The sequence below is a fragment of the Fringilla coelebs genome (genome assembly GCF_963513975.1).
Source record: "Fringilla coelebs genome assembly, chromosome: 30".
In the NCBI taxonomy this organism is placed as follows: domain Eukaryota; kingdom Metazoa; phylum Chordata; class Aves; order Passeriformes; family Fringillidae; genus Fringilla; species Fringilla coelebs.
Genome location: NC_140056.1, coordinates 1,651,996 through 1,704,908, shown reverse-complemented (window position 1 = coordinate 1,704,908; position 52,913 = coordinate 1,651,996). Strand labels below are relative to the sequence as shown.

The 52,913-nt window shown below is 65.0% G+C and overlaps 3 protein-coding genes across 3 annotated transcripts; 1 reads left to right on the top strand and 2 right to left on the bottom strand.

The window, feature by feature from the left end:
* The first annotated feature begins 1,259 nt into the window (after positions 1-1,259).
* On the top strand, positions 1,260-8,986 carry NDUFA4L2 (NDUFA4 mitochondrial complex associated like 2). The gene is made up of 4 exons (XM_084223712.1): positions 1,260-1,356; positions 6,220-6,308; positions 8,007-8,067; positions 8,846-8,986. Exons 1-4 carry the CDS (start codon positions 1,300-1,302, stop codon positions 8,900-8,902), a joined length of 264 nt encoding a protein of 87 aa, XP_084079838.1. The 5' UTR covers positions 1,260-1,299; the 3' UTR covers positions 8,903-8,986.
* A 5,465-nt stretch (positions 8,987-14,451) lies between these two features.
* Positions 14,452-33,097, bottom strand: SHMT2 (serine hydroxymethyltransferase 2). The gene is made up of 12 exons (XM_084223707.1): positions 32,969-33,097; positions 29,508-29,705; positions 28,224-28,303; positions 25,776-25,976; positions 23,729-23,810; positions 22,390-22,512; positions 22,185-22,324; positions 20,572-20,737; positions 18,469-18,568; positions 17,053-17,208; positions 15,920-16,027; positions 14,452-14,802 (listed from the first exon to the last, which is right to left on the bottom strand). The coding sequence occupies exons 1-12, from the start codon at positions 32,990-32,992 to the stop codon at positions 14,675-14,677; spliced, it is 1,506 nt and encodes a 501-aa protein (XP_084079833.1). The 5' UTR covers positions 32,993-33,097; the 3' UTR covers positions 14,452-14,674.
* Positions 33,098-35,492: 2,395 nt separating this feature from the next.
* Positions 35,493-51,951, bottom strand: NXPH4 (neurexophilin 4; the record flags this gene model as incomplete). The annotated part of the gene is made up of 2 exons (XM_084223711.1): positions 35,493-36,263; positions 51,901-51,951. The coding sequence occupies 2 exons, from the start codon at positions 51,949-51,951 to the stop codon at positions 35,493-35,495; spliced, it is 822 nt and encodes a 273-aa protein (XP_084079837.1).
* Positions 51,952-52,913: the final 962 nt, after the last annotated feature.

Sequence of the window (52,913 nt, the reverse complement as noted above, 5' to 3'; positions counted from 1 at the left end):
CCGGGGGGGGCTCTGTGGATCCGGGGGGGCTCTGTGGGTTTTCCCTCTGGATTTGTGGATCAGGAAGGACCGGGAGGGCTCTGTGCCCGCGGGGGGAGGCTGAACGCGGCGCAGGAAGCAGCGAGCGCTCAGGTGCAGGCACGTTCATCCCGAGCCGCAGCATCTCCCATTAATGAAGCACTTCATCACCGCTCCGCGCCGGGGGGGCGCGGGGGGCGCCCAATTCCGGGTGATAAATTCCCGGCGACGGCCCCGGCTCGCTCACGGCGGCAGCGGCCGTGATTCTCCTTCATCTTGAATAATATTTTCCGAGCGGTTGTAAAATAACCCAGCGCCGCAGCTGCCAAAGCCCCCCACCCCCGGAGCCCCCCCCGAGCCCCCCCGAGCCCCCCCGGCTGTGCGGCTCACGTGTGGGACCGCACGGATGGCGAGCAGGTGTGGCTGTGGCCGGGCACGGGTGTGGGCAGGTGGGCAAAGGCACCCCCGGACCCCTGAGTGCCCCCCCGGACCCCTGGGTGCCCCCCCGGATCCTCGAGGTGACCTCCCGGACCCCTGAGTGCCCCCCCGGATCCTCAGGGTGCCCCCCCCGGACCCCTGAGTGCCCCCCCGGATCCTCAGGGTGCCCCCCCAGACCCCTGGGTGCCCCCCGGATCCTCGAGGTGAGCCCCCGGACCCTCAGGGTGTCCCCCCCGACCCTCGAGGTGCCCCCCCGGACCCTCGGGGTGCCCCTTCCGGACCCCTGAGTGCCCCCCCGGACCCCCAAGGTGCCTCCCATGCTCCTGGCACCTCCCATCATCTCTGATTTTTTGTGCTCATGGTCCCCCTTGTCCCACCCAGATCTCTTGAGTCCTCTGAATTTTGGGGTGAGGATCCCCCCCAGACCCCTGGGTCCCCCCCCAACCCTGAATTTTGTAGCCAAGATCTACTCAGACCGCCAGACCTTCCCCACAACTCCTGGATTTTGGGGTGAGGGTCCCCCCAGACCCCTTGGGTGCCCCCCTGGATCTCTGAATTTTGTTATGAAGTTCCACCCAGACCCTCCCCATCCCTCCCGGATTTTGGGTGGGGACACCGGGGGTCGCTCCTCGACAGCCGTGTCACCCCGAGGGTGGCAGGAGCGGTGGGTGACGGATTTGGCCTCCAGCCTTCCTCGCCCTCCCTCCCTCCCCGGCCGTGTCCCCGGGGTGTCCCCGGCTGTCCCTCCCCTCCCCTCCCCTCCCCTCCCCTCCCTCCCCTCCCTCCCCTCCCGTCCAGCCTCGCTCGGACCTCGGGAGCCTCCGGAGCGATCCCACCCCGGCCATGAAGGGTCCCCTGCGTGGAGGAATGTTCTCCCGGCATGTCAAACGGCACCCCGGAGTGAGTGACCCCCCATCATCATCCTCCTCCTCCTCCTCCTCCCGGGGAGCCCCCAGCCCTCCGTGCCCACCTCTCCCCACGTGCCTGCAGCCCCTGGCCTTCCTCACATCCTCCTCCCTCCATCCCACCCTCCTGCTCTGTGACCTTCCTCGGCCTCCTCTTCCTCCCACCCCCCCAAACCTTCCTCATCCTCCTCCCTGCCCCGCGTTTTTCCTGTTTCCCCTTCCCGCTGTCCCTCCGCCCTCCCGGCCCATCCAGGGGTCCTGAGGAGCCCCCTCCCCCCTTCCCCAAGGCCAGGTGGGATCCCCCGTGCTCAGGTGAGACCCCCCCCGTGCCCCCCACCCCATTTCCTCCATCCAGGGCCGGGGTCTGGGGGGATTTGGGGGGGATTTGGGGCAATCTCGGGGTTCCTTCCTTCCACCTCAATTCTTACCCATCCCCCAAGAGGTGAGGGGACCTCCCCCGTGTCCCCCCCATCTGGGGACATCTTTGTCAGGGGGGATGGAAACGAAGCCCCCTCCCCACTCACCCCAGATCCAGCCCTGTCACCCCTCAAAACGTCCAAATTCAGGGGTTTGGGGAAAAAACGCCTCAAGCCCCGGGCTGGGCACTGCCAGGGGGGCGCCAGCAGGGTGGGCAGGGGGAGTTGGGACCCTCGGGGGGCTTCCCACGTCCTTGGGCGAGGATCCTGAGTGATCCCCACCGCAGAACGGGGAAATCCGGGATATTTCTGTCCCTGCCAGTCCCCGTGAGGGATTTGGGGGGCACAAAGAAGACCCCAAACTTGAGGTGCAAACAGCGCGGGGGGTCCGGGCTGCTTGCACACAGCACGGCCGTGCCTGGGGCAATTTTTGCGGCGCCATCCGTCCGTGCGTCCGTCCGTCCGTCCATCCCCCGCTGCCGGCCAGGTGTAGCCGCGCTCTCTCCGCCGCAGCCTGGCAGTGATGGATGGCACCGCGGCCGGGAGGCACCGGCGGCGCTGGCACGACCGCAGCCCGCTGGCACGGCTGGCCGGGCACCGCAGCGGGCAGAGCCTGGCACGGCGCCGCGCCTCCCACGCACCCCCCGGGCCTGCGGGGAAATCGGGCTCCACCGCTGGCACCTGCGGCTTGGCAGCCTCTAATTGTCCTGCTCTAATTGCTGCCGGCCATTAATTACCCAGGCGGTGTCGGCAGCAGATGGCGAGACGGCCCCGCTGCCCCGGATCCTCTCCGGCAGCCGCAGCAATTCCCGGTGCGGCGGAGAGCGCCGGGCTCGGCGGCTCCGGGTGGCGCCCGGTGCCGGGAGTGGGGCCGGGAATGGGGCCGGGATGGGGCCGGGATGGGGTCAGGGATGGAGCCGGGATGGGGCCGGGATGGGGCTGGGAATGGGGCCGGGATGGGGCCGGGATGGGGCCGGGATGGGGCCGGGATGGGGCCGGGAATGGGGCCGGGATGGGGCTGGGAATGGGGCCGGGATGGGGCCGGGATGGAGCCGGGATGGGCCAGGAATGGGGACAGGGATGGAGCTGGGATGGGGTCAAGGATGGGGTCAGGGATGGGGACAGGGATGGGGTCAGGGATGGGGTCAGGGATGGGGCTGGGATGGGGTCAGGGATGGGGCCGGGATGGAGCTGGGATGGGGCTGGGATGGAGCTGGGATGGGCCAGGAATGGGGACAGGGATGGAGCTGGGATGGGGTCAAGGATGGGGACAGGGATGGGGTCAGGGATGGGGCTGGGATGGGGTCAGGGATGGAGCTGGGATGGGGTCAGGGGAGGTGACAGGGATGGAGCCGGGATGGAGCCAGGGATGGGGCTGGGATGGGGTCAGGGATGGGGTCAGGGAGGGAGCCAGGAATGGGGCCGGGATGGGGTCAGGGATGGGGCCGGGATGGGGCTGGGGTGGGGACAGGGATGGGGTCAGGGATGGGGCCGGGATGGGGTCAGGGATGGGATCAGGGATGGGGCCAGGGATGGGGACAGGGATGGGGCCAGAGAGAGTGCCAGGGAAGGTGCCAGGCAAGGTGCTGGGATGGGGCCGGGATGGGATCAGGGATGGGGTCAGGGATGGGGTCAGGGATGGGGCTGGGATGGGGTCAGGGATGGGGCCAGGGATGGTGACAGGGATGGGGTCAGGGATGGGGCCGGGATGGGGTCAGGAATGGGGTCAGGAATGGGGCCGAGCACCATCAGCTGCTGAGGGCCCTGACCCCCTGGATGGCCATGGGCATCCAGCATTCCAGCCCGGTTTGGGCACTGCTGGGTGGGAACTGGGCCATACTGGGAGCACTGGGAGGACTGGGAATGGGGTGCTCAGCCCCAAATCCTTTAGGGAAAAACTGGGGTTTGCTCTGACTGGGGCACAGGGAGCACTGGGAGCACTGGGAATGGGGTACTCAGCTCCAAATCCTTCAGGGAGGAGCCATAACGGGGGGCTCAGCCCTGAGCAGAGTCACTGGGAGCACTGGGAGCACTGGGAATGGGGTGTCCAGGACCAAACCCTGCAGGGAGGAGCTGCAAACCGAGGTTTGCTCTGACTGGGAGCACTGGGAGCACTGGAAATGGGGTCCCCAGCCCCAAATCCCTCATGGAGGAGCCACAAACCGAGGCTCAGCCCTGACTGGAGTCACTGGGAGCACTGGGAATGGATAATGGGGTGCCCAGCCCCAAATCCTTTTGGGAGGAGCTGCAAACTGAGGTTTGCTCTGACTGGGAGCACTGGGAGCACTGGGAATGGGGTGTCCAGGACCAAATCCTGTAGGATTTAGGCGGTGCAGCTGAGCAGAGTCACTGGGAGCACTGGGAGCGCTGGGAGCACTGGAAATCGGGTGCTCAGACCCAAATCCTTCAGGGAGGAGCCATAAAGGGGGGCTCAGCCCTGAGCAGAGTTACTGGGAGCACTGGGAGCACTGGGAATGGGGTGTCCAAGACCAAATCCTGTAGGGAGGAGCCACAAACTGAGGTTTGTTCTGACTGGGAGCACTGGGAATGCTGGACATGGGGTGCTCAGCCCCAAATCCTTTTGGGAGAAGCCACAAATTGAGGTTTGCTCTGACTGGGAGCACTGGGAATGCTGGACATGGGGTGTTCAGCCCCAAATCCTTTAGGAAGGAGCCAAAAATTGAGGTTTGCTCTGACTGGGAGCACTGGGAATGCTGGAAATGGGGTCCCCAGCCCCAAATCCTTTAGGAAGGAACCCCACACTGGGAGCCGCCCGTGTCATCCCGGTGGGGAATCCGAAGCCCGGAGCATTTTTAGGGCATTTTCTCGGCAGCGCCGCCGGTAACGGGCAGGACGCGGCTCCGTCCCAGGGGCGCGGGGCCGGCGCCGCTCTCATTTCGCTCCCCCCGCCGCGGCTCGGGGAGGTCAGAGCGCTTCGGTTCCGCCGCGATCGAGGCCGCGGCGCTCCGGGCACCGGGGATCGGAGAGCGGGGGGGATGCGGGGATGGAGCCGGGCGGCGGGGGGGGCACGGAGAGGGGGTGGGGGGGCTGCTGGCGGCGTGGGGGAGGGGGCCCAGGACCCGCTCTGGGCTCCCAGTGTGCCCCAGTCCGTCCCAGTATAAGGAGCAGGAGCTCCCAGTGTGTCCCAGTCCATCCCAGTATAAGGAACGGGAGCTCCCAGTGTGTCCCAGTCCATCCCAGTATAAGGAATGGGAGCTCCCAGTGTGCCCCAGTCCATCCCAGTATGAGGAGCAAGAGCTCCCAGTGTGTCCCAGTCCATCCCAGCATGAGGAGCAGAATCTCCCAGTGTGTCCCAGTATAAGGAACAGGAGCTCCCAGTGTGTGGGAGCAGTGGGAATGGGGTCCCCAGCCCCAAATCCTCTAGGGAGGTGCCACAAACCGAGGCTGAGCCCTGACTGGGAGCACTGGGAGCACTGGGAATGGGGTCCCCAACCCCAAATCCTTCAGGGAGGAGCCACCAATCGAGGCTGAGCTCTGACTGGGAGCACTGGGAATGGATAATGGAGTGCTCAGCCCCAAATCCTTCAGGGAGGTGCCACAAATTAGGGTTTGCTCTGACTGGGAGCACTGGGAGCACTGGGAATGGGGTCTCCAACCCCAAATCCTTCACGGAGGTGCCACAAACCGAGGCTGAGCCCTAACTGGGAGCACTGGGAGCACTGGGAATGGATAATGGGGTCCCCAGCCCCAAATCCTTCAGGGAGGTGCCACAAATTGGGGTTTGCTCTGACTGGGAGCACTGGGAGCACTGGGAACGGGGTCCCCAGCCCCAAATCCTGTAGGGAGGAGCATTAAAGTGACATTCAACCCCGAGCAGAGTCACTGGGAGCACTGGGAATGCTGGAAATGGGGTCCCCAGCCCCAAATCCTTCAGGGAGGTTCCACAAACCGGGGCTGAGCCCTGACTGGGAGCACTGGGAGCACTGGGAGCACTGGGAACAAGGCCCCGGCCCCAAATCCCCTAGGGAGGTGCCACAAACTGAGGCTGAGCCCTGACTGGGAGCACCGGGAATGGATAATGGGGTCCCCAGCCCCAAATCCTTCAGGGAGGTGCCATAAACCGAGGTTTGCTCTGACTGGGAGCACTGGGAGCACTGGGAGCACCGGGAACAGCCTCCCCGCTCCTCAGCAGCGCCAGCCCCGGTCTCACGGGCGCAGGGGAGGCGATTTCTCGTTCCGGCTCCCGTTCCTCTCCGCACCGGGCGGTTTTTCCCTCCCTCCCTCCCTCCCTCCCTCAATCCCGTCGCTCCGGCTGACAGCGGCTCCGCGCAGCTCAGTCCCCGTAAATCTCCCGGGTGGCAGCTCCGCCTGTCGCTGCCCGGCCCGCCTGATAAATATTCATTTCACCGGGGCATTTGGCATTTTTTTTCTCTCTCTTTCTCTTTCTCGCTTTTATTTTTTTTTTTTTGTGTTTTTTGCAGCTCGTTCCTCTCATTGGCTTCATCAGCGTGGGAATGGGCAGTGCCGTGCTGTACCTGCTGCGCCTGGCGCTGTACAGCCCCGATGTCAGGTGGGGCTGGGCACGCCTGGGCACGACTGGGGACACCTGGGGCACGCCTGGGTACACCTGGGCACGCCTGGGGACACCTGGGCACACTTGGGGCACACCTGGGGACTCCTGGGAATGCCTGGGGCACTCCTGGGCACATCTGGGGACTCCTGGGCACACCTGGGCACACCTGGGAACGCCTGGGGCACATCTGGGCACACCTGGGTACACCTGGGGCACGCCTGGGCACACTTAGGGCACATCTGGGGACGCCTGGGGCACATCTGGGCACACCTGGGTACACCTGGGGCACGCCTGGGCACACTTAGGGCACATCTGGGGACTCCTGGGGCAACCCTGGGCACACTTGGGGCACTCCTGGGCACTCCTGGGGCACACCTAGGCACTCCTGGGGCAACCCTGGGCACACCTGGGCACTCCTGGGAACACCTGGGCACGCCTGGGCACGCTTGGAGCATGCCTGGGCACTCCTGGGCACACTTGGGGCACTCCTGGGCACACCTGGGCACACCTGGAGCAGCCCTGGACACACCTGGGGCAACCCTGGGCACACCTGGAGCAACCCTGGGCACACCTGGGCACAATTGGGGCACACCTGGGCACACTTTGGGCACACCTGGGCACTCCTGGGGCAACCCTGGGCACACCTGGGCACTCCTGGGCACACCTGGAGCAACCCTGGGCACACCTGGGCACGCTTGGAGCATGCCTGGGCACACCTGGGCACACTTGGGGCACACCTGGAGCAGCCCTGGGCACACCTGGAGCAGCCCTGGGCACACCTGGAGCAGCCCTGGGCACACCTGGGGCAACCCTGGGCATACCTGGGCACGCCTGGGCACTCCTGGGCACGCCTGGGGCACCCCTGGGCAACCCTGGGCACACTTGGGGCACTCCTGGGCACACCTGGGGCACTCCTGGGCACACCTGGGGCACACCTGGGGACTCCTGGGGCAACTCTGGGCACACCTGGGGCAACTCTGGGCACACCTGGGCATACCTGGACACACTTGGGGCACACCTGGGCACTCCTGGGGCAACCCTGGGCACACCTGGGCACACCTGGGGTAACCCTGGGCACACCTGGGGCACACCTGGGCACACCTGGGGGTCACCCCACACCCCCAGAGCATGATGGGGGTGGGAAAATGTGGGGCCAGAGGTGCCCAGCGTGGCTGGCACTGCACAACCCCAGTGTCAGGTACAGCTTGAGGGCATCCCTGGGCACACCTGGGCACACCTGGGCACACCTGGGGGGTCACCCCACACCCCCAGAGCAGGTGGGGCTCAGCCCAGGGTGCTGCCATGGCCGGACACAGCTCCAGAGGGGGGGATCCACACACAAACATTTCCCAGATGGAAAATTCTGCTCTTGGCAGCGCCGGCCGAACGGGGCGGGGCGGGAAAAGGGGTGGGGGGATGGGAAAAGGGGGGTGGGGGATGGGAAAAGGGGGGTGGGGGGTGGGAAAGTGGGGATGGAAAAGCTGCTGTCCCCAAGGACCCCTCCCACGCCCCGCTGGCCGCCCCCAGCCCCTCGGGGACGGGACAGGACGTGACGGGGCTGGGAAGGCTCCGAGGAGCACTGGGGAGGGGCTGGGGGGGCTGGGGGCGCTTGGGGGGGGGGCAGTGGGGTGGGGAGGGGTCCCCAACTCCCTCCAGGTGCTGATGTCACCCCCCCCCCCCGTCACCCCCTCCCAGCTGGGACAGGAAGAACAATCCCGAGCCCTGGAACAAGCTGAGCCCCACGGACCAGTACAAAGTGAGCGCTGGGGGAACTGGGAGGGCTGGGGGCGGGGGGGGGGAGGGAATTTTGGGGCATTTTTGGGGCACTTTTAGGGCATTTTTGGGGCACTTTCAGGGCGCTTTTGGGGCATTTTTTGGGCATTTTTAGGGCACTTTTGGGGCTCTTTTAAGGCAATTTTAGAGCACTTTTAAGGCACTTTTGGGGCATTTTTGGGGCATTTTTATGGCACTTTTGGGGCACTTTTAAGGCAATTTTAGAGCACTTTTAAGGCACTTTTGGGGCATCTTCAGGGCGCTTTTAAGGCAATTTTAGAGCACTTTGGGGAACTTTTAAGGCACTTTTGGGGCCTTTTTAGGGCACTTTTTTGGGGCACTTTTAAGGCACTTTGGGAGCGTTTTTTGGGCATTTTTAGGGCACTTTTGGGGCACTTTTAAGGCAATTTTAGAGCACTTTTGGGGCACTTTCAGGGCACTTTTGGGGCATTTTTAGGGCACTTTTGGGGCTCTTTTAAGGCAATTTTAGAGCACTTTTGGGGCCTTTTTAGGACACTTTTGGGGCACTTTTAGGGCAATTTTGGGGCGTTTTTAGGGCAAAACAGGAAGGGGGAAAGGGGATCAGCCCTGGAGCAGAACCCCCCCAAAAGTTTGTGCTGAAATTTGGGGAGGGGGCACCGGGTGCCACCAAGGCCAGGCTGCAGTGACACTGGGGGGGTGCAGTGACATTGGGGGGCTGCAGTGACACTGACAGGAATCCACGGCCCCCCCTGACCCCCCTCCCTCCCTCCCTCCTGCAGTTTCTGGCAGTTTCCACCGACTACAAGAACCTCAAGAAGGACCGGCCCAGCTTCTGAGCCGCCTCTGGGAGCCCCCCCACCCCCACCAGAACCCCCCACAGCCCCCCCAAACCGTGGGGTCGTGTCCCCCCCCCCCAATAAAGCCCCCCCTCAGCTCCTGCATTGGGAACAAACTGTGGGGTGGGGAGGGGGCGGCAAAGGGGAAACTTTGGGGTTTCCCAAAAACTGGGAGCAGCAAATTGGATCATTTATGGTTTCCTGGATCTTTTGGGGTTTTCCAGAACTTGGGGGCAGCAAACTGGATCCTTTAGGGTTTCCTAAAACCTGGAAGGGAGCAGCAAACTGGATCATTTAGGGGTTCCCAAAACCTGGGGATGGGGGGGACATCACTGGATCTTTTAGGGTTTCCCAGAGCCTGGAAGGGGACAGCACTGGATCCTTTGGGGTTTCCTAAAACCCAGGGGCAGCAAACTGGATCCTTGATGGTTTCCCAGAGTTTGGGGGCAGCAAACTCAATCCTTTAGGGTTTCCCAAAACCTGGGAGGGCCAGTGGATCCTTTAGGGTTTCCCAGAGCTTGGGGAGGGGGGACAGCACTGGATCCTTTGGGGTTTCCCAAAACCTGTAAGGGAGCAGCAAACTGGATCCTTTATGGAATCCCAGAGCCCAGGGGCAGCAAAAGGGATCCTTTGGGGTTTCCCAAAAATTGGGAGCAGCAAATTGGATCATTTATGGTTTCCCAAAGCCTGGAAGGGGACAGCACTGGATCCTTTAGGGTTTCCTAAAACCCAGGGGCAGCAAACTGGATCCTTGATGGTTTCCCAGAGTTTGGGAGCAGCAAACTGGAACTTTTGGGGTTTTCCAGAACCTGGAAGGGAGCAGTAAATCGGAACCTTTGGGGTTTTCCAGAGCCTGGGGACAGCCCTGGATCCTTTAGGGTTTCCCAAAAATTGGGAGTAGCAAACGGGATCCTTGATGGAATCCCAGAGCCCAGGAGCAGCAAACTTGATCCTTTGGGGTTTCCCAAAAATTGGAGGCAGCAAATTGGATCATTTATGGTTTCCGAAAGCCCAGAGACAGCAGACTGGATCCTTTAGGGTTTTCCAGAGCTTGGGGGCAGCAAACTGAATCCTAAAACCTGGAAGGGAGCAGCAAACTGGATCATTTATGGTTTCCCAAAGCCTGGAAGGGTACAGCACTGGATCCTTTAGGGTTTCCTAAAAGCCAGGGGCAGCAAACTGGATCCTTGATGGTTTCCCAGAGTTTGGGGGCAGCAGACTGGAAACTTTGGGGTTTCCCAGAATCTGGAAGGGGGCAGGAAATTGGATCCTTCAGAGTTTTCCAGAGCCTGGGGACAGCCCTGGATCCTTTGGGGTTTTCCAGAACTTGGGGGCAGCAAACTGGATCCTTTAGGGTTTCCTAAAACCTGGAAGGGAGGGGCAGCAAATTGGATTCTTTGGGGTTTTCCAGAGCCTGGGGACAGCGCTGGATTTTTGGGGGTTTTCCAGGACCTGGAGGGGACAGCACTGGATCCTTTATGGAATCCCAGAGCCTGGGGGGACAAACTGGATCCTTTAGGGGTTCCCAAAACCTGGGGATGGGGGGGGCAGCACTGGATCTTTTAGGGTTTCCCAGAGCCTGGAAGGGGACAGCACTGGATCCTTTGGGGTTTCCTAAAACCCAGAAGCAGCAAACAGGATCCTTGATGGTTTCCCAGAGTTTGGGGGCAGCAAACTCGATCCTTTAGGGTTTCCCAAAACCTGGGAGGGCCAGTGGATCCTTTAGGGTTTCCCAGAGCTTGGGGAGGGGGGACAGCACTGGATCCTTTGGGGTTTCCCAAAACCTGTAAGGGAGCAGCAAACTGGATCCTTTATGGAATCCCAGAGCCCAGGGGCAGCAAAAGGGATCCTTTGGGGTTTCCCAAAAATTGGGAGCAGCAAATTGGATCATTTATGGTTTCCCAAAGCCTGGAAGGGGACAGCACTGGATCCTTTAGGGTTTCCTAAAACCCAGGGGCAGCAAACTGGATCCTTGATGGTTTCCCAGAGTTTGGGAGCAGCAAACTGGAACCTTTGGGGTTTTCCAGAACCTGGAAGGGGGCAGTAAATTGGAACCTTTGGGGTTTTCCAGAGCCTGGGGATAGCCCTGGATCCTTTAGGGTTTCCCAAAAATTGGGAGCAGCAAACGGGATCCTTGATGGAATCCCAGAGCCCAGGGGCAGCAAAAGGGATCCTTTGGGGTTTCCCAAAAATTGGGAGCAGCAAATTGGATCATTTATGGTTTCCTAAAGCCCAGGGACAGCAAACTGGATCCTTTAGGGTTTCCTAAAACCCAGGGGCAGCAAACTGGATCCTTTAGGGTTTCCTAAAACCCAGGGGCAGCAAACTGGATCCTTTAGGGTTTTCCAGAACCTGGAAGGGGGGCAGCAAATTGGATCATTTATGGTTTCCCAAAGCCTGGAAGGGGACAGCACTGGATCCTTTGGGGTTTTCCAGAACTTGGGGGCAGCAAACTGGATCCTTTGGGGTTTCCCACAACCTGGGGGTGCAGCACTGGATCCTTGATGGTTTCCCAGGAGCAGCAAACTGAATCCTTGGTGGTTTCCCGGAGCCTGGGAGGGACATCGCCGGATCCTTGGTGTTTTCCCAGAGTTTGGGGGCAGCAAACGGGATCTTTTATGATTTCCCAGAGCCTGGAGGGGCCAGCTCTGGCTCCTCGATGTTTTCCCTCGATGTTTTCCCAGCGCCACGAACGCTGAGACGCTGTCACCCCCCGGCAGGGCTGGGGCGGGGGGGTCACATCCCGCGGGAAGCGGGACAAGCGCTCGGCGCTGTTTCCGCTCTCTCACGCTCCAGGGTCCCCTCCCGGCCCCTCCGGAGGGGGAGGGAGCTGCGAGGGGCGCGGGGGCCGCGGTCACACGGGAAGGAGCTGCGAGGGGCGCGGGGGTCGCGGTCACACGGGGGAAGGGGCGCGGGGGGCGCAGGGGTCGCGGTCACACGGGGGAAGGGGCGCGGGGGTCGCGGTCACACGGGGGTCGCGGGGGTCGCGGTCACACGGGGGTCGCGGTCACACTGGGGAAGGGGCGCGGGGGTCGCGGTCACACGGGGGTCGCGGTCACACTGGGGAAGGGGCGCGGGGGTCGCGGGGGTCGCGGTCACACTGGGGAAGGGGCGCGGGGGTCGCGGGGGTCGCGGTCACACGGGGGAAGGGGCGCGGGGGGCGCGGGGGTCGCGGTCACACGGGGGAAGGGGCGCAGGGGTCGCGGTCACACCGGGGAAGGGGCGCGGGGGTCGCGGTCACACGGGGGAAGGTGCGCGGGGGTCGCGGGGGTCGCGGTCACACGGGGGAAGGGGCGCGGGGGGCGCGGGGGTCGCGGTCACACGGGGGAAGGGGCGCAGGGGTCGCGGTCACACCGGGGAAGGGGCGCGGGGGTCGCGGTCACACGGGGGAAGGTGCGCGGGGGTCGCGGGGGTCGCGGTCACACGGGGAAGGGTCGCGGGGGGCGCGGGGGTCGCGGTCACACGGGGGAAGGGGCGCGGGGGTCGCGGGGGTCGCGGTCACACGGGGGAAGGGGCGCGGGGGTCGCGGTCACACGGGGAAGGGGCGCGGGGGTCGCGGGGGTCGCGGTCACACTGGTTACGGGGGATGTCCCGGAGCCCCTGGAGGACGTGACCCGGGACAGAGCCCGGCCGGGCACCGGGAGAAGGGGAGGGGGGGGATCCCGGGCTGTCCCCCCCCACTGTACCCCACACGTTCCAGGGCGCGGCATCACCCCCCGCCCTCGGAGCCCCCCAGGATGGGGAAACTGAGGCGCCAGAGCCTCGCTGAGATGCTCCAGGGCCCCCTCCCCAACATCGCCCTGCCCTCAGAGCCCACTGGGGGAAGCACCAGGATGGGGAAACTGAGGCACGAGAGGCCCAGGACTCCTGGTACAGCACTGAGGGGCGCCAGGGACCCCTCCCCAACATCCCCCCACCCTCAGAGCCCACTGGGGGAAGCAGTAGGGGTGGGGAAACTGAGTCACGAGACCCCCAGAGCTCCTGGTACAGCACTGAGGGGCGCCAGAGACCCCTCCCCAACATCCAGCACAGCACCCAGACACCTCCAAAGCTCTGCCCCCACTTTTATTAGCGACCCCTCCCCATAGAAAAGTGCAAGGCGAGGCTGCAGCAAGCCCAGGAAGGTTCTGGAAGGTTCTCTGTACCCCAACACTGAGAGCGGGACGGGCGCGGCACCCAAGGGTGACACCGGGGACGGGAGGAGGGGCAGGGCAGGCCGGGGGGGCTCTGAGGGTCTCGGTGCCCCCTCCCCAGCTCCGTGCCCCCTCAGTGGTCGCTGAAGCCGGGCATGGGGAAGGCACGGGTGAAGGTCTCAATGAGACCCCCGGGGCTCCTGGCACTGAGGGGCTCCAGGGACCCCTCCCCAATATCCCCCAGCCCTCAGAGCCCACTGGGAGAAGCACCACGGGTGGGGAAACTGAGGCACGAGACCCCCAAGGCTCCTGGTACAGCACTGAGGCGTGCCAGAGACCCCTCCCCAAAATCCCCCCACCCTCAGAGCCCACTGGGGGAATCAGCATGGGTGGGGAAACTGAGGCACGAGAGCCCCGGGGCTCCTGGCAGGGCACTGAGGGGCTCCAGGGACCCCTCCCCAATATTCCCCCACCCTCAGAGCCCACTGGGGGAAGCACCAGGAGTGGGGAAACTGAGGCACGAGAGGCCGGGGGCTCCCGGTACAGCACTGAGGGGCTCCAGGGACCCCTCCCCAACATCCAGCACAGCACCCAGACACCTCCAAAGCTCTGCCCCCACTTTTATTAGCGACCCCTCCCCATAGAAAAGTGCAAGGCGGGGCTGCAGCAAGCCCGGGAAGGTTCTGGAAGGTTCTCTGTACCCCAACACTGAGAGCAGGGTGCGCCCCCACCCCAGGGATGCGGCACCCAAGGGTGACACCGGGGACGGGAGGAGGGGCAGGGCAGGCCGGGGGGGCTCTGAGGGTCTCGGTGCCCCCTCCCCAGCACCGTGCCCCCCTCAGTGGTCGCTGAAGCCGGGCATGGGCGAAGGTCTCAATGAGACCCCCGGGGCTCCTGGCACTGGGGGGCTCCAGGGACCCCTCCCCAACATCCCCCAGCCCTCAGAGCCCACTGGGGGAAGCAGCAGGGATGGGGAAACTGAGGCACGAGAGGCACAGGGCTCCTGGCAGGGCACTGAGAGGCTCCACGGACCCCTCCCCAAAATCCCCCCACCCTCAGAGCCCACTGGGAGAAGCACCACGGGTGGGGAAACTGAGGCACGAGAGCTCTGGGGCTCCTGGTACAGCACTGAGGGGCGCCAGGGACCCCTCCCCAATATCCCCCCACCCTCAGAGCCCACTGGGGGAAGCAGCAGGGATGGGGAAACTGAGGCACAAGACCCCCAGAGCTCCTGGCAGGGCACTGAGGGGCTCCAGGGACCCCTCCCCAATATCCCCCCACCCTCAGAGCCCACTGGGGGAAGCACCAGGAGTGGGGAAACTGAGGCACGAGAGGCACAGGGCTCCTGGTACAACATTGAGGGGCTCCAGGGACCCCTCCCCAAAATCCAGCACAGCACCCAGACACCTCCAAAGCTCTGCCCCCACTTTTATTAGCGACCCCTCCCCATAGAAAAGTGCAAGGCGAGGCTGCAGCAAGCCCGGGAAGGTTCTGGAAGGTTCTCTGTACCCCAACACTGAGAGCAGGGTGCGCCCCCACCCCAGGGATGCGGCACCCAAGGGTGACACCGGGGATGGGGGGAGGGGCAGGGCAGGCCGGGGGGGCTCTGAGGGTGCCCCCTCCCCATCCCTGTGCCCCCTCAGTGGTCGCTGAAGCCGGGCATGGGGAAGGCACGGGCGAAGGTCTCCACGCGCTGCCGCAGCTCGGCCAGGCGCCGCTGCGCCTCCGCGTCCTGCAGCAGGAAGGCCTTGAACTCCTGCAGCTTACCTGGGGAGGGCACAGGTGGGCAGGGCACAGGTGAGTGCCAGGGCACAGGTGAGCAGCAGGGCACAGGTGGGCGGCAGGGCACAGGTGAGCAGGGCAGGGCACAGGTGAGCACCAGGACAGGGCACAGGTGAGCAGGGTACAGGTGAGCAGGGCACAGGTTAGCAGCAGGGCACAGGTGGGCCCCAGGGCACAGGTGAGCACCAGGGCACAGGTGAGTGCCAGGGCACAGGTGAGCGCCAGGACACAGGTGGGCACCAGGACACAGGTGGGCAGGACAGGGCACAGGTGAGTGCCAGGGCACAGGTGAGCGCCAGGGCACAGGTGAGCAGGACAGGGCACAGGTGAGCAGAGCACAGGTGGGCACCAGGGGAGGGCACAGGTGGGCAGGGCACAGGTGAGCAGGAGAGAGCACAGGTGAAGAGGACAGGGCACAGGTGGGCAGGGCAGGGCACGGCACAGGTGAGCACCAGGGCAGTGCACAGGTGGCAGGGCACAGGTGGGCAGCAGGGCAGGGCACAGGTGAGCAGGGCAGGGCACAGGTGAGCAGGGCAGGGCACAGGTGAGCAGGGGAGGGAACAGGTGAGCACCAGGGCAGAGCACAGGTGGGCAGGGCAGGGCACAGGTGAACAGGACAGGGCACAGGTGAGCACCAGGGAAGGGCACAGGTAGGCAGGGGAGGGCACAGGTGAGCAGGGGAGGGCACAGGTGAGCAGCAGGACAGGGCACAGGTGAGCAGGGCAGGGCACAGGTGAACGGGGGAGGGCACAGGTGGGCAGGGCACAGGTGGGCAGGGCACAGGTGAACAGGACAGGGCACAGGTGGGCACCAGGGCAGCTCCAGCCCTTCCCCAGGTACCCACTGCAGGGGTTGGCATCGGGCTGGGAGAAGGGCAGCCAGGAAGGGGAAAATGGGGGGAAAATGGGGGAAATGGGGGGAAAATGGGGGAAATGGGGGGAAAAATGGGGGGAAATGGGGAAAATGGGGGGAAATGGGGGGAAAGGGGGGTAAATGGGGGAAAATGGGGAAAATGGGGGGAAATGGGGGGGGAAATGGGAGGAAAATGGGGGAGAAATGGGGGGGAAATGGGGGGGAAAATGGGGGCTCCCCAGTAGCTCACTGGTTTTGCTCTTGACGTCCAAGGCCAGGGCGATGCCCTCGTCGATGAACTCCACCACCTTCCGGAAATCCTCCTCACGGAACTGGCGGGAGGTCAGGGCGGGGGCACCTGGGGACACCAGGGAGCCCATCAGGGACAGCAGGGACACCCCCACCGGGGGGGCACCGGCCCCACAAGGAGCTCCCTCAGCCCCAGACCCCCATGAAGTCCCAGCCCCACAAGGGGCTCCCTGGGTTTGAGCCCCCCAAGGAGCTCCCTCAGTCCCAGACCCCCATGGAGGCCCCTGAGTCCCAGACCCACAAGGGGTTCCCTGGGTCTGAGCCCCCCAAGGGGTTCCCTCAGTCCCAGCCCCACAAGGGGTTCCCTGGGTTTGAGCCCCCCAAGAACCTCCCTGAGTCCCAGCCCCCCAGGGGGCTCACAGGGTCCCAGCCCCACAAGGGGCTCCCTCAGCCCCAGACCCCCATGGAGGTCCCTCAGTCCCAGCCCCACAAGGGGGTTCTCTGGGTCTGAGCCCCCCAAGAATCTCCCTAAGTCCCAGCCCCCCAGGGGGCTCACAGGGTCCCAGCCCCCCAAGGGGCTCCCTCAATCTCAGCCCCCCCAAGAGGCTCAGGGGGTCCCAGCCCCACAAGAAGCTCCCTCATCTCCAGCCCCCCAAAAGGCTCCCTGGGTCCCAGCCCCCCATGGGGGTCCCTCATTCCCAGCCCCCCAAGGATCTCCTCAGTCCCAGCCCCCCAAGAAGCTCCTTCAGTCCCAGCCCCCCATGGATATCCCTCATTCCCATCCCCCCAAGAGGTTCCCTCAGTCCCAGCCCCCCAAAAGGGCTCCTTCAGTCCCAGCCCCCCAAGGATCTCCTCATTCCCAGCCCCACAAGGGGCTCATGGGGTCCCAGCCCCCCAAAAGGGCTCCTTCAGTCCCAGCCCCCCATGGATGCCCCTCATTCCCAGCCCCCCAAGAAGCCCCCACCTCCCAACCCCTCACTGTGCCTCCCCAAGAGCTCCCCAAATCCCCCTCCCCCACAATCCTTCCCCTTTCCCACCCAAACCCCTCCCCAAATTCCCACTCCCAGAGGCTGAAACCAGGGGGGGCCGCTGTGGCCGAGCCCCCCAGCCCCCCGGGGGGGGTGAGCCCCTCACCCAGGCGCAGCCCCCCGGGGGTCAGGGCGCTCCTGTCCCCCGGGCAGGTGTTCTTGTTGGCCGTGATGGAGACGAGCTCCAGCACCCGCTCGGCCCGCGCCCCGTCCACGCCCTTGGGCCGCAGGTCCACCAGCACCAGGTGGTTGTCGGTGCCACCTGGAGAGGGGAGGAGAGGGGTGAGGGTCCCTGAGTGCCTCCAGAGCGCTCTGCTGCCGCTTTCCTGCTCTGCAGAGATGTTTGTTGTGTCTCACCTCCAATCCCCACTGCTGGCCTGAGATTGAGCAGAGCCGCTTGTCCCCAGCATGGCTCACCTGCCCTGTCCCCATCATGGCTCACCTGCCCTGTCCCCAGCATGGCTCACCTGCCCTGTCCCCACCATGGCTCACCTGCCCTGTCCCCACCATGGCTCACCTGCCCTGTCCCCACCATGGCTCACCTGCCCTGTCCCCATCATGGCTCACCTGCCCTGTCCCCAGCATGGCTCACCTGCCCTGTCCCCACCATGGCTCACCTGCCCTGTCCCCACCATGGCTCACCTGCCCTGTCCCCACCATGGCTCACCTGCCCTGTCCCCAGCATGGCTCACCTCTCCTTGTCCCCACCTCACCTCACCCCTCCTTGTCCCCACCTCACCTCACCCCTCCTTGTCCCCACCATGGCCCAGTCCCCCCTGTCCCCACCACACCTGTGCTCACCCCTCCCTGTCCCCTCCATGGCTGACCCCCCTGTCCCCACCACACCTCACCCCTCCCTGTCTCCAGCATGGCTCACCTGCCCTGTCCCCAGCATGGCCCACCCCTCCTTGTCCCCAAAACTGTGGGGTCAGAGCCTCACCTGACACCAGGGTGTACCTGCACCCCAAACTGTGGGGTCAGAGCCTCACCTGACACCAGCGTGTACCTGCACCCCAAATCTGTGGGGTCAGAGCCTCACCTGACACCAGGGTGTACCTGCACCCCAAAACTGTGGGGTCAGAGCCTCACCTGACACCATGGGGGGTCAGAGCCTCACCTGACACCAGCGTGTACCTGCACCCCAAAAGGGACAGACAGAGCCTCACCTGACACCATGGGGGGGTCACAGCCTCACCTGACACCAGCGTGTACCTGCACCCCAAATCTGTGGGGTCACAGCCTCACCTGACACCAGGGTGTACCTGCACCCCAAATCTGTGGGGTCAGAGCCTCACCTGACACCATGGGGGGTCAGAGCCTCACCTGACACCAGCGTGTACCTGCACCCCAAAAGGGACACACAGAGCCTCATCTGACACCAGCGTGTACCTGCACCCCAAATCTGTGGGGTCAGAGCCTCACCTGACACCAGCGTGTACCTGCACCCCCAAACTGTGGGGTCAGAGCCTCACCTGACACCAGCGTGTACCTGCACCCCAAATCTGTGGGGTCAGAGCCTCACCTGACACCAGCGTGTACCCTCTCTGCAGCAGCGCCTGCGCCATGGCCTTGGCGTTCCTCAGCACCTGCTGGCAGTACTCCCTGAAGGCTGGGGAGCTGGCCTGGGGAGGGGACACCCCAACAGCATGGGGGACACGCCATCAGGACAGGGGACACCCCATCAGGACAGGGGGACACCCCATCAGCACAGGGGACACCCCATCAGGACAGGGGACACCCCATAGCACAGGGGACACCCCGTCAGGGCAGGGGGACACCCCATAGCACAGGGGGGACACCCCGTCAGGAAAGGGGGGACACCCCATAGCACAGTGGGGGACACCCCATCAGCACAGTGGGGGACACCCCATAGCACAGTGGGGGACACCCCATAGCACTGGGGACACACCATCAGGGCAGGGGGGACACCCCATAGCACAGGGGGGACACCCCATAGCACAGGGGACACCCCATAACACAGGGGACACCCCATAACACAGGGGGACAGGACGCCCCATCAGGACAGGGGGGACACCCCATAGCACAGGGGACACCCCATAATACAGGGGGGACACCGCGTCAGCATGGGGGACACCCCATCAGCATGGGGGACACACCATCAGGACAGGGGACACCCCATAGCACAGGGGGACAGGACACCCCATAGCACAGGGGGCACATCCCATCAGGACAGGGGGGCACCCCATAGCACAGGGGACACCCCATAATAAAGGGGGGACACCCCATCAGGACAGGGGGGACACCCCATAGCACAGGGGACACCCCATAGCACACAGGGGACACCCCAATCCCCTCACCCCGGGGGCATAGGACGCCCCATAGCACAGAGGGGACACCCCACCCCCCTCACCCCGGGGCACAGGACGCCCCCATAGCACAGGGGACACCCCATAATACAGAGGGGACACCCTATAGCACAGGGGGGACACCCCACATCACAGGGGGGACACCCCATCAGCACAAGGGACACCCCATAGCACAGTAGGGGACACCCCATCAGGAGAGGGGAGACACCCCATAGCACAGGGGACACCCCATAGCACGGGGGGGAAAACCCCATCAGGACAGGGGGCACCCCATAAGGGACACCCCATCAGCATGGGGGACACCCCATAGCACAGGGGACACGCCATCAGGAGAGGGGACACCCCATAGCACAGGGGACACCCCATCAGGACAGTGGGGGACACCCCATCAGGACAGTGGGGGACACCCCATCAGCATGGGGGACACCCCGTCAGCACAAGGGGACACCCCATAGCACAGGGGGACACCCCATCAGGACAGGGGGACACCCCATAGCACAGGGGACACCCCATCAGGGCAGGGGGGACAGGACACCCCATAGCACAGGGGGTACATCCCATCAGCACAGGGGACACCCCATAGCACAGGGAGCATATCCCATAGCACAGGGGGGACCCCATAGCACAGGGGACACCCCATAGCACAGTGGGGGACACCCCATCAGGACAGTGGGGGACACCCCATCAGCATGGGGGACACCCCGTCAGCACAAGGGGACACCCCATAGCACAGGGGGACACCCCATCAGGACAGGGGGACACCCCATCAGGACAGGGGGACACCCCATCAGGACAGGGGACACCCCATCAGGGCAGGGGGGACAGGACACCCCATAGCACAGGGGGTACATCCCATCAGCACAGGGGGGATCCCATAGCACAGGGGACACCCCATCAGGACAGGGGGGACAGGACGCCCCCATAGCACAGGGGACACCCCACACCTCTCACCCCGGGGCACAGGACGCCCCCATAGCCCAGGGGCACAGGATACCCCACAGCACAGGGGACACCCCAATCCCCTCACCCCGGGGCACAGGATGCCCCCTCAGGACAGGGGACACCCCTCACCCCGGGGGCACAGGACACCCCTCACCCCGGGGGCACAGGACGCCCCCATAGCACAGGGGACACCCCATAGCACACAGGGGACACCCCACCCCCCTCACCCGGGGGCACAGGACGCCCCCTCAGGGCAGGGGACACCCCTCACCCGGGGCACAGGACGCCCCCTCAGGGCAGGGGACACCCCTCACCCGGGGCACAGGACGCCCCCTCCCCAGCCCCCCCTGGCAGACCTGTTTGAGCGCCGCGGCCACGGCAGCGATGGCGTGGTTGTGGGGCCCGCCCTGCAGCGAGGGGAACACGGCGAAGTTGATGCGCTCCTCCAGGTCGTAGAGCGTCTCCCGGCCCGTCCTCGGGTCCGCCCCGCGCACGCCCTTGCGGTAGAAGATCAGCCCGGACCTGCGGCAAGGGACACTGTCACCTGTGTGCCCGGGGGGGGGGGGGGGGGACGGACACCTGCAGGGGCTCCTCGGGCCCAGCCCCACTGGGAGCCCCCTGAGCCCCTGAATCCCAGCCCCCCATGGGGCTCCCAGGGTCACAGCCCCACAAGGAGCCCCCTGAACCCCAGAGTCCCCCAAGGGCCCCCAAAGGAGCCCCCTGAACCCCAGAGTCCCAGCCCCCCATGGGGCTCCCAGGGTCACAGCCCCCCAAGGGGCTCCCTCATTCCCAGACCCTCAAGGGGCTCACAGGGTCCTGTCCCCCAAGGGGCTCCCTCAGTCCCAGCCCCACTGGGAGCCCCCTGAACCCCAGAGTCCCAGCCCCCCATGGGGCTCCCAGGGTCACAGCCCCCCAAGGGGCTCCCTCAGTCCCAGCCCCACAAGGAGCTCCCTGAACCCCTAAATCCCAGCCCCCCAAGGGGGGGGGTCTCTCATTCCCAGCCCCCCAAGGGGCCCCCTGAACCCCTAAATCCCAGCCCCCCAAGGGGCTCCCTCAGTCCCAGCCCCACAAGGAGCTCCCTGAACCCCTAAATCCCAGCCCCCCAAGGGGGGGGGTCTCTCATTCCCAGCCCCCCAAGGGGCCCCCTGAACCCCTGAGTCCCAGCCCCCCATGGGGCTCACAGGGTCACAGCCCCCCAAGGGGCTCCCTCAGTCCCAGCCCCACAAGGAGCCCCCTGACCCCCCAAATCCCAGCCCCCCACAGGGCTCCCTCAATCCCAGCCCCACAAGGAGCCCCCTGAACCCCAGAGTCCCCCAAGGGCCCCCCAAGGGGGTCCCTCATTCCCAGACCCTCAAGGGGCTCACAGGGTCCTGTCCCCCAAGGGGCTCCTCAGGCCCAGCCCCCCAAGGAGCTCCCTGAACCCCTAAATCCCAGCCCCACAAGGGGGGGGTCTCTCATTCCCAGCCCCCCAAGGGGCCCCCTGAACCCCTGAATCCCAGCCCCCCACGGGGCTCCCTCAGTCCCAGCCCCACAAGGAGCCCCCTGAACCCCAGAGTCCCCCAAGGGCCCCCCAAGGGGGTCCCTCAGTCCCAGCCCCCCAAAGGAGCTCCCTGAACCCCTGAGTCCCCCAAGAGCCCCCCAAGGGGCTCCCAGAGTCACAGCCCTCCAAGGGAGTCCCCCATTCCCACCCCCCAAGGGGGTCCCTCATTTCCATCCCCTGGGGTGTCCCCCATTCCCATTCCCCCCAAGGTGGTCCCCCATTCCCACCCCCCATTCCCATCCCCCAAGGGGGTCCCCTATTCCCATCCCCCAAGGGGGTCCCCCATTCCCACCCCCCATGAGGGTCCCCCATTCCCACCCCCCAAGGGGGTCCCCCATTCTCACCCCCCATTCCCATCCCCCAAGGGGGTCCCCCATTCCCACCCCCCACGGGGGTCCCCCATTCCCCCCCCGGCTCCGGGGGTCTCACCTGGCCCCCCGCAGGGTCTTGTGCGTGGTGCTGGTGACGACGTCGGCGTGCTCGAAGGGCGACGGGATCACCTTGGCGGCCACCAGCCCGCTGATGTGCGCCATGTCTGCCAGCAGGTAGGCCTTGACCTCGTCACACACCTGGGGACACCGGGGTCACCTGCTGTCCCCGGAGCCCCCCCGAGCCCCCCGGGATCCCCCCGTACCTTCCTCATGCGGCCGTAGTCGATGAGGCGGGCGTAGGCGCTGGTGCCCGCGATGATCAGGCGGGGACGGAAGAGACGCGCGGTCACCTCCAGCTGGGCGTAGTCAATGAGGCCTGTGGCGGGCTGGGACAGACAGACAGACAGACAGATTGGTCAGTCCTGGTCAGACAGAGCAGGGATGGACAGATGGATGGACAGACAGACAGACAGATTGGTCAGTGCAGGGATAGCCACACGGTCACCTCCAGCTGGGCATAGTCAATGAGGCCTGTGGCGGGCTGGGACAGACAGACAGACAGGTCAGACAGATTGGTCAGTGCAGGGATAGCCACGCGGTCACCTCCAGCTGGGCGTAGTCAATGAGGCCTGTGGCGGGCTGGGACAGACAGACAGACAGATTGGTCAGTGCAGGGACAGAGGGATGGACAGACAGACAGACAGACAGACAGATTGGTCAGTCCAGGGATAGCTGTGCGGTCGCCTCCAGCTGGGCGTAGTCAATGAGGCCTGTGGCGGGCTGGGACAGACAGACAGACAGACAGGTCACACAGAGCAGGGAGGGGCAGATGGATGGACAGACAGACCAGGGATGGACAGACAGATTGGTCAGTGCAGGGATAGAGGGATGGACAGACAGACAGACAGATTGGTCAGTACAGGGACAGCCGCGCGGTCACCTCCAGCTGGCGTAGTCAATGAGGCCTGTGGCGGGCTGGGACAGACAGACAGACAGACAGACTGGTCAGACAGACCAGGCAGGGACAGACAAAGCAGGGAGGGACAGATGGATGGACAGACAGACACAGACAGATTGGTCAGTCCAGGGATAGCCGCGCAGTCACCTCCAGCTGGGCGTAGTCAATGAGGCCTGTGGCAGGCTGGGAGGGACAGACGGACGGACAGGCAGGTCAGACAGAGCAGGGAGGGACAGACGGATGGATAGACAGACAGACAGACAGACAGACAGACAGACCAGGGAGGGATGGACAGGTCAGTCAGCCCAGGGACAGACAGACAGATTGGTCGGTCCAGGGACAGGCAGACAGGTCAGTCAGCCCAGGGGTGGACAGACAGACAGATTGGTCAGTCAGCCCAGCAACAGACAGGTCAGTCAGTCCAGGGACAGACAAACAGACAGACAGGTGAGTCAGTTCAAGGACAGACAGATACATTGATCAGTTCAGGGACAGGCAGACAGGTCAGACAGTCCAGGGATGGACAGACAGACAGACAGACAGGTCAGTCAGTGCAGGGACGGACAGACAGACAGACAGACAGACAGACAGGTGACCTTGGGGACACCCTGGTGACCCCCCAGCCCCTCCCTGCCCCCACTCACATCCAGCTTGTAGGGCATGGACTCGAAGAAGATGGAGGTGGCCGAGATCCTCTTGGTGTCCGTCATGTACCCGTGGGTGAGGCTGGGGACGGGATGGGGAAAACGGGGGTGAAATGGGGATAAAAATGGGGAGGGAACGGGGAAAAACAGGGGTGAAATGGGGATAAAACGGGAAAAAACGGGGATGGAACGGGGAAAAAACGGGGATGGAATGGGGAAAAAACAGGGGTGAAACGGGGATGGAACAGGGAAAAAATGGGGATAAAATGGGCCCTACATCCTAATTCCCAACTCCCAATCCCTCAATCCCCAACCCCAAATCTCCAATCCCCAATCCCCCAATCCCCAATCCACCAACCCCAAATCCCCAATCCCCAACCCCCCTCAGTCCGTACGCACTGGCCACCGTTGGGCAGGTCCAATCCCCCAACCCCAATCCCCAACCCCCCAACCCCAAATCCCCAATCTCCCAACCCCAAATCCCCAATCCCCCAACCCCAAATCCCCAATCCCCCAACCCCAATTCCCAATCCCCAAATCCCCAATCCCCAAATCCCCAAATCCCCAATCCCCCAACCCCAAATCCCCAACTCCCAATCCCCAATCCCCCAACCCCAAATCCCCAAATCCCCAATCCCCCAACCCCCAATCCCCCAATCCCAAATCCCAAATCCCCAATCCCCCCAATCCCATTCCCCCGTCCCCACACACTGGCCGCCGTCGGGCAGGTCCAATCCCGAACCCCAAATCCTCAACCCCCAATCCCCAATCCCCCAAATCCCCAACCCCCACGCACTGGCCGCCGTCGGGCAGGTCCAATCCCGAACCCCAAATCCCCAATCCCCAATCCCCCAACCCCAAAACCCCAATCCCCAATCCCCACGCACTGGCCGCCGTTAGGCAGGTCCAATTCCCCTACTCCTAATCCCCAATTCCCCAACTCCCAACCCCAAATCCCAAATCCCCAATCCCCAAATCCCCCAATCCCCCACGTAATGGCCCTACATTCCAATCCCCCAACCCCAAATCCCCAACCCCCATCCCATCCCCACGCACTGGCTGCCGTCGGGCAGGTCCAATCCCCAAATCCCCAATCCCCAAAACCCCAAATCCCCAAATCCCCAATCCCCAATCCCATTCCCCCATTCCCACGCACTGGCCGCCGTCGGGCAGGTCCAATCCCCCAACCTCAAATCCCCAATCCCCCAACCCCAAATCCCAAATCCCCAATCCCCAAATCCCCCAATCCCCCAATCCCCAATACCCCACGTAATGGCCCTACATTCCAATTCCCCAACCCCAATCCCCAATCCCAATCCACGTCCCCACGCACTGGCCGCCATCGGGCAGGTCCAATCCCCAAATCCCCAACCCCAAATCCCCAATCCCCAATCCCCAACCCCAAACCCCAACCCCAATCCCCAATCCGCACGCACTGGCCGCCGTCGGGCAGGTCCAATCCCCAATCCCCAAATCCCCAATCCCCAACCCCAAACCCCAATCCCAATTCCCCGTGCCCACGCACTGGCCGCCGTCGGGCAGGTCCAAACCCCAATCCCAATTCCCCAACCCCAAACCCCAATCCCCATCCCCGTGCCCACGCACTGGCCGCCGTCAGGCAGGTCCAAATCCCCAACCCCAATCCCCAACCCCAAATCCCCAATCCCCAACCCCAAACCCCCAATCCCCATCCCCAGCCCCACGCACTGGCCGCCGTCGGGCAGGTCCAATCCCAAATCCCCAATCCCCAACCCCCAACCCCAATCCCCGTCCCAGCCCCACGCACTGGCCGCCGTCGGGCAGGTCCAATCCCCCAACCCCAAATCCCAATTCCCCAATCCCAAACCCCCAATCCCCCTCAGTCCCACGCACTGGCCGCCGTCGGGCAGGTCCAATCCCAAATCCCCAATCCCCAACCCCAATCCCCAACCCCAAACCCCAATCCCCCTCAGTCCCACGCACTGGCCGCCGTCGGGCAGGTCCAATCCCCCAACCCCAAATCCCAATTCCCCAATCCCAAACCCCAATCCCCCTCAGTCCCACGCACTGGCCGCCGTCGGGCAGGTCCAGCCCCATCAGGCGCTCGTGGGGCTGCAGCAGGGCGGTGTAGGCGGCCAGGTTGGCGGGGGAGCCCGAGTAGGGCTGCACGTTGACGCCCCAGCGCGCCGGGTCCAGGTCGAACGCCTCCAGCGCCCGCCGCTCGCACAGCAGCTCGATCTGGTCCACCACCTCGGCCCCCCCGTAGTACCTGGGGACATGGGGGTCACCAGGGGGCACAGGGGGGGACAGGGGGGCACCAGGGGGTCACCACTGCCAGCCCGACCCCAAGGGAGCGATCTGACCCATCACCTCAGCACCCCCACAGTGCCTGGGGACACCAGAGGGTCCCCACTGCCAGCCTGACCCCGTGGGAATGATCTGGTCCACCACCTCGGCCCCCCCGTAGTACCTGGGGACATGGGGGTCACGGGGGGTCACCAGGGGGGCACAGGCACAGGGGGTCACAGGGGGGCACAGAGGGTCACCAGGGGGGCACCACTGCCAGCCCGACCCCGTGGGAATGATCTGATCCACCACCTCGGCCCCCCCGTAGTACCTGGGGGCACGGGGGGTCACCAGGGGGCACCAGGGGGGCACCAGGGGGTCCCCACTGCCAGCCCAACCCTGTGAGAGTGATGTAATCCATCACCTCGGCACCCCCACAGTGCCTGGGGACACCTGGGGGTCACAGCGGGGCACCAGGGGGGCATCAGGGGGGCACAGGGGGTCACCAGGGGGGCACCACTGCCAGCCCGACCCCAAGAGAGTGATCTGATCCATCACCTCAGCACCCCCACAGTGCCTGGGGGCACAGGGGGTCACCAGGGGGCACAGGGGACACCAGGGGGGCACAGGGGGTCACCACTGCCAGCCCAACCCCAAGGCAGTGATCTGATCCATCACCTCGGCACCCCTACAGTGCCTGGGGGCATGAGGGGCACAGGAGGGCACCAGGGGGTCCCCACTGCCAGCCCAACCCCATGGGAGCGATCTGACCCATCACCTCGGCACCCCCACAGTGCCTGGGGACACCAGGGGGACACCAGGGGGTCCCCACTTGTTGCGTTGTGATTTCAGGGTTTACCTCAGAACCTCAGGACCCTCCCAGGTCTGTCACTCACCTCTCCTTTCCCCTCCCAGCACTGTCTGTCAATCCTGGAATTCCAGAGTGATTGGCAGGTTCAAAGGATGCCCTCCACCCCTGGGTGGCACTGGGCCATCCAGGTGTCCTCTGTCCCTTTGTCCCTCCCCTCCTGTCCCTGGCTGGTGGCTCCCTGCCCCTTCCCTGCCCCTCTCCCGGGGTTAAAGGAGCAGCACCCACGGGGTCAGGAGTTCTGCTGGAGCTGCTGTGGGTTCAGAGGGCTGTAGGGCAGAATAAAGCTCTGGATCCAAACCCTCCATCAGAACCCACTCCTTTCCTTCACCATCACCCCAAAGCTTCTCCACAGAGGGAACCCTGAGGAGCAGCCCCTGTTATGGGGGGAGGCTCCATCCTGCAGCCACCAGAGCTCCTGCACGCCTGGATCTGCCTCCACGTGCCCAGGGCAGCACCCAGCCAGCCAAAAGTGTCTGTGGGGTGAGTCAGAGGGACAGACAGTGAGAGGCAGGGACAGACAGGTCGGACAGACCAGGGAGGGACAGACAGTCGCCGCTATTTGGCTCAGCACCAGACGAGCTCAGGCACATCCCACCCAGCTGTACTGGGAAAATTCCAAAATATTGGTGCCACAAGGTGAGGCTGCCCCAGAGGAGACTCCAGAGCTCCCAAAGCCTCTGTGGAGAAGCTTTGGGGCGATGGGGAAGGAAAGGAGTGGGTTCTGAGGGAGGGTTTGGATCCAGAGCTTTATTCTGCCCCACAGCAGCTCCAGCAGAACTCCTGAGCCTGTGGGTGCTGCTCCTTTAACCCCAGGAGAGGGGCAGGGAAGGGGCAGGGAGCCACCAGCCAGGGACAGAAGGGGAGGGACAAAGGGACAGAGGACACCTGGATGGCCCAGTGCCCCCCCAGGGGGGGAGGGCATCCTTTGAACCTGCCAATCACTCTGGAATTCCAGGATTGACAGACAGTTCTGGGAGGGGAAAGGAGAGGTGAGTGACACACCTGGGAGGGTCCTGAGGTTCTGAGGTAAACCCTGAAATCACAGGGTGACAGGAGGGGGTCACCAGGGGGTCCCCACTGCCAGCCTGACCCCAAGGCAGTGATCTGATCCACCACCTTGGACCCCAGCAGTATCTGGGGACAGGAGGGGGTCACTGTGACATTTTCTGAAAAATCCTCTTTGCCCAAGGTGGATCTGTTGAGGCCTCTTAGTAAATCCCATTTATTCCTTAGCTCTGTTCTACGTCAGCCTTCACAAGGCATCACCCCTGGGGAGCCCCCCAGTCCTTCCCTGGGGCTCCCCTGGATCCTCCTGCAGCTGAACCCCAGTTCCCACCCCCAGCCCCCTCCCCACTTTACCTCTTCCCAGGATACCCCTCCGAGTATTTGTTGTTGAGGCAGGAGCCCAGAGCCTCCAGCGCTGCCCGGCTGCAGAAATTCTGGGGGGAAAAGGTGGGTGGGGATCAGAGCAGCCAAACCCCCCCAAACAGGGGGTACCCCAAACCTGAGCCCACCCCGTGGGCAGGGACCAAGGCTGGTGGCAGCGGCTGTGCCACCCCTGGGGACTCTGGGGTGGACAATGGGGTGGGGGGAGCTGGGGTCAGAGGGGGACAAATGACACCGGGATGGGGGCGAGGAGGAGGATGGAACTGAGACCCCCAGGGATGATGAAGGGTGAGGGAAGGAGCAGAGAGGGGACAATAGGGGCACTGGGACCCCCTCAGTGGGGACAAGGACAGGGATGGGAATCAGAGCACCCAAACCCCCCAGAAATGGATCCCCCAAGCCCAACCCCACCCCGTGGGCAGGGACCAAGGCTGGTGGCAGTGGCTGTGCCAGCCCTGGGGACTCTGGGATGGACACAAAGCCCAGGGGGGGACACACGGGATGGGGGTCCTGGTGATCAGCCAGGGGTGAGGAAGAGCAGTGGGACAGAACTGAGACCCCCAGGGATGATGAAGGGTGAGGGAAGGGGCACACTGGGACCCCCTCAGTGGGGACAGGGACAGGGATGGGAATCAGAGCAGCCAAACCCCCCAAAAAAGGATCCCCCAAGCCTGATCCCCCACCGTGGGCAGGGACCAAGGCTGGTGGCAGCAGCTGTGCCACCCCTGGGGACTCTGGGGTGGACAGGAGGGTGGGGGGAGCTGGGGTCAGATGGGGACAAATGACACCGGGATGGGGGTGAGGAGGAGGAGTGGGATGGGACTGAGACCCCCAGGGATGATGAAGGGTGAGGGAAGGGGCACACAGGGGCACTGGGACCCCCCCAGTGGGGACAGGGATGGGAATCAGAGCAACCAAACCCCCCAAAAAATGGATCCCCCAAGCCTGAGCCCAGCCCATGGGCTGGTGGCAGTGGCTGTGCCACCCCTGGGGACTCTGGGATGGACACAAACCCCAGGGGGGGACACAGGGGATGGGGGTCCTGGTGATCAGCCAGGGGTGAGGAAGAGGAGTGGGATGGAACTGAGACCCCCAGGGATGATGAAGGGTGAGGGAAGGGGCACACTGGGGCACTGAGACCCCCCCAGTCGGGACTGGGATTGGGATGGGAATCAGAGCAGCCAAACCCCCCCAAAAATGGATCCCCCACGCCCACCCCCACCCTGCCCACCCCCCCCACGCCCACCCCCAGCCCACCTCGGAGGCGATGAGCTCCAGCCCGCGGCACTGCCGGTCCTTCTCCTTCTGCACCAGGCTCCAGAGCTCGGGGTCGCTCTCGGCCAGGCTCTCCTGGCCCGTCCAGCCCGGGCAGGCCCCGGGGGCGGCGGCGGCGGCGGCCCCGTGCTGCCCCCGCCGGCCGCCGGTGCCCAGCCGGGCCCCCCAGCGCTGCAGGCTCTGCACGGACAGGGGGACACGAGCGGTGACCCCCGGAGCCCCCCGGAGCCCCCCGGGCCCGGCCAGCACCCAGCGGTGACAGTGGCACGTGTGACACTCCCGGGATCTGCCCCCAGTCACCCTGCGAGGGGTGGGCACCCCCGGGAGCCCACGGGGACCCCACGAGGACCCCCCCAAAGGACACTAAGGGGCACATGGGGACCCCCCAATGACCCCAAGGACCCCACAGGGACCTCAAGGACCCCACGGGGCACATGGGGACCCCCCCAAAGGACACTAAGGGGCACATGGGGACCCCCAAAGGACACTAAGGGGCACATGGGGACCCCAAGGGGCACAAGGGGCACATGGGGACCCCCCAATGACCCCACGGGGCACATGGGGACACCCCCAAAGGACCCTAAGGGGCATATGGGGACACCCCAAAAGGACACTAAGGGGCACATGGGGACCCCAAGGGGCACAAGGGGCACATTGGGACCCCCCCAAAGGACACTAAGGGGCACATGGGGACCCCCCAATGACCCCAAGGAGCCCATAGGGACCTCAAGGACCCCACGGGGCACATGGGGACCCCCCCAAGGTTCATACAGGGCACATGGGGATCCCCCCAAAGGACACTAAGGGGCACATGGGGACCCCAACGAGCCCACGGGGCACATGGGGAGCCCCCAATGACCCCAAGGACCCCACGGGGACCTCAAGGACCCCACTGGGCACATGGGGACCCCCCCAAAGGACCCTAAGGGGCACATGGGGACCCCCAAAGGACCCTAAGGGGCACATGGGGACCCCCCAAACTACACACGGAGCACATGGGGACCCCCCAAAGGACCCTAAGGGGCACATGGGGACACCCCAAAAGGACCCTAAGGGGCACATGGGGACCCCCCAAGGACCCCACGGGGACCTCAAGGACCCCCCAGAGTTCCACACAGGGCGCATGGGGACCCCAAGAGGCACATGGAGACTCCTCCATGGTCCCCCCAAAAGTCCATGGGGACCCCAGAGGCCCCATGGGGACCCTCCCAAGGGTCCATAGGGCACATGGGGACCTCCAAGGACCCCACAGGGCACATGGGGACCTTCAAGGACCCCACAGGGCACATGAAAAACCCCTAAAAGTCCTCAAAAAGCACACGGGGACCCCCAAAGAAACCTGGGGATCACCCCAAGGACCCCAAAACCCACATGGGCACCTCCAAGGACCCCACAGGGTACATGGGGACCCCCTCAAAGTCCTCACAAGGACCCCTAAAAACACTTGGGGATCCTCCCAAGGGCCCCAAAAGGCACATGGGGACCCCCACAAAAACCTCACAAGGCACATGGGGACCCCCCCAAAGACCCCACAAAGCACACAAGGACCCCTAAAAACATTTGGGGATCCTCCCAGGGTCCCCATAAGGCACATGGGGACCTCCAAGGATCCCATAGGGCACATGGGGACCCCCTTAAAATTCCCCCCAAGGCACACAAGGACCCCCAAAACCCCCTGGGGATCCTCCCAAGGGCCCCAAAAGGCACCTGGGGATCCCCCAAAGACCTCACAAAGCACACAAGGACCCCCAAAACCCCCCAAGGCACATGGGGACCCCCAAGAACCTCACAAGGCACATGGGGACCCCCCCAAAGACCCCACAAAGCACACAAGGACCCCCAAAACCCCAAAAGGCTCACGGGGACCCCCAAGGACCTCACAGGGTACACGGAGACCCCCTTGGAAATCCCAAAAAAACCCCCAAGGACCCCCAAAACCCCCTGGGGATCCTCCCAAGGGCCCCAAAAGGCACACGGGGACCCCCCCCCAAAGACCTCACAAAGCACACAAGAACCCCCAAAACCCCCCAAGGACCCCCCAAACCCCCTGGGGATCCTCCCAAGGGCCCCAAAAGGCACCTGGGGACCCCCCAAAGACCTCACAAAGCACACAAAGACCCCCAAAACCCCCCAAGGACCCCCAAAACCCCCCAAGGACCCCCCAAAACCCCCCCAAACTCCGGTGCCCCGATGGATTCTCACCCACGGGACCCCCCCCCCGTTGTGGCTGGGGGGGGATCCCCCCCGTGCCCACCCGGGGGTGCCCCCGGTGCCCCCCGGTGCCCCCGGTGCCGGGTGATGTAACCGCGGCCGCCCCATTGCATCACCCGCGGGGCCGCGGGCACCGGGCAGGGGCCAAGGCCGGCGGTGGCGGGGCCGGGACCGGCCCCGGGGACTTTGGGACGGACACAAAGTCCGCGGGGGTGGGGGGGGAACCGGGCCGGGAGGGGGGGGGGCACACGGTACCGGGATGGGGGTCCCGGTGTGAGGGGGGGGGGGAGCGGGATGGAATTGAGACCCCCGGGAGTGATGGAGGATGGGAAGGGGTTCACCGGGGGGGAGAACGGGAGCACCGGGACCCCCCCACCGGGCACCGGGACACCCCCGGGATCGCTGCGCTGCCGGGGCTGCAGCACCGGGAGCCCTGCGAGCACCGGGAGCCACCGGGAACGGGACCCGCTTGGGATTCGGGCCCTCCCTCCGGTCACCGGGACCCCTGCGAGCACCGGGAGCCCCGGTGGGTGTTCCCTCCCCCGGTGTACCGGGTACCGGGACCGCTGTGAGCACCGGGAGCCACCGGGGCTGCAGCACAGGGTGGGCACCGGGACCCCTGCGAGCACCGGGAGCCACCGGGAACGGGACCCGTTTGGGATTCGGGCCCTCCCTCCGGTCACCGGGACTTCCCGTGCACCGGGAGCCCCGGTGGGTGTTCCCCTCCCTCCGCGTACCGGGACCGTCCTCCCGGGCACCGGGACCCCTGAGAGCACCGGGAACCACCGGGGCCGCAGCATCCAGCGCGCACCGGGGGATGCGGGAACCGGGGATCCTCACCGAGAACCCTTACCGGAGGATCCCCCGATCCACCGGAACGGGGGATCCTCACCGGGGATCCTTACCGGGAACCGGGGATCCTTACCGGGGACCTTTACGGGGACCGGGGATCCTTACCGGGGATCTTTACCGGGAACCGGGGATCCTTACCGGGGATCCTTACCGGGAACCCTTACCGGGGACCGTTACCGGGGACCCTTACCGGGAACCGGGGATCCTTACCGGGGACCCTTACCGGGAACGGGGGATCCTCAACGGAACCTTTACCGGGAACCGGGGATCCTTACCGGGAACCCTCCCGGGAACCCTCACCGGGAACCCTCACCGGGAGCCCTTACCGGGGACCGGGCCCCCCCCGCAGGCACCGGGCCCCCCCCAGCCCCGAGGCTCACCGTGCCCAGGCGGAGCGGCCACATCTCGCTCTGCGCTGCACGTGGGTCCCGGCCGGGTCCCGGTTCCCGGTGCCGGTTCCCGGTCCCGGCCCCCGCTCGGCCCCGCCCCCACGCGCGCGCTGCCGGGAGGGCGGAGCCACCGGAGCCGCGGGGCCGACGGGAAACCGGAGGGCCGGGACCGGCCCCGCCCCCCCGAACCGGGGCCAGCCCGGTCCCTGCCCCCATCCCGAATTTTGGGGTCCCCCATCTTTGAACCCCCCACCCCGAATTTTGGGGTCGTTGCACCCCCATCCTTAATTTTGGGGTCCCCCATCCCTGCACCCCCCACCCCTAATTTTAGGGTCCCCAATCCTTGCACCCCCCACCCCTAATTTTGGGGTCCCCTATGCCTGCACCTCCCATCCCCAATCCTGGGGTCCCGATCCCTGCACCCCCCATCCCTAATTTTGGGGTCCTTGCACCCTACATCCCTAATTTTGAGGTCCCCCATCCCTGCACCCCCATCCCCAATCCTGGGGTCCCCATCCCTGCACCCCCATCCCTAATTTTGGGGTCCTTGCACCCCCCCATCTCTAATTTTGGGGTCCCCCATCCTTGCACCCCAATCCCTAATTTTGGGGTCCTTCCACCCCCATCCCTAATTTTAGGGTTCCCCCGTCCTTCCACCCCCATCTCTAATTTTGGGGTCCCCCATCCCTGCACCCCCATCTCTGATTTTGGGGTCCTTGCACCCCCCTTCTCTAATTTTGGGGTTCCCCATCCCTGCACCCCCATCCCTAATTTTGATCCCCTATCCCTGCACCCCCATCTCTAATTTTGGGGTCCTTCCACCTCCATCCCTAATTTTGGGGTCCCCCCATCCCTGCACCCCCAATCCCTAATTTTGGGGTCCTCCCACCCCATCCCTAATTTTGATCCCCCATCCCCGCACCCCCATCCCTAATTCTGGGGTCCTTGCACCCCCATCTCTAATTTTGGGGTCCCCCATCCCTGCACCCCCCAATCCCTAATTCCGGGGGTCCCCCATCCCTACACCCCCATCCCTAATTTTGGGGTCCCCATCCCTGCACCCCCCAATCCCTAATTCCGGGGGTCCCCCCACCCCCGGTTTGGTCCCAACCAACAAAATCCTTTTTTATTTTCCCAGCCATTTTTTTTTCCTTTATTTTCCACTTTTTTTCCATTTTAATTTTCTTTACAAAAAAAAAAAAAAATTAAAGATGAAGAAGCCCCTCCCCCCCCCCGAGGGGAGGGGGCAGGAGGACCGACCCCCCCCCCCCCCCAAAAGCACCCTGATGTGCCCCCCGTGCCCCCCCAGGGGTGGCATCGCCCCCCGGTGCCCCCCCAGCATGGGGGGGATCCTGCCCGCACCCCCCCAGCTGAATTTTGGGGGGGGGGTCTCGGTGGGTGAGGGGGGGGGCCGGGACCCCCCAGCACCATTGTAGCCGATGGGTGGGGGAGGGGTGGAGTTTTGGGGGGGCTGGGGGGGGTCTCAAGGGGTGGGGGTCCGGGATTGCCAGTGCTGCAATGAGGGGGTGTCAGTGGGGAGGGGGCTGGGACCCCCAAAAACAGGTGTACCCCAGGATGGGGCTCAGGGGGTGGAGGGGACCCCAAAAACAGGTGTACCCCAATGATGGGGCTCAATGGGGAACCCCAAAAACAGGCGTACCCCAGAATGGGGGGCTGCAGTGATGGGGTGTCAGGGGATATAGGGGACCCCAAAAACAAGTGTACTCCAGAATGGGGGGCTGCAGTGATGGGGTCTCAATGGGGGACCCCCAGGAACAGGTGTACCCCAATGATGGGGTCTCAGTGGGTGGGACCCCCAGGATCAGGTGTACCCCAATGATGGGGTCTCAGGGTGGGTGGGACCCCCAGAACCGGCTGCACCCCGTTGTGCTGCAGGGATGGGATCTCAGGGGGTGGAGGGGACCCCAGGATCAGGTGTACCCCAGGGATGGGTCTCAGTAGGTGGGTGGGACCCCCAGAACCGGCTGTACCCCAATCAGTGATGGAGTCTCAGGGTGGGTGGGACCCCCAGAACCGCCTGCACCCCGTTGTGCTGCAGGGATGGGGTCTCAGAGGGTGGGTGGGACCCCAGGATCAGGTGTACCCCAGGGATGGGTCTCAGTAGGTGGGTGGGACCCCCAGAACCGGCTGTACCCCAATCAGTGATGGGGTCTCAGGGTGGGTGGGATCCCCAGAACTGACTGTACCCCAATCAATGATGGAGTCTCAGGGTGGGTGGTCAATGATGGGGTCTCAGGGTGAGTGGGACCCCCAGAACCAGCTGCACCCCGTTGTGCTGCAGGGCTGGGATGTCATTTTGGGGCAGAACCCGCAACCCCCAGAGCCAACCGAACCCCAACGATGGGACGGCTTTGGGTGGGTCCAGCACCCCCAGCACCGGCTGTCCCACCCCCCAGCACGGAGTGACGAAGAGGAGGCTCCGTGGGGGCGACAGGGGACCCCGAGCCACGCCGCCCCCCCCCAATTTCCCCCCCCCACCCCCTCCCCGCCGCCATCAGCCGAAGTAGGGGTTGTCCTGCTGGAAGTTGTAGTCGGGACAAACCTTCTGCACCAGCTTGTAGTCGATGCTGAGGAAGGAGATGAAGATGCAGATGACCTTGAAGGGCTTGGCGCAGAGCCAGGCGGCGTGGCTCTGCGTGTGCTCGGTGAAGCAAACCTTGGACGGGTCGTAGAGGCACGGTTTGTTCTTCCGAGCCCGGTTCGTCTTCTCGTACTCCACGTGGCAATTGAGCGCCTTGGCCGGGCGCCCCTCGGGCAGGGTGCTCTGCTGGGGAGGGGGAGGCGGCAGAGCCGGGGGTCCCGGCACCAGCACCTCGAAGCCCACCGCCTTGGAGGGTGGCACGATGCTGACGGAGACGTTGCCCAGGCTGGAGGAGTTGTGTCGGAAATAAACGCTGAAGGTGCCGTTGATGTGGTCGACGATCTTGCCCGTCACCAGGAGGCTGAATTTGAGCGTTTTGATGTTGAAGTAGAAGTCGCCCCAGCCGAAAATCTTCTTGGTGCGGCTCGATTTGAGGGTGGGCTTGCGGTGGGCGCGGGGGCTGGGCGGCTCCCCGGCCGTCTGGTTCTTCTGCCAGTGCCAGGGGCTGCGGGCGGTGCCCGCCGGTGCCCCCGCGCCCCCCCTGGGGGGCTCTGCCGGGATCAGGCGCCCCGGGTCGAGCACCGGCGGCTTCAGGGCGCCGTAGGGGACGTGCTTGAGGAGGCCGGAGGTGCCCATCTCCAGGTAGCCCAGGGTTTTGGAGATGTGGCCGCCAGCACAAACCGTCTGGGGGAGAGGGGAGAGGGGTGAGCCGTGCCTGTGGCCTTCCTCGGCACTCTGACTGTGCCCTCCTCATCCTCTGCCTGCTCCTCCCTCCTCATCTTCCGGCCTGACCCCTCCTCGTCCCTCTGTCTGGGCCTTCCTCGTCCCTCTGCCTGCATCCTGCTCATCCTCCTGCCTGCACCTTCCTCATCCTCCTGCTTGCACCTTCCTCATCCTCCTGCATGCACACTGCCCATCCTCCTGCCTGCACCCTCCTCATCCTCCTGCCTGCATCATCCTCATCCTCCTGCCTGCACCTTCCTCATCCTCCTGCATGCACACTGCCCATCCTCCTGCCTGCACCCTCCTCATCCTCCTGCCTGCATCATCCTCATCCTCCTGCATGCACCTTCCTCATCCTCCTGCTTGCATCTTCCTCATCCTCCTGCCTGCACCTTCCTCATCCTCCTGCATGCATCCTCCTCATCCTCCTGCTTGCACCCTCCTCATCCTCCTGCATGCATCCTCCTCATCCTCCTGCTTGCACCCTCCTCATCCTCCTTCATGCACCCTGCTCATCCCTCTTTCCCACATCCTCCTCATCCTCCTACCTAGAGCCTCCTCCTCATCCTCCTGCCTGCATCCTCCTCATCCTCCCACCTGAACCCTCCTCATCCCTCTGCCTGCATCCTCATCCTCCTACCTACAGCCTCTTCCTCCTCCCTCTGCCTGCACCCTCCTCATTCCTTTGCCTGCACCTTCCTCATCCTCCTACCTACTCCTTCCTCCTCATCCTCCTTCCTGCACCCTCCTCATCCTCTCCCTACTCCTCCTTCCTCATCCCTCTACCTGAACCCTCCTCATCCTCCTTCCTGAACCCTCCTCATCCTCCATCCTGCACCCTCCTCATCCTCTCCTTACTCCTCCTTCCTCATCCCTCTACCTGAACCCTCCTCATCCTCCATCCTGCACCCTCCTCATCCTCTCCCTACTCCTCCCTCCTCATCCTCCCTCCTGCACCAGCTGGGCTGGGACCACGCCAGCCCCTTCCCGAGTTTCCCCCCCGTCACCAGCGAGCAGAGCCAGATGCCAGCCCTACCCTGGGACCCCACCCCTGTCCCTCACCCCCTGCCCACCGCGCCCCTCGTGCCCCCATCCCTCATCCTCGCGGGGTGCCCGCTGTGCCCTCCTGCCCTGCCAGCTGCTCCGGCGGCCCCGGCCTCGTCAATCACTGTCACCCGGAGCTGGCAGGTGCTCGGCTGCTCGGGATGACCTGGAGCCCCGCGGGGAGCGAGGAGGGGGAGTGGGGAGGGGGTGATGAGCAGAGGCATCAGCTGGAGGGGTTGAGGGGGGGTGGGGGGCTGTGCTGTCGTGGGAAGCCCAGGGAACGGCTCCTGTCATTGCTGGGGGTGATCCTGGCGTCGCTCACCCTGCAGGGTGGCTCTAAACAGAGATTGTTTCCTTTTTTAAAGGAGCTGCTCCTCCTTTCAATTACCCGTAATTCCCTTCATTAGGGTTCGGGGATTTTCCGTGGAGAAGAATTCAGAGTGAACTTGGGTGCCATTTCCTGCTTGGGAATGATCCCATCGGGAATGACATCGGGGATGACATCGGGAATGACATCGGGGATGACAGGGGTCCCATGAGCCCCAGGGGGGGAGGGGGGGTGAGCCCCCCGTGCCCCCACTCCATGGCTGGGGGGTCTCAGTGCAGAGATGGAGCAGCAGCACCACGGGGGGAGCCCAGCCAGGGACCCCCAGACCCTCTGCCGGGCCAGAGGCTCCTTCTGATCCATCCCTGGGACCCCCGAGCTGTGCCGGGCTGAGCCCCTAAATCTGCTCTGGCTGTGCAGGGCTGAGCCCCTAAGTCTGCTCTGGCTGTGCCGGGCTGAGCTCCTAAATCTGCTCTGGCTGTGCCAGACTGAGCTCCTAAATCTGCTCTGGCTGTGCCGGGCTGAGCTCCTAAATCTGCTCTGGCTGTGCAGGGCTGAGCTCCTAAATCTGCTCTGGCTGTGCCGGGCTGAGCTCCTAAATCTGCTCTGGCTGTGCCGGGCTGAGCCCCTAAATCTCCTCTGGCTGTGCAGGGCTGAGCTCCTAAATCTGCTCTGGCTGTGCCGGGCTGAGCCCCTAAATCTGCTCTGATTGTGCAGGGCTGAGCTCCTGAATCTGCTCTGGCTGTGCCCCTAAATCTGCTCTGCCTGTGCCAGGCTGAACTCCTAAATCTGCTCTGGCTGTGCCCCTAAATCTGCTCTGGCTGTGCCGGGCTGAGCCCCTAAATCTGCTCTGGCTGTGCCCCTAAATCTGCTGTGGCTGTTCCGGGCTGAGCCCCTAAATCTGCTCTGGCTGAGCCGGGCTGAGCCCCTAAATCTGCTCTGGCTGTGTTGGGCTGAGCCCCTAAATCTGCTCTGGCTGAGCCCCTAAATCTGCTCTGGCTGTGCCAGGCTGAACTCCTAAATCTGCTCTGGCTGTGCCCCTAAATCTGCTCTGGCTGTGCAGGGCTGAGCCCCTAAATCTGCTCTGGCTGAGCCCCTAAATCTGCTCTGGCTGTGCCGGGCTGAGCCCCTAAATCTGCTCTGGCTGTGCCAGACTGAGCTCCTAAATCTCCTCTGGCTGTGCAGGGCTGAGCCCCTAAATCTGCTCTGGCTGTGCCGGGCTGAGCCCCTAAATCTGCTCTGGCTGTGCCAGACTGAGCTCCTAAATCTGCTCTGGCTGTGCAGGGCTGAGCTCCTAAGAGAGAGGAGCCCTGGGCAGGGCGTGCAGCCCCACCACGTCTGTGGGAAGGGGATTTGGGGTCTTTCAGCCCATTTGGGGTCTTTCAGCCCATTAAGGGGGGCCGGGGGTGGTGCAGAGCATTCCTGGGACCCCCCCGAGCTGTGCAGGGCTGAGCCCCCAAATCTGCTCTGAGAGGAGCCCTGGGCAGGGCGTGCGGCCCCACCACGCCCGTGGGAAGGGGATTTGGGGTCTTTCAGCCCATTTTGGGGTCTTTCAGCCCATTTTGGGGTGTTTCAGCCCATCGGGGGGACCAGGGTGGGGTGTAGAGCTGCAGCTCAGCCTCCGTCCCTGCACCCCCAGCCCGGCCAGCCCCCCGCTCCCCCCGGCTCTCTCCCAGCTCGGCTGCTGCCTTCGCCCTTATCTATATTTCAACGCAGCTTCAAAGCCGGGCGCCTTCGCCAGCCGGAGAGGGAGGGGCAGGGCCGGGATGGGGAGATAACGAGGGGAGTGGGAGAGGGGCACCCCCAGCTGAGGGAGCCGCGGTTTTGGCAGAGGGGTGGTGTCTGCACCCCGACTCTGCACCCATCAGGCTTGGGACCCCTCGCACCCCACCGGGACCCCTCGGCTGGGAGCCCCCCAAATCCTCCCGCATCCTCAGCGAGGGGCCGGGGGCTGCAGCCCGCGGGGAACGGGCACAGCAGCTCATCCTGCCGAGCCCCCACCACCGGCAAGGATTTCTGGAGGTTTCTGAGCTCTGGCGCTGGATTTCCATCTCAGCCAGGGCTGGGAGCCAAGGCCGGTCCCCGGCAGTGCCGCAGGTGCCCGTGCCCTCCTCCCCTGCCTCAGTTTCCCTTTCCAATCCCTCCTGTCCATGACTCCGTGCGGGGTGAGGGGATGTGGGGGGATTGGATTGGAAGAGGCTGAGATGGGGATGGCTGGAGGTGGCAGGGAAGGGACAGGAAGGGACAGGAAGGGACAGGGACGGGCCGGCAGCGGCAGCAGAGCGGGACAGACGCTGGCAGCGCTCGCCGTGCGACAGAGCCAGGGGCTGGGTGGGCACAGGCCGGGCAGACACCGAGCAAAAATCCCCCATCCCTGCCGGAACGGAGGCGCCCCATCCCCTGCGGGCGAGGGGCCAGGTTGGCATCCCCCCAACCCCTCCAGTCCCCCGGCAGGAGCTGCTGGGGGGAGCGGGGGATGAAAGGGAATTGCAGAGCAGGGCAGCGCCTGCGATGCAGCCGGGCCGATCGATTGCGGCACCGGCAGCGCGGGGGGATCCCCGCAGCCCCCGCCGAGCCCGGGCGGGCCGGGGGGCTCGGAGCCTGCGGGGAGGGGATGAGCAGGGCCAGGGACGCTTCAGTGGGGAGCCAAGGTCACCCCCCTGCGCCCTGGCAGCGCTGTCGGCATTCAGGGCAGGTCCCGCACACCTCGCGTTAAATATTAATGCTCCCGCCGTGCCGTCGGGGTGCAGCCGCACGGACGTGCCCCTGAACCTCCCGGACATGCCTTGGGGGGGGGTCTCAGGGCTAGCCCCCTCCCGCTCTATTCTCAGCAGGGCCAGGGAGGGGCTCTGCTGCCGCCCGGGTTACCTGAGATGTTGTTTTTCACTGTCACACGCACCGCTGCATCTACACATCCCCGCTGCTCCCCTCCTCATCCCCCTGCCCGTGCTCCTCCTCATCCTCATCCCGGCCCCCCACAGCATCCTCCCGCGGTTCAGCTGCTCTCGAGCCCCCCGTGCGCCCGTCCGGAGCCTTGTGGGGCTGCCGTGTGTCCGCAGGCACCGTGTGCCACCCCCGGTGAGCGCACGGAGCCGGGAGGGGATGCGGGAAGGGCTGGAGGCAGCTGCAGAGAGAGCGGGGAGGCTCTCGGTGCCTTCGGCATCAATTTGGTTTGTCAGGCCCGGCAGTGATGGCCACTCACATCCCATTTGCTGCCGGGGCCAAGCGGCGTCAGCTGCTCCCCCGAGACCCTCGGTCACCTTGGTGGAGGGGAGGGGAGCAGCAGGGGGGGGACAGGGGGGGCTTGGCTGCCCTGGTGTGGGCTGGGATGAGCTCCAGCACCCCGAGAGAGGGGCTGGGAACGATGGCAGGACAGCCCCAGCAGCACTGGGGGGGAGCAGGGCGCCACAGCACCCCCAACAAAGGGCTCATGGCCACCACCAGCACCTGTCCCTGTCCCAGCCGTGTCCCCAGCCCTACTGCCAACCTGTTTCCATTCCTACAGCCAGCCTGTGCCTGTCCCCAGGGCCAGTCTGTGTCCATGCCCACCATCAGCCTGCTCCTGTCCCTACCACCACCCTGTCCTCATTCTTACGATCAGCCTGTCCCTGTCCCCACCCTGTCCCCATTAATACCACCAGCCTGTCCCCATAATTGCCACCATCCTGTCCCCATCCCTACCTTCAGCCTGTCCCCATCCCTGTCCCCATCCCCTTTCCCACCCTGTCCCCATTCATACCACCAGCCTATCCCCATTGCTGCCACCATCCTGTCCCCATCCCTACCTTCAGCCTGTCCTCATCCTCTTTCCCACCCTGTCCCCATTAACGCCACCACCCCCTTTCCCATCCTGTCCCTATTGCTACCACCATCCCTGTCCCCATCCCTGTCCCCATTCCCTTTTCCATCCTGTCCCCATCCTGTCCCCATCTTGTCCCCATCCCTGTCCCCATTCCCTTTTCCATCCTGTCCCTATCCCTACCACCATCCTGTCCTCATCCCCTCTCCCATCCCCTTTCCCATCCTGTCCCCATCCTGTCCCCATCCCCTTTCCCATCCCCTTTCCCATCCTGTCCCAATCCCCTTTCCCATTCTGTCCCCATTCCCTTTCCCATCCTGTCCCCATCCCCTTTTCCATCCTGTCCCTATCCCTACCACCATCCTGTCCCCATCCCCTTTCCCATCCCCTTTTCCATCCTGTCCCCATCCTGTCCCCATTCCCTTTCCCATCCTGTCCCCATACTCTTTCCCCCATTCCCTTTCCCATCCCCTTTTCCATCCTGTCCCCATCCCTGTCCCCATTCCCTTTCCCATCCTGTCCCTATCCCTACAACAATCCTGTCCTCATCCCCTTTCCCATCCCCTTTTCCATCCTGTCCCCATCCCTGTCCCCATCCCTGTCCCCATCCCCTTTTCCATCCTGTCCCCATCCTGTCCCCATCCTGTCCCCATCCCCTTTCCCATCCTGTCCCCATCATCCTGTCCCCATCCTGTCCCCATCCCTTTTCCATCCCCTTTCCCATCCTGTCCCCATCCCCTTTCCCATCCTGTCCCCATCCCCTTCCCCATCCTGTCCCCATCCTGTCCCCATCCCCTTCCCCATCCTGTCCCCATCCTGTCCCCATCCTGTCCCCACACCTCCGCAGGCTGCACCGCTCCCCTGCTCGGGGTTCTCCCGCTCTCCCCACGGGCGCGGGGTCAGCGCAGCCTCTCCCCTGTCACCCTCCGCCTTCGTTAGCGCCAGGAGATTAATTGGAGGCGCTGAGCGACAATCCCCGCGGGCCCGCTCCCCCCGGCAGGCGCGGCCCGGGGCGCCGTGGCATTTCCAAAGGTTAGCAGCAAACAAGGTGCCTCTGACAGCTCCCATTCATCTCCCGGCGCCGCGCGGGTGCTAATGCGGCTCCGCGGGGCTGCGGGAGCCACCGGCGAGCCCGGGCGCGGCCGAGGGGCTGCGGGAGCACCGAGAGCTGCGGGGTGGCTGTTCCCGAGGGTCCGGGTGGGTGTGTGCCCGAGGGTGGCACCGGGGTGTGCCCCAGGGTGGCACAGAGGGTGCCCGAGGCATGCAGCAGATGGCTCTGGATGCATGCAGTGCTGCACGTGCAGCTGGGGGTGCATGGGCACCTCTGCATGTCCTGCAGGGCCCTGAGAGCAGCTGTGAGGGCACAAGCGTGGTGACAGGCACGGTGACACACACATAGTGACATGTACATGGTGGCACACACGGTGACAGGCACATGGTGACATGCACATGGTGACAGGCACGGTGACACACACATGGTGACATGTACATGGTGACACACACGGTGACAGGCACATGGTGACATGCCCATGGTGACAGGCACGGTGACACACACATGGTGACAGGCACACACACAGTGACACACACATGGTGACATGTACATGGTGGCACACACGGTGACACACACATGGTGACATGCACATGGTGACATGCACATGGTGACATGCCCATGGTGACAGGCACGGTGACACACACATGGTGACACACATGCAGTGACACGCGGTGATACACACATGGTGACACACACGGTGACACACACATGGTGACACACACACGCACGGTGACACACAGGGTGACACATGTGTGGTGACACGCACATGGTGACAGGCACATGTACAGTGACACGCACATGGTGATATGCACATGGTGACACACATGGTGACATGCGTGGTGACACACACACGGTGACGCACACACGGTGACATGCACACGGTGACACGTTCCCCCGCTCCCTGTGTGCCCACCCCTGTCCCCATCCCTACACCCAACTTGTCCCTATCAATGCCACCGGCCTGTCCCCATCCCTACCCACAATTTGTCCCCACCCCGCTGCCAGGCTGACCCTGTCCCCACGGTCTGTCTGTCCCCATTCCTACCACCAGCCTGTCCCGATCTCTGTCCCCTACCTGTCCCCGCCCCCACTGCCAGCTTGTTCCTGTCCCCATTGTCACAGCCACGCTGTCCCCATGCCTCGAGACAGGCAGGGCCTGGCCGCTGTCACCCTGAGCTGCAGGTGACCATCCCTGCTGGGCCCCCCTGGGCTGGGGACACCGGGGAGGTGACACCTGGTCCCTCCCCAGGGTGGCTGCAGTCGAGGGATCGAGGGCAAAGGGAGAGGTGACACACAGGGACACGCCAGGACACGGCCACCCTGCCACGTGGGCAGCCCCAGGGATGCTGCGGGGGTCCGGCCCGGGGAGGGGCCAGCGAGACCCCGCAGGGACCCCCCCCGTTCATCCTCTGCCCCCCCTGCAGCCACAACCCCGACAGGGGCTGGGCAGGGGGGCACGACACCCCCTGTGCCAGGATGGGCACCCCTGAACTGGGATGGGCGCCCCGAACCGGGATGGGCGCCCCAACACTGGGATGGACACCCCAACACCGGGATGGGCACCCCTGAACCGGGATGGACACCCCAAACACCGGGATGGGCACCCCCTGTACCAGGATGGGCGCCCCAACACCGGGATGGGCACCCGTGAACCGGGATGGGCGCCCCAACACCGGGATGGGCACCCCAGCACCGGGATGGGCACCCCAACACCGGGATGGGCACCCCTGAACTGGGATGGGCACCCCAACATCGGGATGGGCACCCCAACACCGGGATGGGCACCCCTGAACTGGGATGGGCACCCCAAACACAGGGATGGGCACCCCAAACATCTGCATGGGCACCCGTGAACCGGGATGGGCGCCCCAACACCGGGATGGGCACCCCAGCACCGGGATGGGCACCCCAACACTGGGATGGGCACCCTAAACACTGGGATGGGCACCCCTGAACTGGGATGGGCACCCCAAACATCTGCATGGGCACCCCAACACCGGGATGGGCACCCCAACACCGGGATGGGCACCCCAGCGCCGGGATGGGCACCCCTGAACCGGGATGGGCGCCCCTGCCCCGGGATGGGCACCCCAACACCGGGATGGGCACCCTGAACCGGGATGGGCACCCCAACACCGGGATGGGCACACCAACACCGGGATGGGCACCCCTGAACCGGGATGGGCACCCAAACACCAGGATGGGCACCCCAACAGCGGGATGGGCACCCCCTGTGCCAGGAAGGTCACCCCAACACCAGGATGGGCACCCAAACACCAGGATGGGCACCCCAAACATCAGGATGGGCACCCCCTGTACCAGGATGGGCACCCCAACACCGGGATGGGCACCCCAGCACCAGAACAGGCAGCCCCAGCACAGAGAAGGGCACCCCAACATTGGGATGGGCACCCCAGCACAGAGAAGGGCACCCCAACATTGGGATGGGCACCCCAGCACCAGAACAGGTGAATCTGACACCAGCACCTCCTGAGCCAGAGGAGAGCCTGGATGAGCTCCCCAAAGCCAAATCCACCAAATCCACCCAAATCACCAAATTCACCAAATTTACCAAATCCACCCAAATCCACCAAACCCACCCAAATCACCAAATTCACCCAAATCACCAAATCACCAAATCCACCCAAATCACCAAATCCACCAAATCCACCCAAATCATCAAATTCACCAAAATCCACCAAACCCACCCAAATCACCAAACCCACCCTGGGGTCCTTCCTGCCCCGTGCTGGCTCCCACTCCCGGTGACACCAGCGTGCCCAAGACCCGGGGTCACCTCCAGCAGAACTGGGAGCCCCTGGGGGCTGTGGGGGGATCCTCTCTGGCTCAGCTGTGCCCTCACCCCCCAAACAGACACCTCGCTCCTCGCCGACAGAAAAAAATATGCAAATGTTGCAGCTTTATTAACGGGCTCGGCACGCGCTGGCTAATAAATATTTCATAGCCCGAGTAGGACTTTTTTTCTCCCTCCTCCTTCTTTCTTTCGTTTTGGTTCCTTTTCCCTGTCACTCGTTTCCTGCCTTTTCTTTCCTCAGCCGTTGTTTTATTTATTTATTACTTTTAAGGGCTTCACGGTGAGGTAGGAGCTGGGAGGTGGATGAGGGGGGGGAGCAGGGAAAAAAAAAAAATGTACATCCCGAGTTTCTCCCCCCACGGGTGAAAAAGGAAAGTGCTGTTAAGAGCAAAGGAAAAAAATATAATAGAAGGGAGGAGACGGCAGCAGGCAAAGGATTCGGGGCTTGTGTGACTCATTGGGCTGGAGGAGAAAAGGGAATGAATGGGAAAACAGGAGATAAACGGAGAGGGAGGGGGAGAGGGGGTGTGGGGAGGGGGGACACGGGGGTGGCAGGGGACAGGGACGTGTGGCCGTTGGGTGTCTGTCACCCAGCAGCTCCCTAAGCTGGCCAACAGGCCTGGAACAGCCTTGGTTGATTTTGGGGGGACTCAGCTCCTTTTGGGGGTCACTGGGGTGGGGGGGGGAGGTTCTCCTGAGCAAGACATGGGGACACAGGGGATGGTGTGTAGGGACAAGGGAGCACAGCCAGCAGGGACGGGTCCCACGTCACTCCAGCACCAGGGGTGTCACCCAGGATGCTCCTGCCTCAGTTTCCCCCCAGCAGAACAAGATTGCTCTGCCCCTCCTGCAGCTCTTCAGCAGAGAGGCAGCAGCTTCCCCAGAATCCCCCCAAAATCGGGGGGACACAGGCAGCTCACGGGGATGGTGTGTGGGGACAGGGGAGCACAGCCAGCAGGGACGGGCCCCACATCACTCCCACCTCTCCAGCACCAGGGATGCCCCCCAGGATGCTCCTGCCTCAGTTTCCCCCCAGCAGAACAGGTTCCCTCTACCCCTCTTGCAGCTCTTCAGCAGCTTCCCCAGAATCCCCCCAAAATCGGGGCACCCCAAGCCCTCAGCCAGGCAGCCCCCAGCTCCTGCTCCCCCCCCAGGCACCCCCAGCCCTCGCCTCACCATTTCACTTTATTATTGCAATAAATGTAGCCATAAAAGTGGCAGGTATTGGCGCTCGCCGAGATCGCTGCTCCTGAGCTATGGAAATGTAATTTCGAGTGTGCCCGGGAAATTTTATAAGATCGTATCAGGAGGGATCATAAATCCCATTCCCAGCACCCCCCCCCCCCAATCCCTGGAGGAGACAGGGCCAGGGAGAAGGTCACCAGGGAGGGGACAGGTGTCCCCTGGGTGACACCCCACCCCTGCAGACCCTCCTGACGTCCCCAGTGCCAGCTGGGATCCGTTTCCCCCAGGAACTGGGGGGCAGCAGCAAAGCCCCCCGCATTAAACTTTGATTAAAACCCTCCAAGAGACCCCCCCCAGGAGCTCTGGGGTCACAAGGAGCGTGACCCACCTCAGCCAGGTGCTGGCTGCCACCAGGAGCAGGGGACAGAATGTCCCTGCAGCCCCCTGGGACCCCCCTGGGCCCCCCCAGGATTCAGCCCGGTTTTCACCCAGCTCGGGCCTCTCGCAGGTGCCAGGTGAGGTTTTGCTCCCCCTGCTGCACACCGAAGGGACAATGGGACGACGAGAGGGTCTCCCCCACTGTGACATCAACCCCGGGGGTCGCACGGGGGATCCGGGAATTGATTTGGGATTGATTCGCCTCCCTGCTCTGTTCCTCCACAATGACTTTCCTTTTGCAACAGGGAAAGAAGCGGGGAGGGAGGGGAGGGGGGGGGGGGGGGCACGGGGATGTGATTATTCCTTCAGCAGCAATCCAAGCGGCGGGAGAGGAAGCTTCATCTTTCCTGGGCCATTTACCTCCAGCGCCCGAGCGCCAGGGCTGAGCCAGGCACCGCGGCGAGGCTGGAGCTGGGCCAGGCCGGGGGCTGGGGGGGCTCCGGCGGAGGGGTCCCACCCCCCGCTCGGGCCACCGGCTGCGGGGAACCTTGGCTCCTTGAGAGGAGGAAAGGGCGGGCAAAGTCATTAATCCGGGAGTGTTAATTGGCAAGGGTGTGATTAGCGGTGGGGGCTCAGCTGGGGGATGCTGTCGTGTGTGTCCCCCCCCCTCCATCCCGGCCACCTCTGCCAGTCCCCAGAGGAAATCTGGCAATTAAAAACAGGAGTGAGGGGAGAAAAGCAATAAAACCGGACCAGGCTCGGAGCCAGATCGGCACCGGGAAGAGCAGGGGAGGGTGGGTCTGGCTGGGGGGCACCCCTGGGTGCCCCCCCTTCCCCAGCCGCTGCTCCCCCTCCTCGCTGAGGCTGTGCCAGCCACGCTCCAGGCTCCAGCCTTATTGAATCTCCCAGCTTGGGGTGCAAAGGGCACCAGAGGGAAGAGTTATTAAAAAAAGGGAAATGAGTCGCTTGGAAACCTTCTTTCGGAATAACACTGTGTGTTTGTTTGGCGATAGATTAGCTCAGCCATGCTGAGCACACACAGCACCCGCCGCAACGGCGGCCGGGCTCGGGGAGCCGCAGGAACGGCACCGGGGGATGCACGGAGCCATCCCGGTACCGGGGGATGCACGGAGCCCATCCCGGCCCGGGGGATGCACGGAGCCCATCCCGGTACCGGGGGATGCACGGAGCCCATCCCGGCACCGGGGGGTGCACGGAGCCCATCCCGGCACCGGGGGATGCACGGAGCCTGCCCCGGCCCGGTGGTCACGGGAACGGCTCGGGGAGCCACGGGAACGGTACCGGGGGGTGCACGGAGCCCATCCCGGCACCGGGGGATGCACGGAGCCTGCCCCGGCCCGGTGGTCACGGGAACGGCTCGGGGAGCCGCGGGAACGGTACCGGGGGATGCACGGAGCCCATCCCGGCCCCGGGGATGCACGGAGCCCATCCCGGCCCCGGGGGATGCACGGAGCCCGCCCCGGCCCGGTGGGCACCGGGGGCTGCAGCCAGGTCCCGCAGCTCAGCATCCCCAGAGACCCCCGGCCAGGTGGGGCTGCAGGGCAGCAGCACCCCAAAAACCCCAAATCCTCTCTCCTCTTTCTCCTCTGGCCCCAGACGTGCTGCACACCTCCGAGCCCGAATTTAGGGTGAATTCTCCCTAAAAACGGGAGCTGGGGAGGCGGGATTGGGGTGTCCTTGCTGCCGAGAGCGATGCAGCAGCCCAGGAGGCAGCTCCGGGGTGACAGCAAGGCCGAGGAGGGGACGAAGTGGACGAGTTTGGCATCCCGGGCCACCCACACGGCAGAGCAAGGCAGGATTTTCCTGCAGAGGGTTAATCCGAGAAGGAAAAGCTGCCAGCAACACTCAGGTGCTTCACAGACAGCCGCTGCCTCACCTGGCTGTGCCAGAAAGGAGGGAAACTGAGGCACGGGGTGTGGCGGGGCACATCCTGGCAAAGGCGGCGGGGATGGAGCGGGGTGAGGAGGGACAGACATCGCTGTCCCCGTCCTGCTGTGGCACTCGGCCATCCCACCGCGCCTTCATCCCGCTGTTCCTGCCTGCTCCAGCCCGTTCCTGCCCAATCCTGCCCAATCCAGGCCCGGCATCGCCCATCCCTCGCTCCGTCTTGCTCAGGACTGGGTGCGGTCACCCCATCGCCGGGGGCACCCAGGGCGGCATCGGCCCGGCAGGAGCCCCGGGGGATGCGGAGGGAACGGCCCTTCCTCCATCCAACCACAGCCGAAGGTCCTGGGGGTGCCTGGGGGGCTGGGAGACCAGAGCGGGGGGAGCCAGGCGGGCCCCACCCGGAGAGACCCCTAAAATGGAATTTTCAATGAGCAGAAAATAATGGAATGCATGAAAATAACGCAGGAAAGGCCGGGGAGGGAGGGAGGGAGGGAGGGAGGGGGGTGTCACTTGCAATCAGAGGTGCGCTCGTCCCCCTGCCAGCACAGCGGCAGCCACCGAGGGTGGGGGGCCAGGGGACCCCCAGAGCGGGAACAGGCACCCCCTGGGCCGGGGGGGTTTGTCCATCCAGCAGGGGCTGAGCCCGACACAGCAGCGTCACCCAGGTGGCACTGCCAGCAAAGCCAGGGCGCGGGGGGGACGCCTCGGGGGTCCCCACAACTCGGGGGTCCCCACAACTCGGGGTCTCACATTCTGGGGGTCCCCACACCTCGGGGGTCCCCATAACTCGGGTGTCCCCATAACTCGGGGTCTCACATTCTGAGGGTCCCACACCTTGGTGGTCTCCACACCTCGGGGGTCCCACATCTCGAGGGTCCCCACAGCTCGGGGTCTCACATTCTGGGTGTCCCCACACCTCGGGGGTCCCCACAACTCGGGGTTCCCCACACTCGGGGTCTCACATCCTGGGGGTCCCGCATCCTGGGGGTCCCACACCTCGAGGGTCCCACATCTCGAGGATCCCCACACGCTGGGGGTCTCCCACGCTGAGGGTCCCCCACCCTGGTGGTCCCTCCCTCCTGCACAGGGACAAGGCTGTCACTGCTGTCACTGCTGTCCCTGCTGTCACTGCTGTTTTGGGGAGGGGGGTGCAGCCCCCCCGCCCCTCTGCCCAGTGCCCCCAGCACCGTCCTGCTGGGATGTGGCACTGGGACCCCCCCACCCGACCAGAGTGGGATCCCCGCGCCCACCCAGTTCCCTCCTGACCCCCAAAAGAAGCCGGGAAAGTTTCTCCCCAACAGTCCCGCAGAGCCGAGGGGCAGGAACGGCTCCGGTGGCACCCGGTGGGCACCGGGCTGGGCAGACCCCGGCCCCTCCCGGAGCCCTGGCAGCGGGGGAGGGTCCTGGACCCCCACCCCAGAGGGGTCAGGGCATCTCCCGGGGTTGTGCAGGAGCCTCCCGCATCCTCAAACCCACCCCACGCCCCAAGCCATGTCCGTGCCCCCCCCCCCCCAATATTTGCGCCCCCTCCTCAGCCCCGCTGCCTGTGTGGGCGGGGCGGGGGGGGCCAGGGCAGCGCCCTGCTCCGGATTTCATCAAAACAAACCCATTTGTCTTGAAGCGGCTCCAGCACCGACAGATGCTCTGCAATGGATGGACACGGGGAAAGGAGGGAGGGGGGGTCACGCCGAGCCGCCCCCACACGCGGGCACACGCATCCCCCCCGCCCGCCCCCTCCCCACGCAGGGAGAGACAAGTTACGGGAGCCTTTGCCTTGGGGGGGGTCGGGCGGTGCAGAGGGGGTTGGGGGGGGGGTCCCTGATGTGCATCCAATTCCCGAGAGGGAATTGACTCGTTTGATTTTATTCATGAAACACAGAAAGTAAAAATGGAGTGTCAGGAAATCAGATCTGCTGGCTGATGAGCCCGACCCCCCCCACGGCAGGGCTGGGCTGGGGGGGGGGCTCCATCCCCCCCCCTCCTGACCACCACGGCGCTGCCGCCGCTCGCTGGAGCCCCCCGAGGGGCTCCAGGAGGGGGGGACAAGGGGGGTGAGTGGCCTTGGGAAGCTTTGGGACTGGGGGACATCGTGGGGGGGGGGGCGGGGGGGTCTCTGCGGCTGCAGCCGCTCCTCAGCTCCCACCGAGCAGCAAAGGGGGGACCCCCACCCCCCCAGGCCCGTCCCGGGGGTCGGGACCCCCGTGCGTCCTCCCCACGGCTGGGGGGCACTGGGTGAGGTGGGAGAAGACCCCCGGCAGGGCTGAGCCCCCTCCCCCGTGCAGGGGCTGAGGCCGGGCGCAGTCGGGACAGGGATGAGGCGTCGCCTCTCAGGTGCTTTTGGGGCTCACGCCCCTGGCACCACCAGAGAACAGCCGGGGACCCCCCCCAGTCCTGCGTGGGGACCCCCCCTCACTCCCCGGCACGGTGGGGGAGTCCCCCTGCTCCCCCCACCCCCAGGTGTGCTGCAGGTGCGGGACAAGGGGTCCCCCGAGCCCCCCGTGGACCCCTCGGGCAGGGGGTCCGACCCCCCCCCGTGGCCGCCCCCACGCTCACGCGCGGCTCCGTCTCGCTGCCCCCCCCCCCCCCCGCACCTGCCAGACGGCGCCTCCCGCGCTCTGCAACGGCGGGGGGGGGGGGGGGAGAGGGAAAGCTGGGGGGGCTTCACAGCCACGGGACCCCCCCGAGGCTCCCCACGACACCACAACTCTGCCCGAGCTCCGGGACAGCCCCGTGTCCCTCCAGCTTGGGGGGCGGGGGGGTGGCAGGACCCCCATAGCCCCCCCCCATAAAACTCACCCATTCACCCCCCCCACGACCCCCCCCCCTCCGCGCTCCCTGCCTGCTGGACCCCCCCAGAATCGCCCCCCAAACCATCCCCGCTTTCCGTGACTGCCACAGCCCCCCCAATGCAACGCACGACACCCCCAAATCTGCACGACCCCCCCCTCCTCCCGCGCCAGGACCCCGCGCCCCCTCCCCCGGATTTATCCTGCACCCCCCAACAACCGCACGACCCCCCCCCCCCCCCCCCCCATTCCCCGGTAATCGCCCCCCCTGCCCGGTAACCGCGCAGGGGTCCCGGATCCCCGGTACCTGCAGCAGCAGCAGCCCGGGCCCGAGCAGGGGCAGGCGGCGGCGGAGCATCGCGGGGCTCCGGGAGCGGCGGCGGCGGCGGCGGCGGCGGCGAGGGGCGGCGGGAAGAAAGTTGGAGACTTGCGGGGCCGGGCGGTGCCTCGGCGGCCCCGCCAATCCCGACCGGCGGGGGGGGGCACCGGGGGGGCGGCTCCGGGGGCGCCGGGACCCCGCACCGGCCCCGTGCGCCGCCACGGAGCGGGGAGAGGGACGCGGGGAGACCTCGAGGTGCCCACGACCCCCCCACACCCCCACCCCGCGCATCTCGGGGTGCTCCCGGTGCGCCCCCCCCCCCCGCCTCCTTCTGCCCCCGGTGCTGCCCCTCCCCGACTTCCCCCCTGCACCCCCAGCTGTGCCCCCCCCATCTTCTCCAGCACCTCGGGGTGCCCCCGGTCCTGCCCCCCCTCCTTTCCTGGAGCCCCCCGCCCCCCGGGACATCCCGCTCTCTCCCGGTGACCCCGAACCCTCCGGACCCGGTCGTGCCCCCCGATCCAGCTCCCGGGGTGCCCCCCCCCCCTTCCTGCTCCATCTTCCCGCTCCCCCAGATGCTCCCGGACTTGTCCCGCTCCCCCCCGCCCCCCCCGGGACGCCCCCGGTGCTGCGACCCCCGCCCATCTCCCGGTGACCCCGCTGGAGGCACCGGGGGGACACCGGCGCTGCTGCCCCTCCTGCTGGACCCCCCCAAAACTTCAGCAGGAAGGGATGGGGGCACCCCAGGGACCCCCCCAGACCCTGCCACACCCGGGGGGGGGCGGGGGGGGGGGGGTCCTCTTGTCCTGCACCCCCCCCCCCGCGTCGGGCTGGACGCGCCACCCGCGTCACCTGCGCGGACACGTGTGTGCACATGGACACGCGTGTGCTCATCCCCCGGCGCGGGGTCCCTCTCCCAGGTGTCCCCACCCCCCCCGAGGGGCTTTGGCCGCGCACCCCCCCCACCCCAGCCCCCTCCCCACGCCATTAATTGATTGTTAATT

Excerpts from the sequence above, each read along its gene's own strand:
- NDUFA4L2 (XM_084223712.1), top strand. The coding sequence starts at position 1,300 with ATGAAGGGTCCCCTGCGTGGAGGAATGTTCTCCCGGCATGTCAAACGG. Across the intron at positions 1,357-6,219 it reads ATGTCAAACGGCACCCCGGA|CTCGTTCCTCTCATTGGCTT; the intron begins GTGAGTGACCCC and ends TGTTTTTTGCAG. Across the intron at positions 8,068-8,845 it reads GCCCCACGGACCAGTACAAA|TTTCTGGCAGTTTCCACCGA; the intron begins GTGAGCGCTGGG and ends TCCCTCCTGCAG.
- SHMT2 (XM_084223707.1), bottom strand. The coding sequence starts at position 32,992 with ATGTGGCCGCTCCGCCTGGGCACG. Across the intron at positions 25,977-28,223 it reads GAGGGGTATCCTGGGAAGAG|GTACTACGGGGGGGCCGAGG; the intron begins GTAAAGTGGGGA and ends CCATGTCCCCAG. Across the intron at positions 17,209-18,468 it reads AGGGTACACGCTGGTGTCAG|GTGGCACCGACAACCACCTG; the intron begins GTGAGGCTCTGA and ends TCCCCTCTCCAG.